This window comes from Poromitra crassiceps (assembly GCF_964638095.1).
Source record: "Poromitra crassiceps genome assembly, chromosome: 3".
Lineage (NCBI taxonomy): Eukaryota > Metazoa > Chordata > Actinopteri > Beryciformes > Melamphaidae > Poromitra > Poromitra crassiceps.
In genome coordinates this window covers 60,809,719-60,881,807 of record NC_139625.1, presented here as the reverse complement: position 1 = coordinate 60,881,807, position 72,089 = coordinate 60,809,719, and the positions used below count along the sequence as shown (strand labels likewise).

At 41.1% G+C, this 72,089-nt stretch overlaps 1 protein-coding gene and 1 long non-coding RNA gene across 3 annotated transcripts; one reads left to right on the top strand and one right to left on the bottom strand.

Annotated features, from left to right (window-relative positions):
- The first annotated feature begins 21,294 nt into the window (after positions 1-21,294).
- LOC310772793 (uncharacterized protein) lies at positions 21,295-57,427 on the top strand. The gene is made up of 9 exons (XM_083632715.1): positions 21,295-21,367; positions 23,439-23,783; positions 27,195-27,488; positions 27,593-27,631; positions 27,743-27,836; positions 38,824-38,871; positions 39,210-39,323; positions 44,315-44,434; positions 56,931-57,427. Exons 1-9 carry the CDS (start codon positions 21,301-21,303, stop codon positions 57,055-57,057), a joined length of 1,248 nt encoding a protein of 415 aa, XP_083488841.1. The 5' UTR covers positions 21,295-21,300; the 3' UTR covers positions 57,058-57,427.
- Positions 57,428-62,965: 5,538 nt separating this feature from the next.
- Positions 62,966-64,792, bottom strand: LOC310773573. 2 transcript variants are annotated; one of them, XR_014552540.1, is made up of 4 exons: positions 64,633-64,792; positions 63,948-64,068; positions 63,451-63,490; positions 62,966-63,361 (listed from the first exon to the last, which is right to left on the bottom strand). It is a non-coding gene; the product is annotated as an uncharacterized lncRNA (long non-coding RNA). The 2 variants fall into 2 exon arrangements; XR_014552541.1 differs by having other exon boundaries at positions 63,451-63,487.
- Between the last annotated feature and the right edge of the window lie 7,297 nt (positions 64,793-72,089).

Here is a 72,089-nt window from a genome sequence, read left to right as displayed (position 1 = left end):
ATAATCAGAAAGAGTGTCTAATAATGTGATGAATGAATGAATGAATAAATGAATAAATAAATAAATAAATAAATAAATAAATAAATAAATAAAACTGAAGAGCGGGCGGGTCACAATGGAAACAGGTTCAATAGGAGCAGACGTTACAAATTAAAGCCTGTGGTACTTTCAAATGCTGTTTTTCCTGTAATAGTGGATAGTAGTCAACTAAAAGCCGGGTCTCAAATAATAGCCGGGTGAGTGGTCGACAGGAATAAAGGCTGGCCCAAAATATAGGCCGTGAAGGGGGAGAGGGGATTGTGGTGAATACCAATAAACTCCTGGTGCATCAGGGCCGGCGCCAGGATGAAATGACTGAGGGGGGCGGTTATAACTGGGGAGGGTGATCTAAGTGATCAGATACGTCTCCATCTTTCTGCTCATGGCATGCTGTGTGCTTGGGTGCAGCTGATTTCTCTCTGTGTGTGTGTGTGTGTGTGTGTGTGTGTGTGTGTGTGTGTGTGTTTTAATCACGTCATGATCACTACAACATGCATTGAGGTTCAAATTTAATAAATAACTACATCTCTGACACCTTGTGACAACCAAAGCACAGCAAATAGCTGTCCCTGCCAATTCTGAAACAACAGAGCTATGTTTATAGGGGGGTAGCCTACATCAACTTAAACTGATCAAATTTGATGAAGACTGCAGAAACAGCAGCCGAAACATGTCAGGTACAAACATTGCCTAACTGGCCTTTATAGATGAACTATTCTATTATTATTATTATTATTATTATTATTATTATTATTATTACCTTTATTATTATTATTATTATTATTACCTTTATTATTATTATTATTATTTATTTATTTATTTTTTAAGTGAGGGGGCAGAAAATTGAACTGAGGGGGCAAAGCCCCCTTTCGCCCCCTCGTGGCGCCAGGCCCGTGGTGCATTATGTAATGTACTGTAACTGTATAGTTTGCAATATCATACAAGTGCCACAAGATGGCAGTAAGTAAGTAGGCCAGCAGAAGTCTCATGGAGCATGCAGCTGTTGATTACTGTATCGGTAATGCATTTGTAATAAAAAACAAGCACAGGTCCTGTACAACTCACGGTGCCCACCGGGATCCTACCTCAGCTGGCACGCGCCGGCCCTCACTTTCATTGTGCCACGGGATTTCTTCGACCCTCTGACTCATGTGTTGCAGCCATGGTACAGCCACGAACAGAGTCTCAGTCAACACTTCTGCCACCTTCTAGAGCAGTGATAATCAACCTTGCCCTACTCAGAAACCACATTGACAAAAAATACTTTAGCAAGAGCCACAATCCAAAAGCGTCCTTCCTCAAACCAGTTTGGTTCAGTTCATAGGCGATTCTAGGCTTTCCAAACAGGGGTTGCACCACCAAGAAGGTAATAGGACTCCGACTCTCCACCTTTCAGAAAGTCAGTACTGGAACTTGGGTGCTTTATTTTGTGATGTTGTTGCAAATGGGAGCCTTTGAATTGTGAAATGACGTTATCACAAAGCAGACAAATGCATTTCAATCATGAGAGACTAGTAGTAGAAAGTTTGACAAGCTTTAATGATACAACAAATTAATTTTGGCGTATGACTCCATGATATGATGACGCTCTCCTGAGATGATAAGAGGGCGTTGTCAGTGAAGAATAGGATAGGAAATCCCCCATAGGGAATTATTCAGGAGTCATGACGATGGTGGTGGTCAGGGGAGGAGGTGGGGCGAAAACAACTTCTTCAGCGATGATCAGCAAATGAGAATGACACATGGCACATACACGGCACATAGCAAACAGAGTAAAACATCATGGACTCTGATATACTACAGAGGAGACACAGGAGACAGCATCAATGGAAAGGGGGCAAGCCTAACAATGAATGGGTTATACAACCTCAAAGAAAGGGGGCGTGCACTGTGATATGACCTGAACTGGACGTTAGCTGTTAAGTAGTCTTCATTATTGAAAATAGTCCAAGACATTATTTTCCTGAACCCATGGACACAAAAAAAAGCTCAAGTTCGCAGTCTGCTTTAAATGTTCGATATTCCTCTTCATATTTCTTACGTTCTTTAGCCGTTTTAGGTTCATGCTAAGCTAGTTTTCCCAATGTGATGGTTTGCACCAGCAAACAGAGCGCGACACTTGAGATGAATTCTGCTGACAGGGTTGTTGTTGTTCTTGATGTTTTTATTTTTATTTAATTTTTATTTATTTATGATGAAGAGATGGAAGCAGATGATCCACAGTGGTGACCCCTAACGGGAGCAGCCCGAAAGAAGATTTTTATTGATTGATTGATTGATTGATTGATTTACTTAGTAGGACTTAAAAGGGCCACAATTACCCATAAAGGAGCCACATGTGACTCTAGAGGAGTGGTTCTCAAACTGTTTCACGTCAAGGACCCCTAAACAGACACAAATTAGACCACGGACCGCCATTTGATAAGACTTTGTCCCAGGGTCCCCGTCTGATACGGTTTTTGCTTTTAGATGTTTTATTACAGAAAGTGGATGAAACCCATGACCAAAATAGCCATACATTCTGTCCTTGTGTTACTATGGATGGGATTATAGTGAAAATATATGATCCCCCTTTTGTTGGGGACCCCGTACAACCCTCTCAAGGACCCCTGAGGGTCCCCGGACCCCACTTTGAGAACCACTGCTCTAGAGAGCCTCGGGTTGAGTATCAGTGCTCTATAGGCCTCATGATGAAGCACATTACATTTCCGTCCTTTCAGTTCCACATGATCACCTGACATTGCCGTGTGTAGCCATGCTGCAAGCTGGCACCGATTGAAAAACAGCTGCAGATCAGAAAACAAATACAGTTAGTATGTGTAAAGGCAATCCACAATCCACCTTATTTCTAGCTGCCATGATGCCTTACATGAAATATGGGTGCTTCCATAGATCTTCCATTACTATCTAGATCAGGGGTGGTAACACTTTTTTCCTGAGGGCCATACTGACTTACATCAAGTAAGCAAAGCTGATTTTTAACAGAATTCTAACGAGGAAATGCGCCATCTGCAACAATCAGTCATGTTCTAATTATCTTACAGCGGCCATTCAAAAATAAGGTGGATAGGATTTTTGGATGGGAATTTTGTTTAAATACATGAAATAAGGTCTGTGGTTAACAAAAGTTTATGAAACAGCAATGTTTGTGTTCAGCAAGATAATCCTCACAAACGAGGACCACTTTTATGACTTTTGAAGCGTAATGTGTTTTTTAATGTGATTTTCAGAAAACGCTTCAAAAGTCATAAAAGTGGTCCTCATTTGTGAAGATGATCTTGCTGAACACAATCCTCGCTGTTTCATAGACTTTTGTTAACCACAGACCTTATTTCATGCATTTAACCAAAATTCCAATAATAAAATCCCATTGCTTTTCCCCCATATGAACCAGCAGCGCAGGGACTTCTAGGGTAAGCCTAGAAAAATACATCATCCCTGTGGTACTCTCTATAAGCCAGCTTCCAAAAAAGGTACCCACAGCAGTTGAGGTAAATAAAGGTCCGGCCCAATATTAGAGGAAATGTTAAGTTGTTTTGCAATAGAGGGTATGCACGTGAGTCGTGACGTTGCAGAGGCAGAAGTCACTGTGTGGTCGCACCCACTGTGTGGTAGCAAGACTGGTTTTGAATGCAGTAATCAGCTATTTATCTAGGCTGACAGCCTAGATACGTGACACATGCTGCTCCAAACAACAGAGGAACCTGCTGAATGTTTTGCCCATTCCCTTGTTAAGCTGTGACGTATGACCTCCTGACAATACTACTTCCGGGTCCAAGCGCCAAGCCGAGAAGCCTCTCTGCATTGTCAATATGCTGCAGTGCTGTGTCCCTCATTGTTGGAATAGATCCGAGATTAAAAAACGATTCAACTGTGCAGAGGTTCTCAAATGTTTTTCAGCCAAGGACCCCTTACAAGATAGAAAATATACCGGGGACCCCCTCATTCTGATTTGTGATTTTGGGCTAAGCTTAATTGTTTCCACAGTAACGTGCTTGACTTTTAATTTGATAGGTTTGTTATTAGAATGTAATCCATGAACCATTTTAGATTTAAAGCATAAACTATTTTCGTTGAACTATGAAGATTTTGCAAAAAAAAAAGATTTTTTTTTTTTTATTACATTACATTTACATTACGTCATTTAGCAGACACTTTTGTTTTGTCCACAGCGACTTACAATATCACAATTTGTCAACAGTACAGAAAACCACTATGCAACACAATCAATGACAGCCAAGATATTTTGATAGACTAGCACCATGTAGGAAGTAGTTTGAGAAGGAATAAGTAACATGTAGCATTTTACTTTTTAATAAAAAAAATAAATTTTTTTTTTTTTTCTTTTTTTTTTCTTTTTTAGGGACCGTTCGTTATTTAGGGAAGGGTCCACTGGAGGAAAATAGGGGAGGGTAATTTTGTTTTAAATTTAGTCTGAGGGAGGGTACACTCTCTTTAATTTGAGTCCAGGGGAGGGGTATACAATGTTGATTCGATAAAAATATATAAACTTTTTTTGTGTGTGTAATGTTTGCTTTTCGGACTTCAACAACTACTGAGTTGCTTCATTTACACCCCTCCTGTCCAAACTGTTTGGTATGTCCCGGTGCATTGTTTCTCTTTGGCGGCCCTATCTGTCAATCTTTGTGCTTGGCCTATCCAGACAGTGGGCGTGTACAGTATCTGGCGAATCGGTGGCGCTTTTCTGGTGATAATATGGAAGTACAATAACCCACTGGAACAAAGTCGAGCAAACAAACAGACATGGCATCACAAAATATATATGGGCTCTATGCGCAGATAAGTCGTCTGAAGCCTGGATTATGCTTGACGCTTTGGCCGGCCGCGCGGAAATGAGAGACACGGAATCCGACTGGGGAAACGTGTGGAGCTTGTATACTCTGTGTGGGTTTCTGCAGGCGGAATTGAGCGCGAGTCTTGAAAACTCCACTTTGTCCGCCCGTCCGCATCCGCGTAGTTACAAATTTCGGCGTGCGCACGGCCGCTCGAAAACCGTCCGCACGGAGCCTTGCGGAGGGGCGTGTATGCGTGTCCGCCCTCCTTGGCTCTGCAGCGGGTCTGTCACAAGCGAGTTGCTGCTGCCTGGCTGCCCCTCGTCGGGGCGAGTCTGGATGGGGCTCGCTCGTTTCTTGGGGTTTCGGTTGAGAGCTCTGATGAAGCTCTTGCGATTCTGGGCTTATTTATGCTGCGTGTTTCAAAGTGTGCACCCAGTCTATTCTTGGAACCCCCCACCGTTGTGCGCCACCGCTGTGCGTCAGCGCGAAAGCGAAAGCGTTTTCGCCAATCCATTTTACAGTATGAGAACGGTTTCCTCGCGCTTTCCCCTGCAGTTTTGGCTCGGCTCTTTCTACTCTGGAGAGCACTGTCGCCACTCAGTGGGTCGGTAAAATAGATTATACACATTCAATACCTCCAATATTTGTATAGGAGACGTAAAAGGGTTAGATCCACGTCCCACCGTCAATTTTTTTTTTTTTTTTTAAGACGAGATATCTCGTCAACGGCAGTCAACCGTTGGATTTTTTAAGACGAGATATCTCGTCAACGGCAGTGAACGTGTTAAGAGACAGACTAGACACTTACTTTCTTGGTTGTTGCTAAAAAATCTGTCAGTGTCACTCACTGTCTGTCATTCACTCGCTCACTGTCTCGCAGCTCGCTCACCTTCAATTATCTCGCCAGGCAGACAGACAGTCATCACTCACCACCATGCTGCTGCTCTCTCGGAATCAAGTTACCGCGGACGCGGCGTCAGATGACTTCCTGCCTGACCTGCCTTTCGTTTCAAAATAAAAGCGATCCCGTGTTTTTCATGCTTTTCCATGCAGATTGTTTTATTTTTTTACAATCTTCGTTCTCAGGACACTCTACAATTTTCTGTTCCCAAAGTCCGAACTGAATTGGGGAAGAAAGCTTTTAGGTTATCTGCACCCACCGCATGGAACAGTCTGCAGTCTGATCTTAAACTTAATAGCTTAGTAACCTTAAATGGTTTTAAGGCTATGGTAAAATCTCTTGAGAACAGGCTGTCTGTATGCAAATGTTTTATTTGATCATTTTAATGTTTTTCAATTGTATGTGTTTGTTTGTTGTAACTTTGTGTTGCTGCTGTTTCTTGGCCAGGTCTCTCTTGTAAAAGAGATATTTGATCTCAATGGGACAAACCTGGTTAAAAAAAAAAAAAAAATCTCTGAAATATTAGGGGAGGTCCGGACCTCCCCGTCCTCATAGCTAGTTACGGCCATGCAAGCAAGACGGTCCAACTTCAGCTCATGTCCTGCTCATGTCCTGTAATTTTGTCACGTGGGCTTTGCCCATGGTTTTCCACGGACACGCCCACTTAGGAGACTTTCGGCAGGTCTGAGTCAATGGTTGACCACGACCATTTAGGAGACTTGCTGCTTGCTACCCGTTAGAATTGGCGAAGCCTACGGTGACCCATTTATAGTAATATAATATCTATGCCGAGAGCCCCCCCTTCATTCACAGGACTTCCTGGTCCAAATGATGATGTAATTTGGAACATTTTTGCCATGGTGTCACTATTACTGTACAGTAACTATCACTATTGCTCTCTCTAATTCATAGAACTTCCTGGACCAAATGGCATGAATCATGTCATTTGGTGCAGGAAGTTGAATGAATGGGGAGCTCTCAGTCCAGGCAAGATGGAGGGAAGGTACACATTGTTAATTTGCATAAACTACTGATTTTGTAATGATACAAAGATGGTTGAAAATCGACAAAGTGGCCCATGTTGTTGCACAGCCATTGCATTTTGCAGTGAGTGACACCATGGGTGATACATGATGTCGTTTTCATTCACTAGTTAGCTTTTAGTATAACCACAAGATTCTTGATTCTGACGATGCCTCTGCTGACACGCTTTGGTGTTTTATACTTAATGTAATAATAAAGACACGCGATGACTGTGGCTTCTTCTATTTATTCTGCCTTCTCTTTATTCCAAACCACTGTTGCAGCATAAGACTTCTGGGGCCGGCCCTAGTCATATTGGTGCCCCAGGCGAGATTTGATTTGGCGCCCCCCCCCCCCCCCCCCCCCCCCCCCCCCCCCCCCCCCCCCCCCCCCCAACAGGATTAGACGGTTGTGATGTCAGTATTCAGTCTTAACAATCATATATTTGCTCCTTTTCTCACTCACTCCTATGTCACCACCTGCTCTCCCTGCAGGGTTTGAGATTAAACTTTTTTTATTTAGCCAATATGGCTGCTAGATTTTAAAGTTACGAGCCAATTAATTTCCACTAGCCAAAATGTTTTTCTTGAAATAAACCAGAATATGAGTGCCACTGGGTTAATATAAGCATACGTATCAGTACAAATAAGTTATAGCATAATGAATCTATAAATTACAGTATTTCACTGATCAATTGTGTGATTTCAAATTGTGTGAAAATAAAGAGATTTTTATTTATATGTAAATTGATAGCAGGGGAGCACTTCAAGTGTGTCACTGGTATCTGGGCCTGACTTGTATGTCACTTTATTTTTTATAAATAATTATGAGGGGGTGCCCCTTTTTCACACTTATGCACCTGGCCCCTGAACTGTCTGTGCACATCTCTGTATTGCAGGCAGGCTCGTTACTTGCACGTTTACAACGCCCACCATCTGCTCTGCTATTTCACTTGCGTCTTTCTGTTCTCCCTCCCTCCCTCCCTCTCTCTCTCCCTCTGTCAATAGTCACAGCTCACAGCTGTATCTGTAGGTTATTTACAATAAAAATTGTCTGGGTGTTTTGTCAATGAAAGTCCACCTTATATGAATCAGCAGTCATCAGGAAATGTTTAAACAAGGCTCCAGACGACTGAAAGTGATCAGCATTAAACGCTAGTCTAGCAGATGTCAAACAGAAACAAAACTAAAAAAGAGGAAAACTAAAGCAGCCTAGCCTATACAGCCTTTTAAAAATGTAAGTTCCTGGTTCACTTTTGACGGGGAGAAGAAGGCAGGTGAAGTGATTGTGAAACTCAGACACTCACCACCCACAATGTCGCGTTCTGCACCATCGCCTAATTGCTAATAATATACATTGGTTCGCGCAAACAGATGCGGGATTCCCGCAATCCTGCAGCCAATTTCAGGCACTGATTGTGCAGAAAAGGAGGGGGCGCCTACCAGCGATTTGTTTGTTTGTTTGTTTGTTTGTTTGTTGTTGTTTTGTGAGGGGCTACAGCGCCCTAGCCGAACTGGCGCCCCAGGCAGGATACTGTTTTGCCTGTAGGGTGAGCCGGGACTCATCCCGTCAAAGGTGTTTAGAACCACATGTCAAATCTTTCATTAAGTGGCTGTAGGTTTACTCATTATTGTTTGGTATCAAGGGGTGATGGAGAGTAGCAAAATTGACATGTCTGAAAATGGTGGGGATTAAAACTTTTAAATGTTGTTGAATGGAAAATGTTTTGTCTTCTGGGCATCAAAAAAGCTTGATCGACATAAAAAAAATCCTCAACAAGATGAAACATGTGGAAGTGTGCTGAATCAAATTGTTCTCAGTTATTGATTGCATCTGGGAAATACCTACTCTCCCTAGCTGACACCTGTAACAGTGATCCAGCTTCTGACGCTGAAATACCAGCCCAGCCTGCGGTTTGCAAGAACCAACATGAATCACATCCTGGTATTCTGGCCAGAGATGCTATTCTGGATAAGGCCTCCATCTATGAAAGGGCAGTGTTGGGCTGTAACTTTCAGTAACTTAGTAAGGTAAATTGTATTACTTTTCCCGGTAACTAGTAATGTAAGGGATTAAAATTTCTAAAAAGTAATTATATTACATTTATTTATTAATCTAAAGTAACTTCAACTAGTTACTGCTTTCTCCAGCACTGGCAGAGCGCTAAATCAATGTGTGGAGTTAGGTCTGGCTGTGAGACTACTGCATTGCCAGAATAAGATTTCTTTTTTGCCCGAAGTAGGCAAATAAGAAGTATGCAGTTTGGCTGATTGTTGAGTGACCCCTCTTGTAAGGTTAACTATAAAAGTGGATTCAGTCCTAAAAGGAGCTGGCTAAGAAGGTTGTATGTCACTTTTCAATCGGGAGGGGGTAGCAAAAGTAATATATTAAAATAATGAGTAACGTAACTAATTACTTTTGAAACTAAGAGATAAGTAAAGTATTTGTATTACTTTTTAAAGGACTAATCAGTAATAAGTAACTAATTACACTTCCTGAGTAACTTCCCCAACACTGTGAAAGGGCAAGTATTGAATCTCATCAGACCACACGTTTAAAAGTTATAGCAAAATATTACAGTTTGTAATAACATTCAGTCGTAAGTCATTTATAAGTGTTTAGTTAATGATGAACTAATCCCTTACAAAACATTAATAATAAACATTTGTAGATGATTAATAAGCGCTATTTAACAAATGTGTTCATGTGTCATCTATCAACTTTTAGTAAATTAAGTTTTCCTCACCTGTTAACAGTTAAATGATGTGTAAATCATTTACAATTATTGTACAAGGCTTTCTGCATCCCCTAGTCTAAAGTGTAAACAATTCATCACAAATAAGGTTGCAGGGGGCAACACCACTGGCTGCAAGAAGAACTCCGATTGTCAATGGGAAAATGACCCTATACTTCTCACTTGATTCATGACCTCTGGGAAACCCCTGGTCTTACACAGTCTCGCGCGGGCTTCGCAGGGACCAAGATGTGCCCAAAATGACAAACAGTACTTGAGGCTTGAGGCTTCAAAACAGAAGTCCACAAATCAATATGCAGGCCATTCGAAAGAATGCAGGTTTAACATCCTTCCGCATAATATAAATTGGTAAAATAAAACACACTTAGTTTAGTCCTTTTGTCCAAATGGCGAAGTGTCTTTGGGCAAGACTGATCCATGTAAAAGCTATAAATGCAGTCCATTTACCATTTGACAGCTGCAGCTTGCGGATTTCAAACAGCGTGCAACAACAGCCAACGTGACCCACATCCTGGTATTCTTGCAAGAGATGGTTTCTCCCCCCCCCCCTCAACCCTCTTCCTGCTGAGTGATGAAGGTAAAAACACAGAGAAGTAGATTTCCTCCTCTTTTAAAACAACAAAACAGGTTATCAGGTTAATCTCCAGTCAAAGTTGTCTTATGCTTATTAGGGATATAGGCTACAACAAATTGATAAAAGTGTCTATTATTATTATTATTAAATACCCCAAAAGTGTCATAACTAAAGTAATCCTATATACGCATAGCACTCATCCTCTTGCAAGGCTCATTCCTTTGACTATCTTAAAGCATTGGTAGGTCATCAACACCTTTGTTTTAAGCATTTTGATAGATTTAATTTGATCATTTCACTGCTGCTGGCTGGATCTGCTGCAGCATCATGAAGACGTGCTGAGGGGATGGTTGGCTGGCTGCTGAAGACTGCTACTGTATAGAGAGAGGTCTTGGTCATCTTGGTCCTATAAAAACAAAGTCGGATTAAATGTGGCTGAAAAACGATGGAAACATTCTCATGCCAGTCAGGACAGCTGAGTCTAAATGACTGCATACATTATATTAGGTGCTTTCTAAGTTGAAAAGTATAAAATAAAACTATACAGTGCGCAACAAAGAACAAAAAGAGTTTCCGATTTGGGTGATCCATCTGATTCTGACCTTGTTTTGTTTCAGAAATTAGAAGGAATGTCAGAGCAACACAATGATGAAGGAGTTATTGTCCTAGCTAGTCATTTGTAGGATGAAAAGTTAACATCATGTTCCTCATGACCATCTCAAGTTCAAAATAAGATCTCAGCTGAGATAGGCAACAGTGACACCTTTGTTAGGTCCTTAATTTGCTCATAACATGTTTTTTTTACAGCCAGGACCTACATTAAAGGCATGATTATGCATTTCAGGTATTCTTTGTTCCATAAATCGGCTATATATGATGTTTAGTAAATCAACTGTTCAACACTGTTCTGTGCTGCAATGCTGATGTAGCTCCTTTACTGCTATATTAAGAATTTGAGCTTTTCTAATAACAGTGCTTTACTCAATATCAATTATCACTTTATAAGAATGTCTCACCCATGATGCATTTTTCTCATGATACATCCAAGGATAACTCCAGTTACAATGAGGAGTGCAGCAACACTGATCACAGCTGTAGCAATGGTTGGTAATGGATGAGTGCCAGCCTCTTCCTCCTCTAAAACATTGTGAAAGTAAAAGATAAAGTAAAAAAAGGGACATTATTGGCAAATATTCTCTCCATTCGGAAAGTAAAGAAAATTAAAGCCTCTACTTTCTGTCACGCACTATTGGCTGTGTGTTCTGTGAATAATATATTTAATATCTGCACCCCCAACATCTCATTTTGACATCCAGAAAATCAGCTTTTTACATCTACTCATTAAACTGTTAATATGAAGGCTACAGTAGCAACATTACCTATAAGATATTACAGGCACATGTCAGTGTTGTCATTCTGGCAATGTTGTAGTCTTGTTGGCCTCAATGCTCTAAGCTGTCGTTTATCTTGCACACTGATTAAATAGGTAGAGCCCGCCCCGCACACTGAGTTATAGTTAGACCTCTTTATTCATTAAAGTGACGTTTCGATCTGAGGTGGATCTTTGTCTGGTCAAATTTAACTATATACCTTGGTGTGCGGGCTCTACCTATTTAACCATGTACTGTACTGCATCTAACCCGGCACCCACAGTCGATGTGCATTATAGTTATTTTCTACTACAGGTTACCTTGTACACTGATACAAGACTGCTTCAAGTGTGATACTCTCATTGAAATTCTCCAAAATGTTACCATATAATGGAAAATAACGGTAAACTGAGCCAAAATATGAGTGAAACACCACTCAATGAACAAAAACAAGAACATAAAACATTCACCTTCCACAGTAATATTGAGATGAAGAGAATCCGTTCCTCCACGAAATGCACAGTGACAAATGTAGATCCCACTGTCCACTGGTGTTAAACTGGTCAGGTGAAGAAACACAGACTGATCTTTTTTTATTAGTTTGATCCTGGAGTCACAACCTTGCAGGAAGTCCTGCGTATCCTTCGAATATCCCAGAGGCAGGAGACACTCTTCTCCTCTGTTCCTTTCTGTGCTGATCTTACATGTTATAAATTTGATGCTATCCAATGTTTTATTGAGGCATACTGGAGTGGCATCTGATTCTCTCCTAATAGTTTTCACAAGAGTCACTGCAATCAATAGGAGATGTGTAGACTTTGATTTAGTTTGCAGTCACTGTATAGTTTAAGTAAATAAATAAATCACTTGCTACATTTTAGATGCACTAGAACAGGGGTTTTCAACGTCTGAGGCTGTGGGCCTCCCCCCAGACAAAGCTTGGAAAAAGGCGACCCACTCGCTCAATTCCTGGATGCCTATGTGATCATGTTTATATTATTTGATCCCATAGACAGACAACAATTGAGCCAAGATGGCCTGACATTTCAGACTACACCAAATACATAAAAGGGGTGTCTGAATGCATTTATTGGTTTCTGACTCTGGGAAAGTGGGAAAAACAGTAAAATTCCCCAAAACCACTGTGCCCCTGAACTATCTCTTGAACAAAATCACACACATTTAGGATATTCTACGTGATCTCCTTTTGATAACTAATGTAATAACTAATGTAATGTTTTTTTCTACTCCCATTCACTGAGCCTCCCCTGAAACTGCTTGGAGCCCCCATGGGGAGGCCCGCCTCTCACTTTGAAAACCCCATTTACCCGACTACACAATTTTGCTTAGAAAACTGCAAGATAAAACTATAGCATGATTCAATGAATGAGAACCCACCTTTTTGAAGAATATAACATTAGAACATAAGAAATGGAGTGAAAGGGTAGAAATGAGTGCCTCCTGAGCAGATTAATTTTAATGTTTCATTTCTTTTCATGATTTATTCTTACATTTTCTGTGTAAACGAGAACTTTTCCTCTAAAGAAAAAACATGTCACAAGTGTTTCTGCATGCTGCATGTTGGTAGACCAGGCCTGTGCCTTTAGTCCAGTATATAGTTTAGTACAATATGGTATTTATTTTGAAGACAGTGACATGTCTTACCTGTGCGTGTATGGCATACTTCAAAAAGCAGAATCAACATCACTTTAACAGTGTTTCCATCCATACTGACCAATAATGTAAAGTAATGATTTCCCTTGGTCGGTCTATGAAGAAGATGAAAAGACAAAGTGATGCTACTTCCTCATGTGATGCATCTCATCTCTCTATCCACCCCCCATCACCACTTCCTTCACCTGTGGTCTGCTTGAAAACAATTAAAAAAGTCCCAGGGATGGATGGTCTCCCAATAGAGTTTTATTCCACATTTTGGTCAAGTATAGACTCCCTTTTCTTAGAAGTAGTTAACTCAGCCCAAATTAATCATAAACTCCCACAAACAATGTATTCAGCAACTATATCCGTAATACCAAAACCAGGCAGAGACTGTGATAGCCCCTCTGATTTTAGACCGATAAGCTTAATTAATTGCGATAAAAAAATTATTACTAAAATAATAAATAACAGACTGACATTAATCTTACCAAATATTATACATCACAATCAAACCGGATTTATACAAAACAGAGATCTAAAAACCAATACTAGAACATGTTTATCCTTAATTCAATATGCAAAAAAGTACAATAAAGAATTAACACTCATGGCGGTTGATGCAGAAAAAGCCTTCGACCGAGTTGAATGGTGTTATTTGTTTAAAGTTTTAGAAGTTTATGATTTTCCAGTTGAATTTATTAATATGATCAAAACATTTTATAAATCACCAATAGCACAAGTATACACAAATGGCATTCTCTCTGACCCTTTCCCCTTAAGTAGAGGTACAGCTCAAGGATGTCCTTTATCCCCATCTCTATTTGCGTTAGCAATTGAACCGTTAGCCCAAAAAATTAGACAATCGGAAAAAATAAGTGGCATTACAATTGGTAAAAATGAATACAAACTTAGTTTATTTGCTGACGATTTACTGCTTTATTTAAGTAACACAAACACCTCAATCCCACAGGTAATTGAAATCATTACAGAATTCTCCAAATTATCCGGTTATAAAATGAATGAAGGGAAAACAGAATTAATGATAATAGAAAAAGGTACAACTAATTTGGAAAATTTAAAACAGTTTAAAATACAAAAAAAGAACATTAAGTATTTGGGTTGCTACATAAGTGCAGATAAAACACAGTTATATAAGGATAACTTTCTTCCACTCATAAAATGACTTAAACAAGATATAGAAAGGTGGTCTGAATTGAAAATGTATTTAATAGGTAGAATTAACCTTCTCAAGATGATGTGGTTGCCAAAATTCTTATACATATTCCAGACTATTACAATTACACCACCGCAGTTATTTTTTAAGGAGGTGAACTCTCTTTTTTCTTCTTTTATCTGGTCAAATAAAGCTAACAGATTAAAGAAAAAGTTACTGTATTATCCTCGAGAGGATGGTGGTTTGAACCTACCGAATCTGGAGTTTTACCATAATGCAGCTCAAATGTTTTATTTCGATCATATAATAAATAATACAAGTGAAGAACAATGGATAAATATCGAAAATCAACAGTTAAAGCCCAGCAGTTTTCTTTTAGCTCTTTTCTCAAAAAAAAAAATTTAATCTACAAATTTTATAATTAATAGTACATTAAATGCCTGGAAAAAAAATGAAAAAAATACTAGGTCAAGAAATAGGAATCCCCATACATATAGAAATCTGGAAAAACCCATCAATAACCATTCAGAACACGCAATTATATTGGGAAACATGGATAAATAGCGGAATTCAGAAAATATCAGATATCATAGACCAGAACTCGTTACTTTCATTTCCGGAATTAAAGAATAAATATAAACTGAACGACAAAGAATTTTTTAAATACCTTCAATTAAAAAATTGGATAATAACAAACTTTGACCTTGGAAATAGAATTTCGACTGAGATGGGGGAAATTCTAAAAAAAAAAAAAAAAACAGATGAAAAGAGGCGATTATTGGGTGCGGCGTATAAAATACTTCTTAAGGCGGAGGATAATAATGAACTACTTCAAAATATATATAAAAACTGGAGCAAAGATCTTGGAATAGATGCAAAACAAAAATGGAAGGAATGTTTGCAACATACATATGTATTTACCACAAATGAAAATTTACGCTTAATACAATACAAACTAATGACAAGAATATATTATAGTAGAGACAAAATTCATAGATTTGACACCAGATCCTCAGATAAATGTTTAAAATGCAGTATTCATAGTGACTCTCTCATACATGCCTTTTGGTACTGCGACAAAGTTAGAAAGGTCTGGGATGATATCGAAAAGTGGATGACAAAAGTGTGTAAACACAAAGTAAATTTTTCTCCAACGATCTGCATCTTTCAAGACGTTGATGACATAAGATATCCAGCTAGGTGGCAAATCCTTTTTGTGTCACTGGTGTATAAGAAATTAATACTGCAAAATTGGAAAAGTAAAGACGCACCTTCAATTCAAAAATGGAAAACATTAATGAAATATTACTTAAGCATAGAGAAGACAATGTCGGATGACAGCAACAAAGAGAAACAATTTCACACGATATGGAAGTTAATCTACGATGCTCTGTAGACTGAGTGAGGCAGCAAAAAGAAAAAAGAAAAGAAAATCAAACCAGCATTTATCAAACGATGTATATGTATATATATATATATATATATATATATATATATATATATATATATATATATATATGTATATATAAAATAATGGTAATAAAGTAAAAAAAAATATATATATATATATATATATATATATATATATATATATATATATATATATATATATATATATATATATATATATATTTTTTTTTTACTTTATTACCATTATTTTGTCCTGTTTTTTATTTTTTATATATATTTTTTGTTTGTTGTTGTTTTTTGTTGTTTTTTGTTGTTGTTTTTTTTGGAGTGAATGTGCGTGTGCGTGTGTGTGCAATGTGGGTGGGTGGGGAGGGGGGTGGTAAGTGGGTTAAAAAAAATGTTGTGGGAGGAAATTTATTATGCCTTGGATGCAGATCATTTTTGATGGTATATTCAAAAATATAAGGTAAACCATGTTTGGTTTTCATGTAACCTGTCCTGACCCTCACTCAATAAAAACAATTATAAAAAAAAAAAAAAAAAAAACATGTAAGAAGTTTAATGCTGGACTGGAAACTGCTTAACACTTACATTACTTTTACATTACGTCATTTGGCAGACGCTTTTACCCAAAGCGACTTACAATAAAACATTTTGTCAACAATAGAGAAATCAACTATGCAACATAATCTATGACAGCTACAACTCTTGAAGGAATAGTGTTTTTTTTCTTTTTCTTTTTTTTAGAGACATATTATTTTAGTTCAAGAAGGGGCCAGGTGGAGCCTGAAAAGGTGCGTTTTAAGTTTTTGCCGAAAGATTGGCAGTGAAGCGGCTGTCCTGACCATAGGGGAGGAGCTCATTCCACCATTGCGGTGCAGGGACGAGAAGAGTCGCGATCGGGATGAGCGACTTTTGAGCCCCCGTAGTGAAAGAGGGGTGAGGCGTCCTGCACTGGTGGAGGAGCGGAGGGAGCGGTGAGAGGTTTGGTAGGTACAGAGGAGCTGTCTGGTGTACTGCCCTGTAGGCCAGTACCAGTGTCTTGAATTTGATGCGTGCCGAAATGGGAAGCCAGTGAAGGTCCCAGAAGAGGGGAGTGACATGAGAGAATTTGGGTTAGTTGAATACCAGACGGGCTGCAGAGTTCTGAATGAGCTGAAGCGATCGGATGTCAGAGGCAGGTAGGCCAGGAGCACATTGCAGTAGTCCAGGCGGGAGATGATAAGTGACTGGACCAGGAGTTGCGTCGCTTCCAATGTTGGCTGAGCAAGACAGCTGGTTGTCAAGGATCACCCCAAGGTTCTTAGCTGTTCGGGAGGGAAGCACAGTGGTATTGTCAATGGAGATGGAGAGATCTGCGAGAGGACAGTCTTTCTCTGGGAGGAAGAGTAGCTCTGTCTGACCAAGATTGAGCTTGAGGTGGTGGGCAGACATTCAGTCACCGATGTCTTGAGGCATGCAGAGATGCGAGCCTCGATTTGGGTATCGGAGGGGGGGAAGGAAAGGAAAAGCTGGGTGTCATTGGCGTAGCAGTGATAAGAAAAGCCATGAGATAAGATCACATGGCCAAGAGATCTGATATAGAGAAGAAAAAGCAAGGGACCCAGGACTGAGCCCTGCGGGACACCGGTGATAAGAGGGCAGGATCTGGAGAGGGACCCTCTCCATAAGACCGGTATGAGCGGTTAGAGAGATAGGAAGCAAACCAGGAGTGTGCAGAACCTGAGATGTCGAGGTCAGACAGAATGGAGAGAAGGATTTGGTGGTTGACTGTATCGAAAGCAGCAGACAGGTCAAGGAGGACAAGGACAGAGGAGAGGGATGAGGCCTTAACAGTGTGAAGGGCCTCTGTGACTGCAAGAAGAGCTGTCTCATGGAGTGAGAAGCCTTGAAACCAGACTGCAGAGGGTCCAGGAGGTTATTCTGGGAGAGATAGAGAGAAAGTTGGTCAGACACTGCTCGTTCGAGGGTTTTGGAAAGGAATGAGAGAAGAGAAACAGGTCTGTAGTTCTGAATAGCAGTAGGGTCAAGGGATGGTTTCTTAAGCAGAGGCTTGACTCTAGCAGTCTTTAGAGCAGGCGGAACAAGACCTGAGGACAGAGAGGAGTTTATGAGAGTAGTGAGGAAAGGAGATATGTCAGGATCTAGGGGACAGCAAGTGGCTCGGCTACAGCTAACAAGTACTTCACCAGGAGAGAGGGGAGAGAAGGAAGTAAATCCGGGGACGGGGGGCAGAGAAGCAGGATTGGAGAGTCGGGAGTGTTATTGAGGGTACCTGGAGGATGGAAGAAGGAGCTGGTGTCATCCACCTTCTTAGTAAAGAAGGTTACAAAATCATGAGCAGAGAGGGAGGAGGGGAGGGAGGGTTGAGGAGGGTGGAGATGGTGGAAAACAGTTTACTGGGGTTGGACGCAGAGGACTGGATTTCAGAGATGAAGAAGGAGGTTTTTGCTTTTGAGACAGCAGAGGGTGAAGTTGGAGTGGATAAGGTAGTAGGAAGAGAGATCTTCAGGGTGATGTGATTTTTCCTCTCAGCTGCCCGAAGCTCTGTTCGATGAGTTCGCAGAAATTCAGTCAGCCAAGGAGCAGGGAGAGAGGATCGGGCAGGCTTAGTGGTGAGTGGGCAGAGAGAATCAAGAGTGGAGGAGAGAGAGGATAGAAGAGTGGTGCAAGCCTCCTCAGTGGACAGGAGAGAGAACTGCTTGGCTGAGGGAAGCAGGGAGAGGACAGCAGAAGAGAGGGAGTTAGGTGAGAGAGTTTTTAGGTTGCGATGGGTGGTGATAGAGTGAGGAGGTGATGGGTGGGGGGTGGGAAGGGAGAAGGTTATAAAGTGGTGGTCAGATACAGGAAGAGGAGTTGTAGTGAGGTTGGAGGTGGAGCAGGATCTGGTGAAGACCAGGCCAAGCACATTCCCTGCTTTGTGAGTTGGAGGAGATTGAGAGAGGTAGAGGCGAAGGATGAGAAGAAGTAAAGGAAAGGCAGAGATTGTAAGGTTACTGGCTGGATGTTGAAATTGAAAAGGATGAGTGGAGTACCATCCTCAGGAAAGATGGCGAGAAGGGTGTCCAGCTCGTCGAGAAAGTCACCAAGCTGACCAGGCGGGCGGTAGATTACCACAATGTTGAGCTTGATGGGTAGGGATACGGCAACTGCATAGGACTCAAAAGAGGATATAGAGAGATGAGAGAGAGGAGTCCCCCACGGACAGAGGCTCTGGGGGTGTGCGAGAAGGAGTAACCAGCAGACAAAGCTGCAGGAGTAGCAGTGTTTTCAGGAATGATCCAGGTCTCTGTGAGAGCTAGAAAGTGGAGGGATTGAGATAGAGCATGAGCTGGGATCGTCTCAGTTTTCTTAACAGCCGACTGGCAGTTCCAGAGTCCTCCGGCAATAGTAAAAGGACTACTTGTGTGCTTAGGGTAGGAAAGATTACCTGGGTTACTACACCTGAAGATGCCGTGTCTACGGCGTCTATGGGCTGATGTTACAACAGGGATGGGGAAAAGACACATAGTTAAGTAGATGAGCAAGTAGTTAGACAAAGAGAACAAAACCCTATTCTCTGGCCTACCCTCGATTGAGTCTTCATGCCCGGAGGCTCCCGCTTAGAGCTGCCGCTCTAGACTGACTATGCTGATAAATACTGGTTCAGCAGAGGGCCAAGCCACACCTCCCCAACAATCAGCATCAATGACAGGTAGCTGGCTACTTCAGGCCAGGTATCGATGGTTAGAAAAATATACTTCAAACTTAAACTAGCCTATAAAACCTATAGACACACACTTCAAACTGACAGACAGAATAAAGCAAGCCTAAAAAACTTACCACAAAGTCTCACCAAAAGTACAGAGGTCAAGAAAATAAGCACAGGAGAAAGCTCTTTTGCAAAAAAAATGTCACTTATGAATGTTCTCACACAGCTGATTATATAAATACTACTACTACTACTACTACACACACACACACACACACACACACACACACACACACACACACACACACACACACACACACACACACACACACACACACTTGTCACTGTCAATTCCACTGTGTGTAACAGATTATATGAACCGCAGCAGACTGTAGGAGAGGAGGCCCATTTCAAATGTGAACAGGCAAAATATAGAGGTTATTCAAGTCACATGCAAAACAATTTAGGCTGCCTGAGGGAAAGGAGAATATTGACGCCTGCAACTGTTACTGACTGCTATTGTTATTATTCAAATGTTATTGAGTTATTAAGGGCCTCAGCGCTGGTAGTTTCCAGTGCTGATGGTGAGTCTGGTTTGTTGCTGACTGGGCACAGGCAGTTATAATCACTTTTGGCACCCCCCCCCCCCCCCTGATTAATGTATTTATCCTGGGTGCTGCTCCACCCTCTGCCGATCTGGGGAGAGCCAAAACTGGCTCCATGCTTCCTCCGAGACATGGGCAGTTAGCCAGCCACTTCTTTTCACCTGACAGGGGAAGCTTCACCGGTAGGACATAGCACGTGGGAGGTTCACGCTATTCCAACCAGTTCCCCTCCCTCCGAACAGGCGCCCCTAACACCAGAGGAGGCACCACATTAGCAACCAGGATATTGCATGTTTTGGTGAGGGGTTCCTATATGAAGGAACCCCCAGGGGGCATGGTGAGAACATACAAACTCCACACAGAAAGGCCCTTTTGATGACCCCACCCGGGCGGTGGGCACTCAAGGATATGCGGACGGGCACGCATTCCTTCAGCGCTCATAGCGTCCCAGGTGAGAATCGAACCCAGGACCTTCTAGCTGTGAGGTCTCTACCACTGAGTCACCATGCCCCCCACTATGCCCACTTTTGGCACTTTATAGCAAGTAAAATTGGAAAATAGGAAAATACAAAAGGTTTTGTAGTTATATGGTGAGGAAACTTGTTTTAGTATGATGCTTTTGTTCAGTGTCAGACGGGCAAGACCTTTGTGAGAAGACCAAATTAGTTTGATGATATAACACACAAATACTAGTGAGGAGTGCATGGATCAGTGCGACTGAAGATGGGAATGATATCTTGAAGCGATGAGTTCTTCAGTTACAACCAGACAGGGAGCGACTCTTCTGGGTAGGGTGGTTGCAGAGCGCAGGGCGATCTGGACGACTGCTTGGAGGAAGAGTGCAGCAGGGAGAGTAACATGGAAAATGTGGGGGAGGCTAAACCGGGCTGAACACAAGACAGGCTGAAGCATTGTGGATGACAGAAAGGGTGATGGTGCCATCTGGTGTCCTTTTGATGGTAATACAAGAAAGGATAGGAGCCAGGTAGGCTACTCTTGCGCTGGAAGCTTGATGACGTCGACGGTGGGTCTGACTACTGACTACAGCAGCCCTAGTCTACAGCAGCCCCAACCTCAAAAATCCAAGATAGCTGCTCGGTGCAACAACTATTATTCTTTAAATAGTTTATTTCTTTTCATCTGATCAAAAGGGGTGCAATTGGACCCCCTTGGGCAAAATCGGCAGTGAGTGGGCTGAGCTAGAGCTGGCAATCCAATCATATTCTTTCTTTCACTTTCCCCAAACCCAAAGCAATAGTAAGGCTCTGCCCAGACCCATTTCAAATCCAGACAGACATGTACAATGGCTATAGTCAGAGTCACATATCTTGTTCTGCTCTCTATGGTTCTGCTGGGAGTTTTTCAACAAGGTAAGAAAGTGATTTTACAGCATGTTACAGAGTGGATGCTGGTTTTAGGTAATAGTATATATTTTTTCATTGGTGTTGAAGTTGTTTAACTGATCTCTAGCTACAGATACGTTGACAGATTATTCTTCTAGTTGAAATATTTGCCATTTAATCAAATTCAGATTTTGATTCAATTCCAATTGTGTAGTATGGGATTGTGCAGTAGCGTATATTAATTATAGCCTACTATAATAGCTGATACCAGTTAGGCCTACAAGATAGTCACCTCAATCAATCCAGCACATAAACACCAAATGCTACATCAACATAATACAAAACACATGCATGTTAAGAGGTAATGATAATATATAGGCTATACTAATAATTAATATAGCCTATATTATATAATAGTGTAGCGTCCTCATGAACCAGGTGCCTCCCGCCTAACAATCCCGCCAACAACTCAAAAAAACCTTGCCACGTCAAGCTAGACGTTTTTTGGCGCACTTATTTCCGGTGTTGTTTCCTGTTTCCTTGGTTTACGCCCCCATGACAAAAAGCGGGGTGGAAGGTGCCCAGACTACTCTCCCATATTAGGTAGCTGGCAGGCAGGTTTAGCCTCTAAACTACAGTAGACACACGTAACATTCATTACCCCTCAGAAACTCAGGTTCACATTCACCCATAACTCAGTCCGTTACACTATAATATATCAACGGAACAAACTTAGAGGATTTAATCACGACATATCAAAGTCCTCATTGAGTCCGTTTGGTGCGACTGTATTGAGCGTATGTTGCAAGAGTCTCCGCCTCACTGTCACTCTAGTGTTGAATAAAGTGATCGACCAGAGGGACTTTGATGTCCCGGCGGCATATGGCACTTAACTTGTATGCCGAGCCGACATAGAGGAGTGAGCAGGGGCACCTAATTGTGTAAATCACTGCCTGCGCATCAGGCAGTGAAGTGTTGGGACTTTGGAGTGTGACAGTCTCAGTCTGTGTCCGGGCTTGTGAAGTATTTGATTTTGAGCGTCTGTGGGCAACATGAACAATGTGCGCACGGGAAGTGTCCAATGGGGGGAGGCAGAGAGTGCTATTTGGAGAGTGTGTGGTGTGAAGACAATCCTGTGGGGGTCAGTGAAACCACCATGCACTTGTAGTTGTAGCACTCTCCAGTGTTTAAGCAGGCATCTTTTGATTTTATTGGCCGTGTGTGTGTCTGGTGTCTGGTCTTTTCGGTTCCAATAGCATGTCCCTGTGTGAGTGGAGTGCACGTTTATATATGCACGAGAGAGACAGGGCGACGTCCATAGCGGCTCTCTAGGAGGAACCAAATTTTTCATGTTGCCTTTGTTGCACAGCCTGCTTAAGCATATTATAAACTGTCCAGTGGGAAGATTGTCCTTGAGGTGATAGTGGTCGTAGCTGGAGGGGAGCAGGAGGGTGTTTCTCTCAGTGGGCTTTCTGTTAATGGTTGAGTTCAGTAAAGTGAGTAACAGAAACAGTAAAATTAGTCAAATCAATTCGTTTTTTTATATGCCTACAGGAAGAAACAGTAGTCAGATCATCATCATCATCATCATCAGGCATTTAGTTTTATTTATTTTGCACATCTTGAAATAATGGTTGATGATGGTGTTTGTGGGTCATGGTAGCCCTAATAACATTCTTCAATGTACAGTCTGTACATTAGATTAGAGTAAATTGTGTGTTTGCCTGTATTTCGTACAGTTGAGAAAATTGCGCCAAGACAAACCAGATTCAATCACTCAGTTGTAATATTCTAGCTACCAGGTTACATTAGGCTACAAATTACTATTTTGAGCAGGCACAATCAATCTGTAACCGAGTACATTTTGAAATAATTTTAATACACATCTTAATTCACCCTAAATACACACACACCTCAGCATGTTTTATTTTGTTGCATATTGCATTATTTGGTAACACTAGAATACAGCCCGCAAATTACCCTGTAAGTAGCCTACAGGGTAAATTCTCTGCACAGACCTTTGAGACATAATGCTTTAGTGATGAAGGGCTGTAAATAAACTTGAGAACACCTCTGTAACTGTCAATCTGTCCACCAGGTCTGACACAGATGATACGAACCCAGCAGAATGTGATGGCAAGAATGGGACAAGACACACTTTTAAGCTGTCAACTCAGACAATCTAAAGAAGCCAGTCAAGTTACATGGAAAAAGCTTTCAGTAGGAGGGGAGAAGAATATTGGCACCTACGACACATTCTTTGGTCCCTGGGTTAATTCTGACTTTAAAGGCAGAGTGGAGTTTGTTGAAGATGCAGGACTACAAAACTCCTCCATCGTTATCAGGAGAGTGATGACACAGGATGCAGGCTGCTATCTCTGTGTGTTTAGCACTTATCCTGAAGGAGCCATTGCTGCAAAGACTGTATGCCTCACAGTCTCTGGTAAGGTCCTTGTGTGTGTGTGTGTGTGTGTGTGTGTGTGTGTGTGTGTGTGTGTGTGTGTGCGTGTGTGTGTGTGTGCATGTGCGTGTGCGTGCGTGTGCGTGCGCTTAACGGTAGCCAGTGGTCATGCTGTTGTGCAGTGTTGCGCCTCAAGAGACGCTCTAGTGACTGTGAGTGTCCTCCCAAGCCGGAAGTTTGGCGTTCGATCCCTGCTGCAGGTGACACACAACGCAGGTTACATGCGCATAATGTGGAAGTGTGTATGTACAATAGGCTACATGTTGGTAGTTTCAGTGTGCAGATCTTAAAAACATATCATGAGCATATTGTTTTGTGCCTCAAAACAGACTTTCAATCATCAAACTTCATCAATCAATCATGAAATAATTAATTATCATGAATTAATAATAAATCATTGTATGTTCACTGGAAAGTGTAATCATGTAAAATGAGTGCTCATTTTCATTAAATTGAATTGCATTCGGTCTAGTCTCTAAACTTAGCCAGTCTATCTCTTCCACAATCTTCGAACGCTCCAGTACTTCAGCCCATTATCTTCCAAAGGGGGAAAAAAACACTTCAGACCGATGTTCGATGGTATACGACAAATCACAAGTGGGGAAATGACTGTATATCCTGCCTTAGTTTATGACCAACTTTGAGACCCCTGAAGTACAGACGGGTAGGCAGCAGCATTTATAAATTGTGGGAGTCTGTCTTGAGAGACTACATTCAGTCCATTTTGTGATGTGACTAGGTTGGGGTACCGGCCTACCGGAGTGTACGGGGGTGGTCCATATCCAGTGCTGGACTAGCCATCTGGCATACAGGGCATTTGCCCGGTGGGCCGGCACGCATAAAAAGAAAAAAAAGGGGGAAATAATTGTCTGACCGGCCCATAAAACAGGTAGATTTAGTGTTTTTAGGTAGTGGCATGGTTGGTTGGAGCGCGAAGATAGGTGGTGTCGTGTGTGTGTGGTCGATTATGGTGGGCTGGTCTGGGGGCCAAAATGCCAGGGCTGATTTTTTTGTCCCAGTCCAGCCCTGTCCATATCAATTTCAAATCAACCTCTTCCACCCGTATCTAGGAGTTGTAGTTCCTGGTTATTGAGATGATTTTGTTTCACTAATTTATCAATTTATCCTTAAAGTCCCTGGAAACCAGAATATTTCTTTATTATTTAGCATTTTGAGTTCATCACATCACAGGAATCTATGTTAATAAGCCACCAGCCAAATTTGAACGATGATGAACGTCGCAAAGTATATAAATTTAGGTTTGACACTCATGGCAAAAGTCATGAGAATCAATTATATTTTAGAGTGTATTTTCTCCCGCGGACTGTGTGGGCGTGTCCCGTCTGCAGCAGGGAAATGTCCCTCTCTCAGACCTCTCTCCTCTGCTCCGAGAGGGAGAGAGGAGAGAGAGAAAGAAGGAAATAGAGATTGTGTGTGTGTGTGTGTGTGTGTGTGTGTGTGTGTGTGTGTGTTCGCGCGTTGCTCCCTATGGTTGCTCCACGCAGCGCATATCGTACTGACTGACGGTCATCTGTCTATCTGTCTATCTGTCTGCACGCGCGCACACACACACGACAGCAGCGCCGCAGCAGGCAGAGCAGAGAGCTCTCCCTATCAAGGTTCCAACACACTGCCGACGAGTCTAAGCGATAAACTCGCAGATAGACATATAGACAGATAGACAGACAGATAGATAGACAGATAGATAGATAGATAGATAGATAGATAGATAGATAGATAGATAGATAGATAGATAGATAGATAGATAGATAGATAGATAGATGTTGGTTCTTAAAAGAGCCTTTGTGTTGACGCAATGCGTAGTTAGCTAGCTGCAAAAAGGTGTGGGACCACTAGAACTCTGAAGAGACTGTGCGGGACTGGGGGTTGCGCGCGTACAAAGGTTATATAGAGCTTATGACGTCATAAGCTCATGCATTTTAGCACCTCGCACACTGCTCTCTTCAATGAGAAGGTATCTTGTAGAATCTTGTAGAAAAGTGTCGATTTTAAGGCTTTGGGTTGAAAGTAATGCATAATAATTTCGGAGGCACATAATTACTAACATAAGACCCTAAATAACATAGTTAGAACGTTTTTGTGGATTTTGGTTTCCAGGGACTTTAATGTCATAGAAAAGGAACCATGTACAGTATGTGTAATGGCGTTGTGTAGGTGGTACTTGCAGCAACCTATGTTAAGGGCTTGCCCAGGGGTGGGATACGAACCACCGACCTTCAGCTTGGGAGTCCGACATGTTAACCGCAACACCAAGAGAGCTAGCTCCCTTGGCGGAGCTGATTAACATGCCTTCATACTGGGGAGTGAGTTTAACCAATCCACTCGCTACCACTAGCTCCCTTGGCGGAGCTGATTAACATGCCTTTATACTGGGGAGTGAGTTTAACCAATCCACTCGCTACCACTCGGGACTCACGAGGAATCCGCGCTGATTCACCTCGGTTACATATGCAATAGATGACTACTTTAATCATTCTTTCATTGCTTTCTTGTTATAGAATATACATTTCCATCCAAAAGGTAAACAGCAAACCACTTGAAGAAAAATCACTTGTGATCAAAAAGATGGAGCCAGGAATCAGAAGTCACCTTAAATGAAGTATTTAACATAGATCTTGGCCAAGAGAGGCACTCTTGTATATTCACAAATGGATACACAGGCTTACTTTTTTCATGAACAGAAAGTCAAATATACTTATAGGCTAGACACACATCAGATTACATCTGTCTTGACACACATGTGAAGGCTAATCTGCAGACAACCTCTGTGGTATTCTGGCTCTGTACAGGACATAGTGACACGGTGACAGGGCACAGTGTGAAATAGAGAGGAGCTGCAAATGTGTGCTACAGGTTATCTGAATATGACATCTGTGTATGTACAATAACTATTTGTAACTTAAATGAAAATGTGTATGAATATATTAACTAGTGATTGTCCAAATAAAGGCTAATGTGATTTAAATTTTCCCTATAATTTCTTTTTACCCAATCACAGTTGTTGAACAATTTCCTTTTTTTTCCAGAGAACAAATGAGAGTTAGCCATCACTTCCCTGTCTTTCAGAGAGACAATCGTGATGGGAGTATAAACACATCACCTGCTAATGTGCTACTCATGGATGTATATGGTGCTGTCATTCCAGTCACTTTGCTTACTTATGTTCCTCCTCCACCCCGTCACCACCAATGTCCCGTCTAGAGGAACTCCCCAGTGGGGAGTCCTAATTCCTACCTTCACAATGGGAGGAGCTCCTCCATGGAGCTTACTCCAAAGTTTCCATCCTGTTTTGCTTCTGACTAAAGTTTTTTTTATTTGAGCATTCAACCTGTCTCTCCTGATTTAACTGTCTTTTTAATGCTTTCTCTACAGAGCAACATGAGCCCACACTGAACATCACCAAATCAAACTGTGGGCGGTCACTGGTGTCCTGCTCAGCCACAGGCTGGCCTGCTCCCACTGTAACACTGGATCATGAACATGACTTCAGCTTTTCTAACTACAGCACTGCCAGTGTCACCAACACCAATGGTACAGTCACTGTCACTGCCACCGCTGTACTGTCAGGTTCCCATGGTTACAGTACACAGGTCAGGTGTGAGGTGGCACCGTTCTCTGGTGCTGTGATTAAGGTGTTCAAGACAATTCCTGAGTCCTCAACTGTTGGTGAGAAAGATTTTCATTGTTACCATTTACAGATATATTATATATTAGAAAGATATTTGATGAATTACTTCATGTTTAGGAGGTTTCTTTTTTTCTTTGTCCAGATTTGGATAAGGAATCTGCAGTGGATGAGAGTGGTTTCAGTAAGTTTCTGTTCAAGTCGTCTCAACTTAATTTTCACATTTGATTCTAGCTGCTTTCTTTATTAATGTTGTGTGCGTGCCGTATCAGCAACTGTCATCTTTTTCTTGTAGGAGCCACTAAGATCGTTATAATGGCTGCTGTTGTCTTTGCTGTACTTATATCTGTCACAGCCTTTGCCCTGATAATACAACTGAAGAAGAACAGGTAACAGCTTCAACACGATCTTTGAGTTACAGCTCTCCTACAGTTTAATTAAGCAATAGATCACGACAGGCCGTGGTATATGCTCATTATACCACACCTAAGGGTCGTGCTTAGGTGTGGTATAATGAGCATATATCACGGTCTGAAGTGATCTATTGCTTTTATAAAACGGTTACCAAGTATGGCAATATGAAAATTATTATTTTTTATTATATTTAAAAGTCTTAAATCTGGAGGAAAAAAATCAACAAAATGAGCACAAAATGCTGCGAGCTGTTTGGACCTGATCCCCTCTAGCTCAGCCATTAGCCACTCACACACTGAGTTCACGCTCTAACTGTGGTATATTGACTGGTGTATATGCTCATTATACCACAGCTGTGAGCCAATAAGATTGCTTGATTTGAGAGAGCCGTTTTATAAACATCAGTATATTATTGTCAAATTAATAATGGAGACCATGTTTGATGGAGACCATGTTATTGTTAGTTGTTTCTCAAACGTAAGACCACATTTCCCATAAACCCCATTGCTTCCTGTGTTGCTACTTGTTAACATTTTCTCTTTCATTACTGAACAAGGCTAGGTCGAAACCTAGCATATGGCCGGTGTGGTAAAGCGTGCACATATCATGTTTCTCATAGGATGATTGCGGAATGGGATGTTATCTGGAGGGGAAAATGTAGCCTAAAAAAATTAAGTTTAACATTACTTGGCTTGTGTTAAATGAACCTACCGTTCGTCAATTATAAACATCATGCAGCTCTTTTTTTTTGTGGAGCAGTGCTGTAGTGGTCACTGGTCAAAAAAGTGGATAAACTAATTTCTGAGGCAGTTTTCTCACATCGTGCGGTTATCTAAAAAAAGGTGGATAAACAAACGAGACCATATATGAGGCTAGAACAACTGAAACTGAATCATATATCCCTAATATCATTTTATTCTTATCAGCATCATCAGCATCATTGTTTATTTTGTGGTTTTCTGGCACATTGGACTTAAGCCCAATTTATGCTTCGTCTGCTGACACTTTTGAAACGGTCGCCGACAGAAATGAGGACTTGAGTCGACACTTTCAAGTGTCGGCGAGCAGTGTCTGCTACCTGGTGAAATGTCTAGTGTCGCTGACTACGTCACATAATGTCGTGCAAGTCTGATTGGCTATATAGACGGGCACGCGCGACTTCCTTGTTTTAGTTTTCGCTGAAATGAAATTAATGAGCATGTCCCCGGTATTTTTATCAGCATGTCCTTGATGTATGACTTCGTGAAAATCACAAAGAACACCGTGACCAACTTCCCAGATAAGAGAGAGAGGAGGTGATTGTGTGGTTGTGTGTCGTTATATGCGGCTGCAGTTACATCTTGCCTCCGACATGGGTTCACTGACAGCATTCCCTCTCTTGCCTGTCTGCACTGCACTAGTATAGTTCTCTGCCTCCCTCTGTCTCTAGCGTCACGTGACCGTTGCGCCGCGGAGAGAAGCATAAATGCAGCAACATGAGGAACACTTTATTTTTCGTCTGCGACCATGTGCTGAGCGACACTTTCTAATAAGTATAAATTAAAGGAACACTCCGCCCATTTTCAACCAGCTTTGTATCATTAGAACATAGTAGTATATCAGAAAACTGTAAACGGTTTTGAAGTCTGTCATTTAATTTGGCCGTTATTGAGTGTTAAAGTGTGCACTCAAATGAATAACTCATTAACTCAAATCAACTCTCAATAACTGTGAAACTATTCATCATTCATCTAGTTTGACAGTTATTGAGAGTTGATTTGAGTTAATGAGTCATTCATTTGAGTTAGTGTGACTCAATAACTGTCAAATTAAATGACAGACTTCAAAACAGTTTACAGTTTTCTGATATACTACTGATGTTCTAATGATACAAAGCTGGTTGAAAATGGGCAGAGTGTTCCTTTAAGCTTTACCCTGCTAGCCGGGCGCAAGGAGCAGACAGAAAGTAAATGCTGGAAGAACACAGGTCCGCCCGCAATATGCAATTAAGCAGATTGAAAACAACGTTAGCTCAGCTGTGGGACGCCAGCGCTGCCTTGGCGCACAAGTGCACAACTTTCTCTAATTCTCTATACACGCTCTGTCATCATTGGAAACAACTGGAAAACTGAAGAAGCTGGAGCTGTGGAAAAGAAGCTCAGTGGACACACTCACTGGACACACGGCCATTAATGCACTGGTGGCAGTGGCATACACTTACCGTGGCAAGAGCGGAGTACAGCGCCGTACAGCGGTGACCAGTGGGACGACCAGACCAGATTCGGCACGCAGGTGGTCCCCAGGTCGGACACGCAAATTGTATGGACGAGTGGAGATGACAGGCCGCCGTGGCGCATGTGCACACACCGGCCAACCCACCGCACTGAAATAAAAAGTATTCTTATTGTGTCACTGAACACACGGCTATGCAAAAAATCAAAATGGCGATATATCACGATATTTTGAAAAAAATACTAAATGCCACCATACTGGCAACACAAATAGCGCTTTATCTTGATAGCCATTCATCTGATCAATTTAAAACTTAAAACTCTGGGAGTGCACTTAGGGGGACTCAACGGAGTGCAGGGACCTGAATTCCATGCAATCTGGCATAGCGCCACCTACTGGCAACACAAAAGGCAGTTTATCTCGATAGCCATTCATCTGATCGACTTCAAACTTGGGGAGTGCGCTGCTGGGAACCTGACATAGAACAGTGCAGAATTTTGTGCAATTCGGCACAGCACTGAATTCGGCGCAGCACTGAATTACTTCCAATTTGACATAGCGCCACCTACTGGCAATACAAAAAGCAGTTTATCTCGAGAAACATTTGTCTGATTGACTTCAAACTTGGGGAGTGCGCTGCTTGGACCCCGATGGAGCGGTGCCACATTTCATGCAATTTGGACTGTCTGTATGTCTGTCCTTCACCTATCTCAAGAACCGTTTGTCGGATCGACTTCAAACTTGCACTTAGGGGGACCTGACAGAGTGCAGTGCGTGTGCGGGAGAGAAGCGCCCACGGGGTGGTGCATTTGGCAACGGGCACTGCACAAGTTTTGGTTAAATGCATGAAATAAGGTCTGGTTAACAAAAGTTTATGAAACGGTGAACTTCGTGTTCAGCAAGATAATATTCACAAATGGCTACTTTTATGATTTTTTTAAGCGTAAATGTGTTTTTTAATGCGATTTTCAGAAATCACTTCAAATGTCATAAAATTGGTCCTCATTTGTGAAGATTATCTTGCTAAACACAAACTTCACAAACTTTTGTTTACCACAGAGCTTATTTCATGCGTTTAACTGAAATTCACATACAAAAATCCCATTGACTTTTTCGTTTGGTTAATTTGTGGAATTAATCAAGATCAACTTTTAGAACAACTTTTTGAGTTTGATGAATAAATGTTTAATTTTTGAAACGACGAGTGCCGAGTGCTATCTGAAAGTGAGTTTTGAGGAGACCACGGACTTCAGTGCCCGGGCTTTGAAGTCAAAATGCTGACACAGTATATATTTTTTTTTATAAATCATATTTAAAACATTCTCACCCGATCATTTTCACATAAATCACCTGAATAATGTTTTTAGGTGCACTCCAAGGAGTATCAAACAGGTGTTTATTCATTTTAAGAATTGCATTTAATTGTTATTGCAAATTAACTCTTCAATTATTTATTTAGGCCTATTTTTATTTTTTTTTGTTTTTTTCTGATGTAGGCTCAACTGACAACATAGGCTACAGCGCATTGCCTGAGAGAGGGGCAGAGAGAGAGAGAGATAGGGAGACAGAATGCGACCATTATCGAGATAACTTATCCGGATACTGGATACAGATCACATTTAGAAATCTGAAAATGGGGTGAGAGAGGAAGACAGAGATGGAGCGAGATTGCAAAGTAGTACTGCACAGAGAAAACACAGATCTAAATAGCGTTCAAGTCGAGCTGAACCCAAAAATGACTTTCATTTTATTTTAGTTAAAATACCTGGGTATGCAGTGCACCTATTTAATAATGTATGCCAAAAAAAAATCACAAAAATCAAATTTCTTTCGTTTTTCACACTTTTTCACATCAAAAGTTCATTTTCAAGATTTCATTCATAACAGTAATCTCCAGTTTGCTGACGTCACCTAGTACTATCAAATTTCTACTACATTTCAACCAATCATATCACGACATGCAGCTGTCAATCAAATCTTCATTTCAGGATAATTTTCTCTTCCAAATGAAAGAGAAAATGGCGCCTAGTGCCTGTCATCTGGCAGAATTCCTATCCCATAAACTAACTACTAACTTGGCCATCTGTATGTTGATATACACAATAAAGAAAACGGTAATGCTTAAAGGAACACTCCACCAATTTTCACTGCTGAGTTATTTTGCACATAATATCACAGATATCTGAAAACTGTAAACCGTTTTGCAGGCAATAATTTAGTTTGACAGTTATTGAGAGTTAATTTGACTTAAGTTGTGGACCAGTGATGTAATTTGTGTATGAATGACATCACTGGTCCACAACTTAACTCAAATCAACTCTCAATAACTGTCAGACTAAATGAATGTCTGCAACACTGTATACAGTTTTCTGTTATGTGTGAGATTATGTGCAAAATGCATCAGCATTGTTTTTCAGTGCAGTGTCCCTTTAAGAATCCAAAGAAATGTAACTGGCTCTTTAAAACTCCCATTCCAGGAATATTGTATTTACCGCAATAGCGATAATGGTGCGCGCCTCAGAGCCTGGTTGTCAGGGGTCGCCCCTCGGAGATTCCAGGCGGGCAGGCAGCACCCATGCATCGGATTGTCCGCTCATTCCGCACAGAATCAGCTGGCTGCCTGGTACTCGGCTGATCCCACTCGCGTAGCATGACAACACGCTGAATCCCACTCGATTTGGGGGTGGAACACGCCAGGATTGGCCAATGCCAAAGCCAGTCCCCCGAATTGTCAAATCAAATCATCGACACCCTATATGGTCCGCCTCTCAACCCTGTCATCTCAGACAAGATTTGTTTTCAGTCTGCCGACTTTGCCCGCCAGCATACGATAGGGCCTTTGGTGTTCAGGCCGAGCCTTTCATTGAACTCAAAAAACTGAAAACAGCTTTCTGATAAAGGGACAGCTTACCCTAAAATCCAAAATACATAATTTCCTTCTCACCCATAGCGGTAGTTATCCATCTAGATCGCCTTGTGTTAGTTGCCTGGGTTTTGGAGATAGTGGGCTCTATCGTTGCATCGGCCTATAAACTGCGCCCAGCGCCCGATGTAGCGCAGATTGGTGGGCGTGGACCAGCCCACTCAATATTTTGGTGTCGGCGCTACAGGCGGCCTTAAGCATTATAACCACGCCTTTTAAGCGTAAAATTATGCACAATCTGGTCATTGGAGAAGTGCAGTAAACAAATCACAAGCTTCCCTTTTAAGCTCCAATTCCACGGAGCGATCCAGTCCGGTCAGAAAAGCCAAGCGCTCTGAGCTCCCCCCCTCCCTTTCATCCCCATCTGTCTGTCTCCATATATAGGCTATTATTCCATATTATTATGCTTCTCAAACCAATCTAACTGCAGTTTCAATACTGCAAGCATGTAAATACGCTACACTATAGCAAGATCAAAGTGAAAAGAATGTTCTAAACGCATTGGCTAGAAAAATATAACCTATCCCTATGTCATGATGAGATTAGATTGGTGAAAGTTTGTCCAGAATGATATCGTTTTCTCTCCCCTGCTGCACAGGTAGGATGATGCACATACATATAGCCTACATTATGTAAAGTCATTGCAGAAATGTGTTTTTATTGTAAAACTAAATGTGAAGTAAGCCAAGTCTTATTGGAGCAACATCACAGTAGGAAGTCACAGTAGAACCGTGTTACGGCTGTCACTCATCTAAATCACGTTAAATCTGCGAGGGATATATATACCACCAGGATTAGCCTACATATATGTTTCACATAGGGTTGTGTTTTGATTTTGTGATTTTATTTTGTTCAATATTGAAATGTTCCACAATTGCATGTTGTGTTAAGAGAAACATTATTTCGATCTACCACTTACCCTATTTAAGCTGATTTGGTTGCTATTTCTTGGCAAACGGATTCGCCTCAATGCATACTGGGAGATTTCACATGTGTGGCTTTGTGCCTGTCTGCTGTCTGATGCACGAGAGAGAGGGAGTGAGAGAGAGAGAGGGGGGACAGAGAGTGAGATGGCAGAGGACAGTCCGCGCAATTACGCACAATAATAGAACCGGCAAACTTTTTTTCCATCAGTCATTGTGCATGTCTGATGCACGAGAGAGAGGGAGTGAGAGAGAGAGAGGGGGGACAAAGAGTGAGATGGCAGAGGAGAGCTCCGCGCAACCGGCGCACTGAATAGGCCTGGTTTTGAAAAGCGCTAAGCGCTAAATTAACGCCAGGGCGGAAGATATCGTTAGGCCGGTATTTAAGGCCGAAACGCCCATTCTGGCCTATTCTGGCACTGCGCCACGCCTCTTTGGCGTAAAGCGCATTTCGGGGCCTAAAACCATGTTGCTATCTTCCCGAGGCAGGCGCAAGGCACGTTTTTTTGCGTTTAACGCCAGTCTTTGCGCCTAAGGCCTGTACCAAGATAGGGCCCAGTGGCCCTAGACATTTCTGTCTTCTTGCCAATACAATGGAACTGGATGGCACGCGTTATTACGAAACCCACCTCGGTTCTGGCAAAACCACGCCCTGTGCCCGCCTACGCAGCAGTCAAGCGCTGGGATTGGGCAGGCGCAAGTGTTTCGTCTTCTTTTGACAGCTCGAATCTCCCACACCACAAACACTGCACGGCACGACGGAGCCCAGCGACTTCAAGATTCAAGATTTTTATTGTCACTCCGTAGTACAAGTATCACGTGTGAAATTCTTGTGCTGTAGGCTCCGTTACAACATAGTGCAAAAAATAAAAGATATATAAATAAAAACAAGAGGCAACAAGCAATAAAGCAGTAAGACACGCCACAGACAGTGGCGTATTCACTGCCCATAGTGCAGATGGCATGAACATACTTTCAAGATAATTAAACATAATAACATTCGGTTAGGTGCAAATAGCGTATACCTAATTAAACATACTATTGAACATTAGTCATACATAATGGTAGCATCTACAGTGCGGTACAGTACGGCTACTACACTATTTGTATATGTTAAGGAGTCTCGTGGCCTGTGAGAAGAAACTGTCCCTCAAGCGATTTGTGCGTGCTCTTGGGACCCTGTATCTCCTCCCTGAGGGTAGCAGGGAGAACAGACTGTTGTGGGGGTGGTTTGTGTCTTTGATGATCTTCAGGGACCTCCTGAGGCACCGCTGGTTGTACAGATCTTGCAGTTCTGGCAGCTCACATCCTCACATCACTTCATTAACCAACTGAATTTCTCTTGAGCGGACATTGAAATTAATTATGGTCACATACCTTCCTTAGTGTAATATATTAAATGCTAATGAAAACGTAACACACAAGCTTTTAACACATTTCCCACACCACAAACACTGCGCCCAGCCCAGCAATTTTATTAACCGAATTGCTCTTGATAGCGGACATTGAAAATAAATTATGGTCACGTACGTTCCTTAGTGTACTGTAATATATTAACGCTAATGAAAACGTAACACACAAGCTTTTAACACACAATTATTTTAACCTCCATGTTGCATGAATTAATACTATACCATTGTTGCGTTAGTATAATGAGTGACCATTTTTGGTCACTCAATATGTTAATGCAAGATTGGTGCATTTTTTTGTTTTTTGTTTTTTTTTGTGTTTGCCAAACCTTATACCCTCAGATGACATCATACATACCCAAATGTTTATTCATTTTCAGAATTTTAACCCTTTATAAGCCACTTTGTTTTGATTATTAAAAAAAAATGCTTTGTATTTGTTTCAGCTTTCCACAATTTCCCACAAAATACAATTCCCACCCAAAGTTTTTGGGTGGGATTAACACTCAAGGGTATATGTAAAAGTTTGGCACCAACATTGTGTTAGTTCCTCTTTTATTTTTGACGCAGTGTCAATTAAAAAAAAAACTACACCTTACTTGCGTTAGACCCTCTCGTTGACCATTTTTGGTCACTTAGGATAGTCCTTTCTGGGCACTCACTGCAGTATGGCCGCCCCTGGAGCTCCAGAGGGGATTTTTTTTTTTTTTTTTTTACCCCAGAGCTGGGGCTCCATTGAAGAAGCCGGCCCAGCTGCAATCGGCTGCAATGAGGAAACTCACTCCCGGGAGAATGTCTCATCTTCTCGGTGAACGAACGATGAGGCATCGTCACCCCCCACCTGCCCCAGAGCCCCCCGCTGGATTATAGGACGGGACCCGTCCGACGGGTCCTCTCCCTCTCCCCTGAAGCTGTAATTTGTATGCTTCCCGCATCGGCGAGGACCGCCTGTCCGTGTGTGTGTGAGCGTGCTCCCGCTCGGCCCCGCGCCCTCCCCTCTCCCCTCCTCTCACGGCTCAAATTTCACTCTTCAGCCTCCCCCTGACAGTGACAGAGCGAAAATGGCTCCATGCGGAAAAGTGGGGGCGGAGGGGGCGGGCGCAGATATTAATTCCCCCCAGTCCAGCCGTTTGTTCCAGTCCAGTGAAGTCCCAACAAAATGCAATCTACAAAAACATGCAATAATATAAAATCATAGATAAAAAGTTGAATCAAACACATTTAATAAAATAATAAAAGTATTTATAAAAAGTAAAATATATTATAAATACTCAAAAACCCACAACAAGAAAGTAAAACACCAATCTATAAAAACATGCAATAACATAAAAGTAAAAGCACACAATAACACATCACAACAAATAAAAACTAAACTAAAATAAATTCTCTATTCTAAAATAAAAACTCATAAAACCCAAATGGAATAATAAATATAAACATGCAACTGTTGGGATGCTGAATATAAACAATGGCTGATAAACTGTCTGGTACTGCAGGCTGGATGAAGTTGGAAGCTGCATAAAACATTTTAAAATAACCTAAAAACTAAATAAAGTAAACTGTTGCTTCTCAAAGTTGGCTTCACCTCTGAAGCCAGACGTCTTGTCAGTCTGTGTCAGGAAGCGCATCTGGAGCTTGTCAAATAAATCCTCGTCCCATTGGCTCACATGAGCATGGGCGCCTGGCCAATCCCGGCACTTGACAGCTGCGTAGGCGGGCACAGGGCGTGGTTTTGCCAGAACCATGGTGGGTTTCGTAATAATGCGGATGGCACTGGGCTTGTGGTGCTCAAAGCACCAAACAAATACATGTAAAAATACATGTCTCTTTCCAGAAATCATGACCCGGTTACTCAAGAAAATCCACAGAACTTGTTGTGAGCAGTTTCATGTAGACAATAGCTAGCTGTTAGCGGGTGTATTTCGGTCAAAAGAAAATTGTTCCTACATAAAACTGCTCACAACAAGGTCTGTGGATTATCTTGAGTAACCAGGTCATGATTTCTGGAAAGAGACATTGCTTTTGAGTTTTTCAAATGTATTATCATTTGACGCTTTGAGCACTACAAGTCAAGTAGGCTACCATCCATTTCCATTGTATTCGAGAGAAGGAAAAATCTCTCCCCTTTGCCAATATCTCCCAAAACCAGGCAACTAATTTTAATTCAGAAGCCGCTGAAGGCAGCAAGACAAAAGACTGCTGCAAATAACAGGAGAGTTTGGGGAATACACAAGAGGGACACTCTCTTGCATTGCCCGCCAGCTTGCCGGAAATGCTTGTGACAAGAGGGATTTCGCAGAGATGTTCCTGTGGTCTCCAACCCCGCCCCCCTTCGTACCCGACTAGTCTACCCTATCGCTGAGGGGGGTGTGCCCGGGCGCCCGATTTGGAAATGTCAAATAGAGAGCCGCAGGGATGACGTATTTTTGTAGTCGGAATGCGGAAGTCCCGGACTTCATGGTTCTTCACTGTTTCTGCCTATGGGATTTTTGAATTGGTTTTTGGCGCAATGCTTCAAATAAGGTCTATGGGCAACGCAAGCTTAATCAAACGCGAAGCAGTGTTCAGCGGGATAATCTTCACACAGGAGGACCACTTTCATGAGTTTTGAAGCGTAAATGCGAGCCCTAGAAGTAAGCTTGTGCTAAGCTAATCCAGAACTACACACAGTGTCGCATAGGCTTCCACGTCACGTCACCACTCAACCTGGAGTGTTGTTGAAGGTGAGGGAAAGATAATTTCCGTGTTCATCCTTTGAAGTGATGACGTTAGCGACGTATAATATCCCCGTCGACTCAACAGTGTAGTCTCATTTAGCCGTTTGCTAGCTAGCCGCCCTTTTAACGGCACGTAAAAGCTTAAAAACTCATAAAAGTGGTCCTCGTGTGTGAAGATTATCCTGCTGAACACTGGTTCACGTTTGAATAAGCTTACGTTAACCACAGACCTTATTTGAAGCATTGTGCCAAAAACCCATTCAAAAATCCCATAGGCGAAAACAGTGAAGAAGTGTTAGCATCGATGTTTTCCGGACTCATTCCTGTGGCTCTCTATGAGAATTACTTTTCCAACCTGGCCGCCCCTCCCTACAAAGGAATCGGTAGAACCCAAAAGAAGCCGTTTCAGACCCATTTCTGTTGAAGCTTCTCTCCGCTCCTTATTAATTATTCTCTCTCCTCTCTTCTCCCCTCTGCTCGTTCCCTCCCCTCCCTCTCTTCTCATCTATGCTTGTTTTTATATGCTTTATATAAATTGCTCAGTTCTGTTTATTGATTAATTGTACTTAGCTAGATTTAGCTAGACACATTCTCTGTAAAGTCTTCTGAGACATGCAAACAAACGTGACTTGACTAAAAATGGTAATGTCTCAAAATGAAAGTGGTAATCATTTACTGGTGTTAATGTTACATCATGTAACACCTTTAAAGCAGAGGCCTGGTCTAACTTTGTCCATGATAGTTTGTTCAGGCTTGACTCTTTATAAATCCTCCACCAGGTCACACGGACACCCTGAGAAGAAGACACCTTTTAAAGAGATACAAGAGTAAGATACCTTCAACTGTTTCTCACGCTCACATTTTTAGTGTCTTTCCCCCCCAATCTTTACTTTGTTGTAATCAGTGTTGGAAATGGCCAGGTTTTACTCTGGGAACCCTACCTAGGCAAGGTGGGGGGGAGCGGGGGGGGGGGGGGATGTGCTCCCTAGTCCTTACCCATCCACCTACAGTAGGCTACTTACAGTGTAAGGGGGGGGGGGGGGGGGGGGGCTGGGATTACACCGGAAGAAGCACCCACGTAAGGCATCATGGCAGCTAGAAATAAGGTGGATAGATACAAGAATATGTTAATAAGAGTGGAAATGTTTTTCCTTTTTATTTCAAGGCGCCAGGCTTTAGTCACAGAGGAGAACGAACAGATGAAGCAACCAACTCCTACGACTCTCAGGAAACGAACAACTCCTCAACATTACAACATTACACCGGAAGAAGCACCCACGTAAGGCATCATGGCAGCTAGAAATAAGGTGGATAGATAAATAAGAGTGGAAATGTTTTTCCTTTTTATTTCAAGGTGCCAGGCTTTAGTCACAGAGGAGAACGAACAGATCAAGCAACAACAACAAAAAGAACAGCCCAGTGACCGGACCAAACCTGCACAAAAAAGAGCTTTGATCCTTTAGGGGTTATAGAATTGATTGGATGGATTTAAAGTTGTGTGCCTGTGTGTGTGATGCACAAGTACCTAGAGCTGCAACGATTAATCAATTAGTCGATTGACAGAAAACTAATCGTTATGAGTAAAATTTTAAGAGAAAAGGTCAAAATTATCTCATTCCAGCTTCTTAAATGTGAATATTTTCTAGTTTCTTTACTCCTGTATGACAGTAAACTGATATTATCTTTGAGTTGTGGACAAAACAAGACACTTAAGGGCGTCATCTTCGGCTTTGGGAAACACTGCTCATCATTTGCTACAATTTTCGGTAACACTTTACAATACTGTAACACAAAAAATGGGTAGTTATTGAGGAACTAGTCAGGAACTAACCATTAGGTCATGAATTGTTAATGATTAGTTCCTGAATAGTTAATAGGTAGTTCCTTAATGGTTACCATGTTAACGAACCAATAAGTAATGATTACTTCCTTAAAAATATATATATATTTTATTTTTTATTTCGCTAGTTCATGAGTAGTTAATGGGTAGTTCCTTAATGACCCTTAATGGTAGTTCCTTAAAGATCCTTAATGGTAGTTACTTAAGAACTGACCATTAGTTACCATGTTAACGAACCAGTAAGTAATGATTACTTCCTTAATTTTTTTCTGCTAGTTCATGAGTAGTTAATGGGTAGTTACTTAAGAACAGACCATTAGTTACCATAGTTGTTACTAGGGAATTAATCATTAGTTCATGATTACTTTACCATTAGTTACCATGTCTGTGCCCCCTCAAGTAAAGCAGGGCTTCATGCTTAGTTGTTACTAGGGAATGAATCATTAGTTCATGATTACTTCATCATTACTTACATATTTGTGCCCCCTCAAGTAAAGCAGGGCTACATACTTAGTTGTTACTAGGAATATATAATATAATAATAATAAACTTTATTTATATAGCACTTTTCAAAACAAATGTTACAAAGTGCTTAACAGGCAATAAAAACATAGGAGTACATTGATGCAGGTAAAATGATAGCAATGGTGGGCCTTCATCAAACACAGCTAAAACAATAAAAGCAGACCCAATTAAAACAAGTATACGCACAAGTAAAAGACTGAACCATCAAACAAAAAACAATAAAACAATAAAATAATAAAACAATAAAACAATAAAAATATAAATGTGCAAATTAGACGAATGCCAGTCTATAAAAATGAGTTTTCAGCTGTTTTTTAAAAATAGACACCGATGTCGATAGACGGATGTCCATTGGAAGCGCATTCCAAAGCTTTGGGGCCCGGACCGCAAAAGCCCTGTCTCCTTTAGTAGCGAGATTGGCTCTGGGCACGATGAGGAGGACTTGAGTTGCGGATCTAAGATCACGGTTAGGTTGATAAAAAGATAAAAGGTCAGCTATGTAGTCTGGGGCCAGTCCAAGATGGGCTTTAAAAGTAATTAATACAATTTTAAAATCAATTCTAAAATGTACAGGGAGCCAGTGCAGTGAAGCTAAAATGGGTGTGATATGATCTCTTTTCTTAATACCCATTAAAAGCCTAGCTGCTGCGTTCTGTACCAGTTGCAGGCGTGCCAACTGCTTCTTAGTAAGGCAAGAGTATAAAGAGTTGCAGTAGTCCAATCTTGAGAAAATAAAAGCATACATGACCTTTTCTAGGTCTTTAAAACTCAGTCAAGTCAAGTCAAGTTGTACTTTATTGTCCACAAGGGAAATTCACTTTGTTAAGGTCAGTACAGCGAAAACAAGACAAAATCTAAAAAAGTGAATAGATCACAGCATACAAAATACCACAAAAAAAATAAAATACATAATTACTCTAAAAGAGAGCAGAGCTTGGACCCCAGGCTAATCACCCTCCTCAGTTTGGCCTTATTGGCCTCTGAGAGACCCTCGTACCAGGCCAGAAAAGAGAAGGTGAGGAGGCTCTCTATGTGGCAAATATAGAAGCTGCGGAGGATGGAAGGGGCTACGTTCAGGTGCCTCAGCCTTCGTAGAAGGTAGGTCCGTTGCTGGCACTTTTTGAAGATGATTTGTGTGTTGTCATTGAAGGTCAGCCCGCTGTCAATGGTGGTCCCGAGGTACTTGTAGCTGCTAACCCTCTCCACAACCTCTCCATTGAGTTTCAGCTGTGGGACATGATCGGCCTTTCTCCGGAAGTCTATGAGGAGCTCCTTTGTTTTTCTCACGTTTATCTGGAGAAAGTGCTCCTCACACCACTGGTGCAGATTGTTTGCTTCCTCCTCAAAATGGGCGTGACTGTTGGAAGTGTCAACTAATGCAGTGTCATCTGCGAACTTCACCGCCAAGCTCAAACCATCCGAGCCCCTCAGACTGTTGGTATACAGGGCAAACAGGAATGGTGAAAATACTGTCCCCTGGGGGGCGCCGGTGGATATGAGCACGACAGGAGAGGTGGAGCTGTTGACTTTGACAAACTGCTCCCTTTTAAGGAGGAAGTCCAGTATCCAGAGGATCATGTGGGGATCCACCTGGAGCTCTTGCAGTTTGGCACAGAGAATGTGGGGCTGCATGCAGTTGAATGCAGATGAAAAATCCACGAACAAAAACAAAAATCCACGAACTCATAAAAGATTTGATTTTTGAGATGATTCTCAGGTGGAAAAAGGAGGTTTGGACGACTTTCTTTATGTGAGATTCAAAGTTGAGGTTTGAGTCAAAAATAACCCCTAGGTTCCTGGCCGAGGGCGTGATGTAGCCTGCAAGGGAGCCTAGTTGGTTTTTGAGTGGCTCAGTTGAGGAGTGAGGACCAATGAGTAGCACTTCTGTTTTGTTATCGTTGAGCTGGAGGTAATTATGGAGCATCCATTCCTTTATTTCGGCCAGACAGTTGTGCAGATTGGTGATGTTTTGATGGGAGTGATTGGGGAGTGATGGGGATGTAAATTTGTGTGTCATCGGCATAACAGTGATATGACACATTGAATTTCTTCATAATAAAACCCAGTGGGAGCATATATAAAGAAAATAAAATTGAGCCAAGGATGGAACCTTGAGGCACCCCACATGTGATGTGAGCAGATGAAGAAGAGGAGTTGCCAAGCAGTACTGAGAATGTTCTATTGGATAGGTAAGACTTAAACCAGTTAAAAACAGGGCCGGAGATCCCTACCCAATCTCTGAGGCGATTTAAGAGCATCTCATGGTCTAAAGTGTCGAATGCAGCGCTAATATCAAGAAGAATTAAAATTGAGCAGTGACCAGCGTCCGAGTTTAAAAGAAGGTCATTAGTTACCTTAAGAAGAGCTGTCTCTGTGCTATGCATAGAACGAAAACCTGACTGGAACTTGTCTAAAATTGAATTCTCAGTTAAAAATCTTGACAGCTGGTTAAAAACTATTTTCTCTAAAACTTTGGATAAAAAAGGCAGTTTAGATATAGGCCTAAAATTGGCCGGATTAGCAGGGTCAAGATTAGGTTTTTTTAAAAGAGGTTGAACCACTGCATGTGTTGCCTCCCTAACTTGGATGGTGTCAGGGTGGGCAATTTAATGGTCCTGTGGTGGTGCGCTGTGGTTTTAAAGAAAAGAGGCAGAGAGAAGTTCAGCTTCTGGTCACGTACACCGCAGGGTTTATTGTTCTGTCTTCTATGAACATAGACATAAGACTATTCAGTCTGAATGCAATAAAACTCTTTTCATTGATGCTCAATAATATCATGGCAATGGACTTTTTGACACAAACTTCTTCTTTTAACAAATAGTCAAAAACAAACAGATTCAGGTACAACTAAATGGTTTCTCTATTTTACCGACAACCAAATACAGTGTCCCTGACAGTATCATATCAGAATACTTTACTTCTGTTCAGTAATTTAGAAAATATCAAAATATTTATAATATGCAGCAGAATTTACCTTTAGCTTAGTAATTAACTCTACATTATTACAAAAAACCACATTTACAGTATAAACATTAACACTTCAAAATATATTCTCTACTGTTCAGTAACCCATTTTCCTGTAAAACTAGTAGACACTTGAATTACAGTATTTCAGATGTACAGTATATCATCCTGTGGGATATCACTACAGATGCAAAAACGAATTAAATTAACAATAAAATAAAGTGCATAAATTTGCATTGCATTTCCACCCCTAATGCATGACTGTATCTCCACTTTGGTATTAGATTTATAAATAATCATTCAGTCATTCCTATTAGGCTATTCAGTGAAGCTACGACATAAACAAAACCTGCATCACAGTAAAACTCATTCATGGCATGGTTGGAGCTAGTTATTCTTCAGTTTAAGGACTTGCAGACAGACATAAGGCAGTCCGCCATCTTGCTACCTACCTAGCATCAAAACGCTAGCATAACAGATTAGCAACATGTAGCTTTGAGCATTACTAACCAAATCTCACAACTGTGACGATTTTACTCAATACAACCACTTCTAACTGTCGAAGTACATGTTTATCTCTTAGATGATCCCATTGTCTGTTATTTGAGGAATACCTACAAACCTGTGGTTTTAAAGAAAAGAGGCAGAGAGAAGTTCAGCTTCTGGTCACGTACACCGCAGGGTTTATTGTTCTGTGGTGTCGGCCTCTGTAACGCTGTTATTCCTCAGGCGCATAGCGCCCTCTAGCGGCGTGGAGGTATAAGACTTGCAGCCCAAATAAACGAATGTCTCTGTCCAAACCATTTGAGTAACAGGATAATCATGCAGGATAATGAAAAATAAATGAAATAAAATAAAAAATAGGGGTTCCCTTTTTTCCCATATACTTTTGAATCCTCTAATCTCTAATAGTCTAATTGTCAATTTTAATTTCTCTACAGGTCCATTTTCTCAACCCATTACACATGCTTAAAATCAGAGGGAAAGCATCCAGTGGTAAGAGAGCTGTTTAAAATGGAGAGGACAGAGGGACCTATGACATCGAAGACCTCCTTCAGGAAGTGAGTTGGGAGGACATCCAGCTTACAAGTCGTTGACTTCATCCCCTGAATTATTTTATTTAATGACTCACTGGATATGGATTCGAAGTTGGAGAAGACTGGGGGTACTGGAGGTATAATATAGCTATTTTGGGTGGGTTTATAGGAAATGCATCATTACTTCATGATTATCTTACCATTAGTTACCATCACCCTACCCTATAACAATTAGATAGCTAATTTGGTAGAGACTAATAATCTTGCGTTCTTGGGGCCAAGGGTTCAAACCTCACCTGGAACAACTCTTGTATTTATTTGTTATAGGTACTAAAAAGTCCTAACTATACCTGACCTTTAATTACTGCCCTGCCTCGCAGGCAGCTCCGAGCCTCCTCCGCTGATCCAGAGCTAGACTCAACTTGTGATAGATGCAAACAAGCTACCGCCAGTCTTTGTCATAATATGTTCTCGTCCTGTCCGAAATTAGCTTAGTTTTGGCAACTTATTTTTGAGGCCCTGGCCACCAGTGTTGGGCAAGTTACTTTCAAAATATAATATACTACATATCACTAGTTACTTTCATTTGAAAGTAATAAGTTACTTTACAATATTACTGTCTGTGTAGAGTAACTCGTTACTTATTACACTACTTTTGCATTACTTTTACCAAAACAACAGCAGCAGCAGAATGACATCGCCACCCCGGAACATCCCAAAAAATAATTTAAACCGCCTTGAAGTAAGTGTAAACCATCTAAATGTTATTATTTTCCTTTGTTATTGTCATCTATAGTGGTTATTTGCATAAAAACAAACAGTTTGATTAGGAAATGATTGTATCTTTTTTAAATATATGCTTTGATTTAAAAAGAAATTGGTAATAATAACGTACACAAATACTGTAGTAGTTACTAGTAAACTAATCATTAACTAATAGTTGGTTAATGAGTAGCTAAGGAATAATTTGTCATTAGTCAATCACTAGTTAATCATAGTTAATGAGTAGGTAGTCATTAGTTAATGATTAGTATCTAAGTTCATGAGTAGAGTAGTTAATCAATACTTAATGATTACTAAATGTCAGCTCGTGAATATAATAGTTAATCATTAGTTACTGATTAGTCGGTCAGTTCCATGAGTAGAGTAGTTAATCGTTCGTTAATGATTAATACATGTCAGTGCGTGAATATATTAGTTAATCATTAGTTAAGGTCACATTGTGAGTATAGTAGTTAATCATTAGTTCATGATTAGTTGTTAGTTCCTTAGTAGAGTAATGTAGTTAATGGTTAGTCAATGGTCAGTTTGTGAGTATATAGTTACATTACTTAATTATTACCTGTCCATTAGTTAGTCTTTTTGTGTACCCTATTGTAAAGTGGTGTGTCATACTCAGTAGTTTATGAGTACTGAATCATTACCTGTCCATTTGTTACTCTTTTTGTGTACCCTAATATAAAGTGAAATATATACTTATCAAATAAACACTTGCTCCAGGTGAGATTTGAACCCTCAGCCCCAAGATTGTTACATTGTAAGTCCGGTTCTCTACCATCTGAACTAACCAGCCTGTTGCTTAGTAGAGCCATACTATCGATATGTAGAGCCAGAGACAAAGTATTATAGTTTTGAAGGTATATTCTACCCAAATACTACTTTCTGTCCAAGTACTTATAGTTTTGAAGGTATATTCTGTGCTTTAAAACACAAGTACTTAGACATAAGTAGTATTTGGCTGAAACATACCTAAGTACTTCTACATGAAGTAGTATTTGGATGGAATATACCTTTAAAACTATAAGTATTTGGAGAGAAGGTAGTATTTGGGTGGAATATATCTTAAAAACTATAAGTACTTGAACAGAAAGTAGTATGTGGATAGAACATAATACTTAGTCTCTGACTCTACAGACCCCTAGTATGGCTCTGCCAACTAACAGGCTGGTTAGCTCAGATGGTAGAGAACCAGACTTACAATTTAACAATCTTGGCGTTCAGGGTTAAAATCTCACCTGGAGTGAGTGTTTATTTGATAAGGATATCTTTAACTTTATATTAGGGTACACAAAAAGAGTAACAAATGGACAGGTCATGATTCAGTACTCATAAATTACTGAGTATGATCCACCACTTTACAATAGGGTACACAAAAAGACTAACTAATAGACAGATAATAATTAAGTAATGATTCAGTATTCATAAACTACTGAGTATGATGCCCCACTTTACAATAGGGTACACAAAAAGAGTAACTAATGGACAGGTAATAATTAAGTAATGGGTAACTAACAATTAACTATATACTCACAAACTGACCAGTGACTAACCAGTAGAGTAATTACTCTACTAAGGAACTAACAACTAATCATGAATAGGGCTGCAACAACTAATCGATTAAATCGATTAAAATCGATTATTAAATTCTTTGGCAACAAATTTGATTATCGATTCGTTGCCCTTTTGGCAATTTTTTTTTTTTTTTTTTTTTTTCATAAAATTTTCATTTGAGTGAAATTCAGATTATTGAAACTGGATTAGCCTGACCAGTTCTACTTGTTTAACAAGCTGAAGCATATGATCTGCCTGTAATTCAAGAGAAGTCTGCCTTTTAATTTCATATTTAATTTTAGTTCAATTCAGATGATTGAAACTGGATTAGCATGGCCCCAGTTTAATTAAAAGTTATGACCAGTTTAACACGTTCACTGCCAATGACGTGTTTTTACGTCAAACAAAATCCAACCGTTCACTGCCAATGACGTGTTTTTACGTCAAACAAAATCGATTTAGTTTTTTTGACGGTGGGATGTGCATCTAACCCTTTTACATCTCTTATATAAGTATTGGACGTGTACAACGTGTACAACCCATTCCACCGACCCACTAAGTGGCGACAGTGCTTTCCTGACTAGAGGAAGGCAAGCAAAAAGCAGTGTGACGAAGCCATTCTCATGAAAATGGATTGGCGAAAACGCTTTTGTTTTCGTGCTGATTGCTGGCGGTGCGGGATTGCAAATTTGCATAATAGATTACGGGTGGAACACACTTTGAAACACGCAGCATAAATATGACCAGAATCGCAAAAGCTTCACCAAAGCTCTCAACCAAAACTCCAAGAAGCGAGCGAGTCCATCCAGACTTCCTCAAAGAGCGGCCGCGCAGACAGGCACAGCAGCAGCAAAGCAGTGAGACTGGTGACAAGCTTGTGACACGGCCGCTGCAGCCAAGAAGAACGCCCACGGAGGGAGGAGTTGGAAGCAGAGGGGGGTTTCCTGCTGTTATGGAGGAAATTACTGTTCAAAACTATTGTTTAGATGTCTGACGTCTTACTGATGCCAAAAATGAATGGTTAAAGTGACTGTTCTATCGAATTTCACAAAAAGCCGTTTATCTCAGAATAATATTTCTGACGCTGAAACCATGCTGTATTCAACTGCTAATGCTTACATAACTACTAACTCTACAAACTAACTCTTTTAGACAGAGAAAGCACACATTCTATTAGTTCTTTTGAGATATTGTGTGTTCACAAAATCTTAGCAGAAAAGAATCCTCGGGTCTTGAAAGATGAGCCAGAATCCTCAAAAAAACCCTCTGGCAGAACCTACCTACAGTAAAAAAAAAACGGCTGGCAGTGAATGTGTTAACTAAAAATCATATAGCCTGCCTGTGATTCCTTTTTATTTCATATTAGTTAAATTCAGACTATTGAAACTGGATTAGCATGACCAGGTTAACTTGTTTTATTATTATTATTATTATTATTATTATTATTAACTTGTTTAAAAACATATAGGCATGTAATTCAAGATAAGTCTGCATTTTATTTCATATTTCATACAGTTCAAATAAGACTTTCTGAGCATGACCAGTTTGACTTGTTTAAATTTAAAAACATATAGGCCTGTAATTCAAGTCTGCCTTATTTTAATTGGTTTTTAGCCCTAGTTGCACTTCTGTTGCACTTTTTTGTTCATTTAAAGTTTATAACAGTGCATGAAGGAATTGTGTATTAAATTAATGCGCTATTTTTTGTGCAATTAATTTGAGTGGTTCAAAAAAAAAATCCGAAATTTGGGTCGCGACTTCATGACAAGGAAAATAGTGGGTCCTGAGGCTACACCAGTTGAGAACCACTGCGTTAAAGCACTTTATTTAAGAAGATATGAAGATATCTTTTGCACTTACACCATACATTTGTATGTATTTTGTATTCGTTCATGCCCTGTCAAAGCTATTTGATGTAGCAAAGTCCGGTGAGTTTTTGTTTAACAAAAAAAAAGTTGTTTTTCAATAAACGGATGGAAACAATATCAGTGCATTTTTTAATCCGATTAATCGATTAATCAAACAAATAATTGACTGATAAATCGATTATCAAAATAATCGTTAGTTGCAGCCCTAATCATGAACTAATGAGTTACTACTATACTCACAATGTGACCTTAACTAATGATTAACTAATGATTAACTAATATATTCACGCATTGACATTTATTAATAATTAACGAACGATTAACTACTCTACTCATGGAACTGACCGACTAATCAGTAACTAAGGATAACTACTATATTCATGAGCTGACATTTAGTAATCATTAAGTATTGATTAACTACTCTACTCAGGAACTTAGATACTAATCATTAACTAATGACTACCTCATTAACTATGATTAACTAATGATTGACTAATGACAAATTATTTCTTAGCTACTCATTAACTATTAGTTAATGATTAGTTTACTAGTAACTACTACAGTATTTGTGTACGTTATTGTAAAGTGTTACCAAAAATGTAACTCAATTTGTAACTTCAGTTACTTGACAAAGTAACTGGTATAATATTACTGAAATCCTATAGGCTAAGTAATAAGTTATACTGAGTGACTGCTAGAAGTATTATATTACGTGTTACTTTTGTAATGAGTTACCCCCAACACTTGCTGGCCACTATCTTGCAGTATCATTTTAGAACCTTCTCCTTGGAGTGCCATTTTCGGGGTTGTTAGCTGGTGCACACCTAAATGCTGCTCAGTTGAACTATAGCGTACACCACTTATAGCTAGGAGATTGATACTGTTAACACGTTCCCTGCCATTGACGAGATATCTCGTCTATATACCTTGGAATATACCTTTAAAACTATAAGTATTTGGAGAGAAGGTAGTATTTGGGTGGAATATATCTTAAAAACTATAAGTACTTGAACAGAAAGTAGTATGTGGATAGAACATAATACTTAGTCTCTGACTCTACAGACCCCTAGTATGGCTCTGCCAACTAACAGGCTGGTTAGCTCAGATGGTAGAGAACCAGACTTACAATTTAACAATCTTGGCGTTCAGGGTTCAAATCTCACCTGGAGTGAGTGTTTATTTGATAAGGATATCTTTAACTTTATATTAGGGTACACAAAAAGAGTAACAAATGGACAGGTCATGATTCAGTACTCATAAATTACTGAGTATGATGCACCACTTTACAATAGGGTACACAAAAAGACTAACTAATAGACAGATAATAATTAAGTAATGATTCAGTATTCATAAACTACTGAGTATGATGCACCACTTTACAATAGGGTACACAAAAAGAGTAACTAATGGACAGGTAATAATTAAGTAATAGGTAACTAACAATTAACTATATACTCACAAACTGACCAGTGACTAACCAGTAGAGTAATTACTCTACTAAGGAACTAACAACTAATCATGAATAGGGCTGCAACAACTAATCGATTAAATCGATTATTAAATTCTTTGGCAACGAATTTGATTATCGATTCGTTGCCCTTTTGGCATTTTTTTTTTTTTTTTTTTTTCCATAAAATTTTCATTTGAGTTAAATTCAGATTATTGAAACTGGATTAGCCTGACCAGTTCTACTTGTTTAACAAGCTGAAGCATATGCTCTGCCTGTAATTCAAGAGAAGTCTGCCTTTTAATTTCATATTTAATTTTAGTTCAATTCAGATGATTGAAACTGGATTATCATGGCCCAAGTTTAATTAAAAGTTATGACCAGTTTAACTAAAAATCATATAGCCTGCCTGTGATTCCTTTTTATTTCATATTAGTTAAATTCAGACTATTGAAACTGGATTAGCATGACCAGGTTAACTTGTTTTATTATTATTATTATTATTATTATTATTATTAACTTGTTTAAAAACATATAGGCATGTAATTCAAGATAAGTCTGCATTTTATTTCATATTTCATACAGTTCAAATAAGACTTTCTGAGCATGACCAGTTTGACTTGTTTAAATTTAAAAACATATAGGCCTGTAATTCAAGTCTGCCTTATTTCAATTGGTTTTTAGCCCTAGTTGCACTTCTGTTGCACTTTTTTGTTCATTTAAAGTTTATAACAGTGCATGAAGGAATTGTGTATTAAATTAATGCGCTATTTTTTGTGCAATTAATTTGAGTGGTTAAAAAAAAAATCCGAAATTTGGGTCGCGACTTCATGACAAGGAAAATAGTGGGTCCTGAGGCTACACCAGTTGAGAACCACTGCGTTAAAGCACTTTATTTAAGAAGATATGAAGATATCTTTTGCACTTACACCATACATTTGTATGTATTTTGTATTCGTTCATGCCCTGTCAAAGCTATTTGATGTAGCAAAGTCCGGTGAGTTTTTGTTTAACAAAAAAAAAGTTGTTTTTCAATAAACGGATGGAAACAATATCAGTGCATTTTTTAATCCGATTAATCGATTAATCGAACAAATAATTGACTGATTAATCGATTATCAAAATAATCGTTAGTTGCAGCCCTAATCATGAACTAATGAGTTACTACTATACTCACAATGTGACCTTAACTAATGATTAACTAATGATTAACTAATATATTCACGCATTGACATTTATTAATCATTAACGAACGATTAACTACTCTACTCATGGAACTGACCGACTAATCAGTAACTAATGATAACTAGTGAGGTCTCTAGACCATAGTTCAAGCAGAAGGCCATTCGTGCATAATCTAATCCGATCACCCCTGACGTCAATCAAGTTCTAGTATGACGTGGTCAGTCAAAGTCTTAGTATGACGTCCGTAATGACGTCAGATATGACGTCAGTTAATTCTCATATATATAGCAAGGGTTCTACGTCACCTCTCTCTCTCTGTCCGATCATAACAGCAGCAGCTTCACAGCAGTCCATCTCCCTTGAGCCCTCCTCCGGAGCGTTGTTTTGCACCATATCCGGAGACCGAATCAGCACCCTCAAGGTGCTGCGCCACTGCGACGGCCCTTGGAAGGAAAGCAGATGACGAAGTGCCGCGTGCGCCCGGTCGCCCAAGAACGCGTGCGAGTGTGCCAGAGGGGGAGGCCGCTCGGCGTGGACGTGCGAGAGGCCGCGGACGAAGATCAGCAGAGGCAGCCGCTCCGAGAGCGGGGAGACGCCGGGGAAATACAGGCCGTGGGGCCACCGCGAGACGCCATGTCCTTCCTGGCCGCACTGACCTCCAGGCCGCCGCCCCGGAAGCGGAAACGGCACCATTCGCAGCTCCGCCGAGCCGACAGGGGTCGTCAAGAGCCATTCTGCTGTCCCTGCTAGATGCTAGCAGATCAGTGGATGCTCGTCTGAGGGCCCTGGAAACCCCCCCCCCCTTTCCCCCCACGTTCGCCACAGCCCAGCCAGTGCAGCAGCCGATCCCGCCCCCGCCCACGCAGCAAGCCGACGTGCTCCTCACCACCGCCCAACCCGCCCAGATGAACACCCTGGCGTCCGCCACGCCCGCCATCTCATTTGGTATGCCTTTTGTTTCTCCCTGTGCCGATGTGTCTCCCAGGTTGAGATCCCAGATTTTGAAGGGCAGAGACATCAATTTAGTTAGCATACTCCTGCGCCCACCCCCGCTCCCGCTGCCCGCAAAGGACCCGCCCCCCACCAAACAAGAAATATTGATTTACATTGCTTTGAAAACACCACATGTACTGTAGGTGTCCCTCGTGTTTGATTAAATAAAGCGAGTTGATCGACAATCTACCCGGTCTGCGATCCGATCATCCCATCTTTAAACGCCCACTAATAACAATAGTAATAACACAAAAAAGGGCCAAGCCGGGAACCCCTAAGCCACTAAGTCACCAACCCCTAAGTCATCCCCTAAGCCACCAAGTCACCAACCCCTAAGTCATCCCCTAAGCCACTAAGTCACCAACCCCTAAGTCATCCCCTAAGCCACTAAGTCACCAACCCTAAGTCATCCAAGTCCAGCGCCAAGTCGGGAAGTCACTAAGTCACCGAGGCCAAGCTGGGAACCCCTAAGCCACTAAGTCACCAACCCCTAAGCCACCAAGTCACCAACCCCTAAGTCATCCACTAAGCCACTAAGTCACCAACCCCTAAGCCACCAAGTCACCAACCCCTAAGTCATCCCCCAAGCCACTAAGTCACCAACCCCTAAGTCACCCCCTAAGCCACTAAGTCACCAACCCCTAAGTCATCCCCTAAGCCACTAAGTCACCAACCCCTAAGTCATCCCCTAAGTCACCAACCCCTAAGCCATCCCCTAAGCCACTAAGTCACCAACCCCTAAGCCATCCCCTAAGCCACCAAGTCACCAACCCCTAAGCCATCCCCTAAGCCACTAAGTCACCAACCCCTAAGTCACCCCTAAGCCACTAAGTCACCAACCCCTAAGTCATCCCCTAAGCCACTAAGTCACCAACCCCCCTAAGCCACTAAGTCACCAACCCCTAAGCCATCCCCTAAGCCACCAAGTCACCAACCCCTAAGTTCATCCCCAAGCCACTAAGTCACCAACCCCTAAGTCACCCCCTAAGTCACCAACCCCCCTAAGCCACTAAGTCACCAACCCCTAAGCCATCCCCTAAGCCACCAAGTCACCAACCCCTAAGTTCATCCCCCAAGCCACTAAGTCACCAACCCCTAAGTCACCCCCTAAGCCACTAAGTCACCAACCCCTAAGCCACCAAGTCACCAACCCCTAAGTCATCCCCCAAGCCACTAAGTCACCAACCCCTAAGTCACCCCCTAAGCCACTAAGTCACCAGCCCCTAAGCCACCAAGTCACCAACCCCTAAGCCATCCCCCAAGCCACTAAGTCACCAACCCCTAAATCACCCCCTAAGCCACTAAGTCACCAACCCCTAAGTCATCCCCTAAGCCACTAAGTCACCAACCCCTAAGTCATCCCCTAAGCCACTAAGTCACCAACCCCTAAGCCATCCCCTAAGTCACTAAGTCACCTACCCCTAAGTCACTAAGTCACCAACCCCTAAGTCATCCTAACTCCTGGAAACAATCTACTCCCCATGGCTCGCTACATCAGGCTCAGGCCTCAGACTGGCCCCAGCGCCAAGTTGGGAAGCCACTAAGTCACCCAGGCCAAGTCGGGTCACCAACCCCTAAGTCATCCAAGTCCAGCGCCCAGTCGGGAAATCTCTAAGTCACCCAGGCCAAGTTGGGAACCCCTAAGTCACTAAGTCACCAACCCCTAAGTCATCCAGCACCTCAAGAGGACGCTCCAGCTGGTCTTCATCAGCTCTCCAGCTACACCCGCCCGGAGCAGGCGGCCATACCGCGGCCCAAAGAACCCTCCTTCCTCAATCGGCGAGGATGGCAACAAACAGTGTCCCGGGCTCCGTGCCAAAATGTCTCGTTGGTGGTGGCTCCCCAAAAAGCACAGCGCCCAGTAGGCGCAGTAAATCTCCCGGATCATTTTTGGGGGAGAGAGAGAGTCGAGAGAGAGAGTCAGGGTCAGTCAGAAGGCCAAGTCGTGCGGCGCGCAAGGCCCGACCGAGCTGGGAAGCGCCAGCCGCAACGCAAGTAGGGGGGTCAAGATCGAAGGCCCGACCGAGTTGGGAAGCGCCAGCCGCAAGTAGCCATAAGTCGTTAAAAGGTCGAAGGCCAGAAAAGTACAATCAACTACCGGTGCCCGCAGATCTCAATTAACCTCCGGTAATCAGATCTTCCTTTTGGGGGATCTCCTAGCCTAAGCAGATGCCCTCCTCTTGCCTCAAGAGCAGCGCCACTGGCTAATGGAGTCATGCGCCAAAGCATTTGCCATGCATGCCGATTGCTAAATAAAGTTTGTTAAATCCTACGAACTGGCCTCTCATGATTGAAGTGAGGTCTCTAGACCATAGTTCAAGCAGAAGGCCATTCGTGCATAATCTAATCCGATCACCCCTGACGTCAATCAAGTTCTAGTATGACGTGGTCAGTCAAAGTCTTAGTATGACGTCCGTAATGACGTCAGATATGACGTCAGTTAATTCTCATATATATAGCAAGGGTTCTACGTCACCTCTCTCTCTCTGGCCGATCATAACAGCAGCAGCTTCACAGCAGTCCATCTCCCTTGAGCCCTCCTCCGGAGCGTTGTTTTGCCCCACCCACCTCCCCAGTCCGCCACCAACGAGTCGTGACTCCTGATCCCCCACGGGGGGGGGATCTCCTAGCCTAAGCAGATGCCCTCCTCTTGCCTCAAGAGCAGCGCCACTGGCTAATGGAGTCATGCGCCAAAGCATTTGCCATGCATGCCGATTGCTAAATAAAGTTTGTTGTTCTCGCGTAGCGTAACGTCACCGTTACGTTTCAGATGTTTTGCTGTTCATCCGTCATTAACGTGGTGAATTAGGTGGTTAATTCTCAACAATGTTTTTCATGCACATACCAAACGAATCGTCTGACTCTTGCGCATCGAACCATGTCTTCCTTTTTCGGATCAGATCAACACAGCAGAAGTTATAGACGTATTTGTACAAAGAGTCCTGATTTTTTTTTCCGAGGCGAGGTAGTATCACTACTGTTCAGTGGGCTGTCGCACCACCATACCAAAATATCTCATAGTAAATCTTGCATGGAAAATGAAGCTAAGGGTCTAACGAACAAAACTAGCTATTACATTTAGTCACCACATCATCCTAACTGCGACAATCATCAATAAAACCATATTTGCTTACTTTGCAAATCCGTGAAGAAGATATTGTTTTTGTTCGGTTTCCTGTTTGTATACCGTGAAGACAAACGCGGAAGGACGAATGACGACCCATTTTGGAAACTAGATACTCTCTGGAGCAAAATGAGTTCTTCTGCAATTTGCTGTGGGCTCTATTGGCTACACAGTGTGTCAGTCAACCAGTGTTGGGCAAGTTACTTTCAAAATGTAATATACTACATATTACTAGTTACTTTCATTTGAAAGTAATAAGTTACTTTACAATATTACTTTCGGTGTAGAGTAACTCGTTACTTATTGCACTACTTTTGCATTACTTTGACCAAAACAACAGCAGTAGAATGACATTGCCGCCCCGAAAAATAATTTAAACCGCCTTGAAGTCAGGGTAAACCATCCAAAATTCTAAATGTTATTCTTTTCCTTTGTTATTGTCATCTAAAGTGGGGGTTTTTGCATAAAAACACACAGTTTGATTAAGAAATTATTGTATCTTTTTTAAATATGTGCTTTGATTTAATAAAATGTAACTCAATTTGTAACTGGAGTTACTTGACAAAGTAACTGGTATAATATTACTGAAATCCTATAAGTAATAAGTTATATTACTGAGTTACTGCTAAAAGTAATATATTACATGTAATATGTTACTTTTGTAATGAGTTACCCCCAACACTGCAGTCAACTCATGTCGTGCTCTGGTTGGATGTTGACAAATGTGGGCGCCTGTTATGCGTAAACGTCATATACATCGAATCCAATGGCAGATTGCTAAAATTTGACTGACCAGTCTTGTAGCAAATTAAATTACCTTTCCAACGAGTGGTGCAACTCTTTGTTTGGGTGAGGGGGAGGGGCATTTACAGCCCTGCGTCTAGGAAAGAACGTTTTCACTTTGCGCATGGAGTTTTGAATAGCGCACGGGGCAACAGCAAAGTCAAAGACAATTATTTTGGTTTTTCTGATTTGTTTTATTTGATTTACAATGCCGAAAGCAAAGAAGAAGACTCATTTTCTTGGCACAAAAGTCTAATTTTACAGTAGAGGAGGCTGATGTCGATTTCTCTGAATCAGAATCAGGATAGTATTGACTCGAGGAAGAAGATGGTTTGATCTTATGCTCGATCAGTGAGTATACATGCATTTTCAAAATGTTTTATGATATTATTCAATAATGAAAATGGCATGTGAATGTGTGGGACACATTCACATTGATGGCAGGCTACTTATTTTCATTAGCCTGATTTATAACACTGAACAAATAAATACATAAATAAACAAATAAATAAATAAATAATTTCCAGCCAGTCAATGACTTTATATGAATGCTATGTTGGAGTGTTCACAGTTCTAATCTATCTTGGTATAATTGTTTGACTAGAGTAAGATGATGGGTGTCTATTTGCATTCAAATAGTTCACCTGGATGTGGGGGTGGGTGGGGGTAGGCAGGGAAGTGGAGACCTGGCAATAGGGGGGTGGGGGGATTTTATTCAAAATGCAGTCTTTCCCTGCACTCCATAAAATGGCGAATGGTTGTTTACTATGAATTTTTTTTGTGAAGCAGAAGTGGAGACATTGACTGGGTGCCAGAGACATCTCACAGAGGAAGCGTCGGCCCCCACTGGCCTCTACCTCCCCCGCTGATCCTACTGTCCCCACCACCCCCGATGCTCCTACTGTGGATGGCATGATGTTGATGAGGCAGATGTTGAGCCACCACAGCTACAGTTCAGGCCTGTCAGAACACCTGGACCACAGGTTACCACCACTGCACAATACAGTGTACTGCAGCTGTTTCAGCTCTTCCTGTCTGCCTCCACACTGCATTCTGTGCAGAAATCAAGTACACCCAGACACAGAATTATAGTGGCCAGAGCCATAGAGAGAGGGGGCTTGGTGCAATACTTTTTTTTATTATACTGCACACGTGTTTTATTATATTGTACACGTTTATAGTGTGCACATTGGTCAATTGACAGTTCCTATGTGCAATTGTGCTTTTTTGAAAGACAGGGATGCAAACTAGTCACTAGGTGACACCGTGACGGTCACCTTTTTCATACCAACATAGGATTATTTTTGAGTGGTTTTATGTCTGCCCTGGCATCTGTAACCTTTTTCATTTTCCGTGACTTTACATCCCTGCAAAGAGTAAATAAAACTATTTGTACTCAAGTTATTTGGTTTGACTCTATTCTTCTATTTCTATAGCCTCAGCCAGGAAGGATTTATGACATCACTGATGACATCACAATTGCTTTTGGCCACTTTTAGAGAGGCTTTGGGTAACTAAGAGATTTGAAAAAAAAAAAAAAAAATCTAAAATACAACAAAGTTGTTTTTATGAGTAATTTATGTGATATTGTAGGGAAAAAATATATATATATATATCATATGCCTCTAAAGTCATTTGGTTACCAGGTGTCCATTTGGAGTCTCCAAATGGCTTTTTGGAAATCCGCTTAGGTATCTCCCTACTAAAACACTGCCAAATACTCATGTTTTGATATTTTTTCATCTCCTTTGAGTTGTGATGTGGTAAGGCCTGTGGCTATGTCCCCATTGGGTTTCTAGCCATAAATACAACAACCACAGGTAACTGTTTACACTGTAAAAGTGTTTTTTATTCTAGGCGAGAATCAACCACTGTGTTTGAGCTGGTGTTACTCAGGGTGAGTAACACATGCATACATGGGCAACATACGGCCCGCGGGCCGTATGCGGCCCGCGGGCGCCCCCTGTGTGGCCCGCGATGGAATTGCAAAAAAAAAAAAAAAAAAAAAAAATTTTTTTTTTTTTTTTTTTTTTTACAGTGCACTTGAACGCAACATGCAATATACCCACTGAATAAGTGTCCAAATGTTCAAGTCATTCTGGGCAATACTCTTCTGTTATAGCATTTCAGTCTGGAATATGGAATATCTTTCAATAATATTTATGACTAAAAGGCTAAAAGTAATCTCATGTGTAAGAAATGACTGTTCTACATTGAAGTAGAAATTTAAATAATTAACTTGTTGGTTTTGGATTTATTTAGCTTCAAGAGTGCATTTTTGTTCTTGTGTGACCCTCAACACAGGCTTTGAGAATCCCGGGCCACTTACTGATACTTATGCTTAAATTAACCCACTCATATTCTGGTTTATTTCAAGAAAAACATTTCGGCTAGTGGAAATTATAATTGGCTGGTAACTTTAAAATCTAGCAGCCATATTGGCAGGTGGTGAAAAAAGTTAATTTCAAGCCCTGCAGGGAGAGCAGGTGGTGACATAGGAGTGAGTGAGGAAAAGGATCAAATATTGGTGGTTAAGACTGAATAATGACATCACAATTGTTAATTTAAAATGAGTTATTCCTCTAAACCTGGCTTCAAATGCCCAAAATTTTTCGCGCTGGCGCCGTTCAGCCCTCAGCAAAATCTGGTAGCGAGGACATTTTTTTGTGGGCCTCTCTATCATCAAAGTTGCTCATCCATGGGTTACGGCATGACAATATTTGTTCGGCCCCCGGCAACAATCTGGGTTTCTCATGTGGCCCCCCATGAAAAATAGTTGCCCACCCCTCTATGTCATAGAGTCATTCTGACACTTGGAACAGAAACTTCAAAGTCTTACCTTTCAGAAATGGTCAGGCAGTTGTCTGTAACCCTAGCGGTTCAGCCACAGTAAGCATTTTAGTTTGGGTATGTCGTTTTCACCATTTTCTTCAGAAATAGGCCCCTTTAGAAGGGGTTTATCCTACGAACTGGCCTCTCATGATTGAACTATATTCATGAGCTGACATTTAGTAATCATTAAGTATTGATTAACTACTCTACTCAGGAACTTAGATACTAATCATTAACTAATGACTACCTACTCATTAACTATGATTAACTAATGATTGACTAATGACAAATTATTTCTTAGCTACTCATTAACTATTAGTTAATGATTAGTTTACTAGTAACTACTACAGTATTTGTGTACGTTATTGTAAAGTGTTACCAAAAATGTAACTCAATTTGTAACTTCAGTTACTTGACAAAGTAACTGGTATAATATTACTGAAATCCTATAGGCTAAGTAATAAGTTATACTGAGTGACTGCTAGAAGTATTATATTACATGTTACTTTTGTAATGAGTACCCCCAACACTTGCTGGCCACTATCTTGCAGTATCATTTTAGAACCTTCTCCTTGGAGTGCCATTTTCGGGGTTGTTAGCTGGTGCACACCTAAATGCTGCTCAGTTGAACTATAGCCTACACCACTTATAGCTAGGAGATTGATACTGTTAACACGTTCACTGCCATTGACGAGATATCTCGTCTTACAAAATCCAATGGTTGACTGCCAATGACGAGATATCTCGTCTTAAAAAAAAAAAAAAAAAATTTGACGGTGGGACGTGGATCAACGTCCAAAGCCGATCAAACGATCAAACGATCAAACGATCAAAGCCCCCCACGTCTCCTATAAAAATATTGGAGCCACCGAACGTGTACAACCCATTCCACCGACCCACTAAGTGGCGACAGTGCTCTCCAGACTAGAAAAAGCGGAGCCAAAACTGCAGGGGAACGCGCGAGGAAACCATTCTCTCATACTGTAAAATGGATTGGCGAAAACGCTTTCGCTTTCGTGCATTATCGCGCTGGGAGCTGGCGGTGGGGGATTGCAAATTTGCATAATAGATTATGGGTGAAACACACTTTGAAACACCAGCAGAAAGCGCAGAATCGCACGCAGCTTCATTCCAGCTGAGCTCAACCGAAAACCCAGAAACGAACGAGCCTCATTCTCATACTGTAGGCGAAAACGCTTTCACGCTGGTGCACACGGGCGCACAACGGTGGGGGGTTCCAAAAATAGACTGGGTGGAAAACACACTTTGAAACACGCAGCATAAAGCCTAGAATCGCACAAAGCTTCATCAAAGCTCTCAAACCCAAGAAACGAGTGAGCCCCATCCACACTCGCCGACGAGGGGGCCGCCAGGGAGGGAGGCTGCTCACTGCTCAGACAGGCAGTAGAAACTCGCTTGTGACAAACGCTGCTGAAAGCCACCAGACACGCCCACGGAGGGAGGAGTTTGAAGGAGAGGGCGTTCAGAACTATATTGTTTAGATGTCTGATCTCTCACTGATGCCAAAAATAAATGGTTAAAGTGACTGTTCTGCCTGTTTGATTGAATTTCACAAAACTGCGATTATCTCAGCTTTCAGTCTCAGACGCTGAAACCATGCTGTACTCAACGGCTAATATCTACATAACTACTAACTCTACAAACTAACTCTTTTAGACAGAGAAAGCACACATTCTATTAGTACTTTTGTGAACTTTGTGTTCACAAAGTCCAAGCAGAAAATAATCCTCGGCTCTTGTAAAATGAGCCAGAATCCTCAAAAAAACCCTCTGGCAGAAGCTACCTACAGTAAAAAAAAAAATGGCTGGCAGTGAATGTGTTAAAATGGAAAGATGCCTCCCACTTTTGCACGTTGGATTAAAGGCCGGCTTTACCGTGGGGAATATGAATATATATTAATTCTTAAAAAATCTTAAATTTCGAATCCGTTGAAATTTTTGAAATTGCTTGTTCACAGCCAGAGAAAAAAATAAAAAAAATAATAAAAAAATAAATAAAAAAAGGGGCCAGGTGACGCGTTTCGACGCGAAACGCGTCACCTGGCCCAATTTTTTTTTTTTTTTTTTTTTTTTTTCTCTGGCTGTGAACAAGCAATTTCAAAAATTTCAACGGATTCAAAATTTAAGATTTTTTAAGAATTAATATATATTCATATTCCCCACGGTAAAGCCGGCCTTTAAGGAGGTTATGCAGTCATTAAAACTAGAAAAAGTCAGATATACCATCAGAGGATCAGTATCCAAATTCTACTCAAATTATATATATAATATTCTACTCAACATGGAGGTAATTTCTTGACATTGTAGAGGCTTTAGATGCCCAGCTGTTAGCCGGGATTGATTCATATATATTTGTGTGTGTGTGTGTGTGTGTGTGTGTGTGTGTGTGTGTGTGTGTGTGTGTGTGTGTGTGTGTGTGTGTGTGTGTGTGTGTGTGTGTGTGTGTGTGTGTGTGTGTGTGTGTGTGTATGAGTATGTATGTGGGAAAGTAATTCAATGCAAACATTTTTTAGATGTTCCTTGCCAAGTGGGATGGGAATATGATAACAGCTAGAGCAGACCATTTCACAGCTGGGCTACAGGTGTAAACTTCTAGTTTTCATATTTGGTAGCCTAGGTCATGTCCATAAGCTGGTTGTGAGAGGCCTTCAGATGGCTGGTCTCCCAAAGAGAAGGGCCAAGCAGTTAGCGAGGTATTGTTCAATATCTACTATTATCGGCAGCCGCTCAATATGGAGGAGGTGCTGCTTTTTGTACCCATGAAGTGGATACTGACCGCTATCTTGCATTACAGTATAACTGTATATATCAACCTGCCATGTTATCATCCTGTGTGTTTCTTATGTGTATGCATTATTGTGGTTGCCGTCTGGGCACTCATGTAACTGACTGACTCCCAGCATTTGACTGCACTATTACTGTTTATGTCCTTTGCATACTTGTATTTATGTGGACATATATATTTCAAATCTGTGTGTGTGTGTGTGTGTGTGTGTGTGTGTGTGTGTGTGTGTGTGTGTGTGTGTGTGTGTGTGTGTGTGTGTGTGTGTGTGTGTGTGTGTGTGTGTGTGTGTGTGTGTGTGTGTATGAGTATGTATGTGGGAAAGTAATTCAATGCAAAAACAAAATTGATGTTTTTGCCAAGTGGGGTGGGAATATGATGTTTTTTCTAATGGGTTTGTGGGGTGGGTGGGTGGGTGGTGAATATGAGCCCAATGTTCAGTTCATGTTGTCTTGTAATGCCTATTTATTTAACAATTGTATTCATTCTTTCATTAATTCAGATACATTATCTTTGGCAGACAGCATATTACATATTAACATAGCTAAAGAATACACTACAAAATAATAAAAACTTAAAGCTGCACTAAGCAGTTTTAAACAACATAGAAGAGTTTCAATCAGGAGACTTGATGGATAAACAATTATTTATTATAATGATGATGAATGATCTTTACAGAATATTATGATGAGAAAGTTAGTTAGTCTTTGGAGCTTGACACCACTGGGAGATATCGAGATCGAGCTGGATCAGCTCGAGCAGCACAGCCATATATACCCCCCAGTGGAGTCAGGAGGATACTGGTGCTGGTGAAACCTCTTGATGACTGATGGATCAGGGACTTGGCGGAGACGGGGAGGTAGTGGGTGTGTGTCAGACAGCAGGATGAGAGAGACTGAATGAGACACAGAAAAGCATATTTATGCACACAGCAACCATGTGATAGGCTGCCTAAAGGGGAGTGCCACAATGTGATAGGCTAAAAGTGCAGGTGAGCAAAGGTGTATGAGGTGATGTGTTGCTATGCTATTGGCTTATGGGAAACTGGGAGGCAACCACTGATTATTCAATTATCACCAGGAAGCTGACAGGTTAACAGGTGAGCAAGCAGGAAAAGTGCAGTGACTGTGGAACCGGTGAGGATCAAGATCGTCCTGTCTGAACCTTCGTTAAAACTCCACATTACCTCAATGACCCTTTGCTGTGATTGTGATTAGTAATGTTTTCAAGCTAACCCAGATTTTTTTTGTCAGACCTACAACCAAAATTATAATGAAATAATATGCCTGCTGCAGATAGCAGTGTTTAAAATAAAATGCATTGATCGAATTTCTATCAATGCATTTAATTTCCTTCCCCTATCATAGAAAGGAAATACACAGATAAGTGGCATGGAGTTCACAAGGCAACAGTGCCACCTTGTGGATAACATGCCCTAAAAAACAGTATCTTATATTCTCAAATACTCTATCATTCATATCTGGCAAAGAGATGATTTACATATTAGAGCAGCTCACTTTAGTAGTTGCATAAAGCCCATTTTCTCTCTGTGTGAAGGTGCTGTATGGCTCAATATCCAGTGGCTCCTGCAAAAGGACATTAATAGGTTGAAAAAAATATATAAGTTAAATGAACAGTAAACATGAAGTAGTTGCACAATTTTCCTGTACAGTACCATGTTTGGGAGGCTGCTCAAAGGTTTGGGTTGTTTTCTGCTGGGTAAAAGAACAAACAGAAATTAATTAGAAACTAAACTTAATGTATATACTCTGCATTGTCCAATCTATTTTCACAGGACAGGAACTGAAAGACCATCTTTCCCCTAGCTGTTTCATACATAACCAAAACTAGGTCAAAGCCATGATAGTGATGTGTGTCTTTTAAGAGTTTCATTTCAAAATGAGAACTCATCTACTTGAGACAGTGACACCCGTTTACAAAAGCATAGCATTAAACTTGATGGTATTTGTTAAGTTAAGATGGCTGACAACTAAGGACTAAAATTAACTGTTAATTTAGAATATTATAACAGTTCTGTGCTTGCCAACAAAAGCTGCAGTGCTGATATAGCTCATTGAGTGTCCCTGATTACAATGCTTCATCCAATAGTCCTATATAAAATAGCAATATTATGTTTTACAAGGTTTAGGTTACTTTATTAGAATTCCTCACCCATGATGATTTTTTCTTAAGATAAATCCAAGGATAATTCCAGTTACAATGAGGAGTGCAGCAACACCGATCACAGCTGTAGCAATGGGTGGTAATGGATGAGTGCCGGCCTCTTCATTCTCTAAAACATTGTGAAAGAGAACATGCAACTCTATCAGGGAAAATGGCATCAGTATCTGCTCCATGTGGAGAGGAAAATGAAGCCCATACTCTCTCCCATCCACAGTATCATGCAGTATTGAGTGGACTCTTCTCTGAATCAAATATTTAATATGCACACAAACATCTCATTTTGACATACAGGAAATCAGCTTTTTACATCTCTAATCAGACAGTATTAAACTATCAATACAGTATGCAGAACATAAACAGACCTAAAAGACATTACATAAGTAGGCTGCCAATTTCTTCATTGTCAATGCTGCAGCCTGATTTTGTTGGCCTATATTACTCTATACTGTGATTTACGTTGCATATTCAGCCACGTGTGTGCGTGTGTGTGTGTGTGTGTGTGTGTGTGTGTGTGTGTGTGTGTGTGTGTGTGTTTATTCTAGTAACACAGGGCTACTGCAGTGGTTTAAATTCTTCATGTTACCATAGGAAGATAACCAGTTTAAATTGAGTCAAAATATGGTTTGAATAACATTTAGTGTTTAACACAAAAACAAGAACATAAAACATTCACCTTCCACAGTAATATTGAGATGAAGAGAATCCATTCCTCCACGATATGCACACTCACAAGTGTAGATCCCGCTGTCCACTGGTGTTAAACTGGTCAGGTGAAGAAACACAGTCTGATCTTTTTTTATTAGTTTGATCCTGGAGTCACAACCTTGCTGGAAGTCCTGCGTATCCTTCAAATATGCCAGAGGCAGGAGACACTCTTCTCCTCTGTTCCTTTCTGTGCTGATCTTACATGTTACAAATGTGATGAATATGATATCCAGTGTTTTATTGAGGCACACTGGAGTGACATCTGGTTCTCTCCCAATAGTTTTCACAAGAGTCACTGCAATCAATAGGAGATGCATAGTTTCAGTGTATTTGCTGTGTTGATACATTTTATAAATAACATTGACCTATCAAAATGTTACATTTCTAACTGCAGTAGGATGAGCAAAGAGAATATTGGGCTGCATGCTTTCGAACACAAACCCAAGAACATTTTACAGAATACACAACTATAACAAACTGACTTGCATGAGGTCTAAGTCATAAAAAGTAGTTGCTGCACAATACCTGTAGTTGCAGTGCACCCACTCAGTGGTAGAAGTAGAGCAAAGCACAGTTTCCATCCATCCATAATGGTCAATGATGAAGGCTCCTGTGTGAGCAGAAACATGTTGGTGTTTTTTAATCTATAGCCATGTTTAAAATAAAGGCTTTTTAAAATTTTCTACTACAAAGACCAGTGTTGCTGTGGGATTTTTTAAGGTTTGCTCTCTTCCACTCTCCACAAAGTTTTTTTTTTGCGGGAGACAAACTTTATTTTTCTATTAACTACTTTAAGTTAACCCATCCACGTGCACCTGGCTCTCATATTTTTAAGTCCACGCAGCGCTCTTCTCTTCATCTATTCTAATGGTCAAGAGGACTTGACAGTCTTAACTGTTGCTGGCGGTGCACGGTAAGTAAATACTGTACTGAAGGGAGGAGGGCAAACATTGACTCTTCCCTCTGAATCGTTCTGTTGCAACCCTCAAACTCTGAACTGTTCTCATGTCAGCTGATGTGTCATGAAGAGGAAGTGCGGGCCTCAAGGCTTGGTGGTCGAAAGCATGAACCAAGTAAACGTGACATGACATCCATGGCCTTTGTCGCATGTCATTCCTTTCTCTATCTCCCAAGTCTCTCTACTTTGAATCTCAAAAGAAAAATCAGAGGATAATAGTAAAGTGCTTGTTTATACTTTCACTCTGTAGGTCAAACCCGTAACACTGGCTTTGCTGAAAAGCAACTTGGGTCATTTTCTGCAATCAATAGGAGACTTTGATTAGTGATTTAGTTTGATTTTTGATTTACCAACAATGGGTCTCAAACTTTTTTGGCTTGAGTAGTCTACCCCCTAGTCTGATGAAGAGCAGTCTGCTCAAAACGTCACCAACGGTGCAATAAATATTTTCACTGGAGCCCATGCAGTGTGCGAGCTGCTTTATTTATTCACTAGTCTGCCCCCTTTCCTTGGTTTCTGAATCCAAGTACAACATTTACCCGACTACAACATTTTGCTTAGAAAACTGCAAGATATTTTTTTTTGCATATGATTAGCATAATTATGATTTAATGAATGAGAACCAACCTTTAGAATAATACAGTATAATATTAGAACATAAGAAATGGCGTGAAAGAGTTGAAATTAGTGCCTCCTGAGCAGGTTTATTTTAATGTTGATTCCTTTTCATGATTTATACATTTTTCCAGTGCATTACAGTGCAGTGATGATTAATATCAAGGGATTTTCCTAAATGAATCAACTTGAATATAGAGAGCCCCAGGAACGAGTCCGGAAATCATCGATGCTAACACTCCTGGTTCTTCACTGTTTTCGCCTATGGGACTTTTGAATGGGTTTTTGGCGCGATGCTTCTAATAAGGTCTCTGGGCAACGCAAGATTACCGTAATCAAACGTGAACCAGTGTTTAGTAATATCATCTTCACACATGAGGACCACTTTCATGAGTTTTGAAGCTTTTACGTGCCGTTAAAAGGGCAGCTAGCTAGTGATGCGGAAATATACCATGGAGGCCACTGTGCCATATCCTAAATGTTAACAAAAGGCTAATCTGCTTGCTGGCTTATAGAATGAACTGTACGGTCCATGTTTTTATCGAGAAGGCCGGAATTGGGTGGCATTCGCCATGTTGAGGTTTTACCAGAAACTTATAGCAAAAGCCTGGAATTTTCCATCAACTCTTAACTCGAGCATTGCAAAATGTTGCTTTGTGCTATAGTAATGCTGCATAAGGGATATAGGGGATGTAATGTTTTATTCTTAGCAGGAACTCAGTAATATAGCTTATCATTTATAATTGTTTTACTCTGGCGCCTCTGCCATTTTTTGCATATCAAGCATTAATAAAATATAGTAAGATATGAAAGTTTTGCATGAAATGTGGGAGCATGCATGTTTGTGGAGTGTAAGTCTCCAGATCCTGATTGAAGAGGCCCCGCGGAGTCACATCTGAAAGTGAAAGCTGCTTCCAGTTCCGGAGAACATCAGCCCTCCTCACCTGGAAAAATAGGAAAGGAGAAGTTGACTGATGGGAAATCATCGCCAGAGGACCACCCACTTTTGAAGACCACCCACTTTTGAAATGGTTTATTAAGAAGGGTCAAGGGCTAGAGACGGGGTCAGACTTTGTGACCTTGTCGGAAATTGCAACAATTTTGTCTCCTCTATTATTAAGTATACGTGTTTGCAGGCTGCAGAATGTGCAGCTGCGAGTGGAGACTTCCTGTCCTCGGCCCGTTTCGAAGAAAGTGGATAGGCGTACGGTTTACAAGAAGAGATGCATGGTTTAACCACAAAGGTACTTTAGTTGTACGCCTGTGACGCATGAGACCCTTAGACTGTCTGTTACCAGGTGTCAGAGGACTATCCATGATTCTGATAGCTTGCTCTATGACCTCTATTTTACCCATGCAATATACCCTAAGTAATTAATTCAACTGTAAAATCCAACATGTCTGTAAAATCTATATAGCCTATGCCTAATGGTGTGTGTGTGTGTGTGTGTGTGTGTGTGTGTGTGTGTGTGTGTGTGTGTGTGTGCGTGTGTGTGTGCGTGTGCGTGTGCGTGTGCGTGTGCGTGTGCGTGTGCGTGTGTGTGTGTGTGTGGGTGTACTTCGTATAGCCTACGGGCCCTGTCAAAATTGCTTGCACTGGGATCCGTCATGACTACCCTACGCCACTGCAGTGCGAGTTTCAAGAGGCACACTGAATGAATAACCATGTTGAAGTTTTCTTTTATAGATATAATATATTATAGCCTACTCTTGCAAAAAACAAACATTGGAATGCACTGGTATGAATATATGAATATGGACGTAATTTGTGGGACTCGACTCAAACTCATGACATTAGGCTACTGGTCTCTACCATATTCAATGTAATGGTCATAGAGATAAAACACTGCTTCTAAATGGTCTGCAGTCCAATCTTATTTAATGCAGCTTTAAATTATTGATTTTGTTCTGTTTATTGTTCACCTAAGCCTATTGCACCATTTCAATGTTTGTGTATACTATGGAGCATTGTATTTTTGTATTATTTATTTACCACACTTAAGTTAATCAGAGCAGCAGAAGGTGACACACTGACAGTCAAACCAATAACTGATAACATAAACTGTAGTAGTGGCAACTGCAAGCAGCAACAGACAGGTGAGTTTGATTTGTTTCCCAACATGTCCTGATTGCACCCAAAGCCGGGCTTCAAAGCAGGCTCACGTAAAGCTCTGATCTCATGGATAATGAAAGTAATTAGCTTAGACTAAATGTGAATTAAATAATGTTGAATACAATTAAATATAGAGAAGTACAGCATAAACTATATTTTTTATTAGTTTTTCTTTCTTTCAATAGTTTACTTTTCTACATCTGACCAAAAGGGGGTGCAATTTCACCCCCTGCAAAATCGGCAGTGAGTGGACGAGCTGCAGTTTGTGATCTTCAGTTGGTGATGTATTGATATGTGGTTCCACGCCCTACCTATGGAGGGCGCTCTAGGTTGTCTATGCCTAGGAAGTGTTTAACCAATAAAGGTTGCTTTTGAATGAATCGTCTGGAGAGTACAGTCGCTTCAAAACATGGTACCAGGAGTGGGGTTTAAATTAAATATAACAAGGCCAGGTCGAAACCTGCCATACGACCTGGGATCGTCACCCATGTATACCCATACACATTTTAACAATCAACATAACACATATAAGCCGTCATCTGATTTTCCACCTTTTTTCCCTGTTTGTGTTTAGGGATGCAGGATAAAGATTTCTTTTTTTTTTATATAAATGCTGCAGCTGCACACTTACTGTTTAAACTTTAATAATAATTGTTGTTTTTCTTTGTTCTTTGATGTGAATTTATGGCTTTTTGGCACCTATATGTAACCTTTTAAGGTTGAGATAATTGTATTATCATTATATGGTCCAAATATTTCAGTAAAGCACTTGAAACACTTGAAATATTCTTGCTTGGGTGGTATCATTCTACTTGAAATGATGGTAAAATGTATTATTTTTAGTAAAATAACATGTCATGTGTGCAATGCAATATTTGTAATGGAATCATTATGGGACACGGCTATAGGGCTGTCCCAAACGATTATTTTCTTATCGATTCGACTAAGGATTAATTTTTCGATTAGTCGATTAATCTAACGATTATTATTATTATTATTATTTTATTATATAACAATAAATTTACCCAAAACAAATAAATAACCAAAAACTTCTCAATTTCTGTATTTTATTTAACCATCTCATTCTCTTTAACAGTCCAACATAAAATCTCTCAAATAAAATTAAAGCAAGAGCTTGTCCTCAAATAAAATGAATATAGTGCAATTCAAAATAAAATAGTAGAATAAATTAAATTCAAGTCACTTTCAGGAGGAATACCAAAAACCTTGTGCAATGTCAACTGAGTTTAGCAGCAGTCCAACATAAAATCATCATCTTACAGTACAATGGTGTGCAATTTTCAGTAACAGTGCTCTTCATTTTGGAGAAAGACAAATGCTCCATGTAAGATGGTCACACATCATCCAGACACAAGACTGTTAGGCTGGCTTTACACGGTGAAACTTGCACGCAACTTTAGTTGCATGAAACTTAGGTGAAACCAAGTTGCAAATGAATTGCATGGTATAAATCCTTCTGCAACTCACTTGAAACTTCTGTGAAACTCAGCCGCGACAGTTGCAAAGCTCTCAACTTTGTGGAACTAGTTTCATGCAACAGCCAATCAAAATGCTGATAACCAGTCAGCTGATCACGTAGGCTCTGGCTGTCTGAATCAGTGCGCAGGCTCAACAAACACACACAAGTACATGCCATGGCAGGAAGGGACAGGCAGCGAAAATGCACCAAATAAAACCGAAGACGGTCTCTTGAAAAACCGATACAACACCTCCGAGTCCGAATTGATATTTTCCAGCGAGAAAACGATATGAAACACGATACAAAGATGCAGAATGACAATTCTCACTTGAAAAAAGAAGAAAAAAATACAATAGATGAAAAATGACCAATCTAGCTAGCTTTGCTGGAAGAAACTGCCAAGTTGCACGAGACTTGATTATTTTTGAATTGCTTTGTGTAACTGTGAAGTTGCATGGAAATTGGGTTGCATGCAACTTGCAACCTGCAATTAGTTGCGTGAAAGTTTCACCGTGTAAAGCCAGCCTTAGAAGAGTGTGCTGACGTCAAATGACGCTGCGCTGATGGGTAAGCACTATGTTAGCGGCTAACTGTTACTTGTCGTTACTTTAAATGGCAGTAAAACGCCACTGAATGACCAAATTGATTTCACTTTTAACCATTTCGATTTCCACTTTCCATACAGACCCCAGTATTGGTTAGTTGTTTATAACGTGACTATATTTATAACGTTTATAACGTAGGCTACTCCGGTTTCCAGTTTATAACTCGGGTCTACAGCCAGAGTGGGACTTGTAGCTATTGCGCAACACACAGATTCAGCCCGCAAACCGGAGTACATTATTAACGTTATAAATATAGTCACAACGTTAACAACTAACCAATGCTGGGGGTCCGTATTGAAAGTGGAAATCGAAATGGTTAAAAGTTAAATCAATTTGGTCATTCAGTGGCATTTTACTGCCATGTAAAGTAACAAAAAGTAACAGTTAGCCGCTAAAATTAGCCACACGTGACGGACAGGAAGTCCGAAACCGGACATTCGTCAAATAAAACAAATTTCAAAGTAAAAGCCCATCTTGATGAAAGGGTGCCAGGAGTGGTGACTGCAGCGATTGGGACAGACATGCTCCTATAGGCCAGTGCAAGCACCGGCCTAAAAACCCGAAAGAAAATGGATGCGATACGGCAGCCAGCGGAGCTGGTGTTAACAGGCAACGTTGCCGAGAACTGGAAGATCTTCAAACAAAGCTTCGAGCTGTACCTGTTCGCTACAGGCGCAAGCGAATATGGCGAAACAAGGAAGATAGCATTGTTGCTAACCGTGGTGGGACGGGCAGCTTTGGATGTTTACAATACATTCACGTTTGAAGATGAAGAAAAAGGCGAATATTCAGCAGTGATCGCCAAGTTTGAAGCGTATGCAACGCCACGGAGGAATGAGACTTACGAGAGGTACGTTTTCCGTAATAGGCTACAAGGAGAAAATGAGCCTATCGACAAGTACGTTACAGACCTCCGACTCAAAAGTCAGTCGTGCAATTTCGGAACATTGTGTGACTCAATGATACGTGACCAAATTGTAATTGGTGTACGGGATAAGAGAGTGAGGATGAGTCTCCTCAAGGAAATGGATTTGAGCCTAGAGAAGGCAGTCAAACTTTGCCAGATCTCGGAGAATGCTGGGATCCAGCTAAAGATATTCGAGGGAGAGGGCGACGGTGCTTCGTACGATGGAGCGGTCGACGCGATTAACAGCAAAGGGCGAGGAAATGGCCAGCAAGAGGGGGAGGCGGCGCGCGTGCGGTGCGCCAGGACGCCACGGTGGCGGCAGAGACTCTTGACTGTGAGCGATGTGGATATACCCATGCACCAAGGAAATGCCCCGCATTTGGAAAACAATGCAGAAACTGCGGTGGTGTTAATCACTTTGCCAGATGCTGTAAGGCCAAACGAAAAGTGCAAGCGGTGGGGGAGCAAGGAGCCTGTGGGGATGGGGACCCTACAGATGGAGAGGGCTACCGAGTCTATGTGGGAGAGGTGAAGGATCAAGCCAGTGACAATGAATGTATTACACATTTGGACGTCAACGGCACAGATGTGGCAATGAAGCTGGACACAGGGGCTCAGACGAACATATTGCCATGGAAAGAGTTCACCAGGCTCCGAAAGAAGCCAACACTCTCAGATAAGAAGCAGAACTTGTATAACTATAATAACGAGCCAATCCCTACCATGGGCACATGCATACTGACTGTA

Bases quoted from the DNA above. Each gene is read 5' to 3' on its own strand.
- LOC310772793 (XM_083632715.1), top strand. From the start codon at position 21,301: ATGGCTATAGTCAGAGTCACATATCTTGTTCTGCTCTCTATGGTTCTG. The intron at 23,784-27,194 runs GTAAGGTCCTTG...CTTTCTCTACAG, and splicing joins TGTATGCCTCACAGTCTCTG to AGCAACATGAGCCCACACTG. The intron at 27,632-27,742 runs GTAAGTTTCTGT...TTTTTCTTGTAG, and splicing joins AGTGGATGAGAGTGGTTTCA to GAGCCACTAAGATCGTTATA.